Source organism: Rattus rattus, chromosome 1 (genome assembly GCF_011064425.1).
Source record: "Rattus rattus isolate New Zealand chromosome 1, Rrattus_CSIRO_v1, whole genome shotgun sequence".
NCBI lineage: Eukaryota > Metazoa > Chordata > Mammalia > Rodentia > Muridae > Rattus > Rattus rattus.
In genome coordinates this window covers 4213810-4285338 of record NC_046154.1, presented here as the reverse complement: position 1 = coordinate 4285338, position 71529 = coordinate 4213810, and the positions used below count along the sequence as shown (strand labels likewise).

Here is a 71529-nt window from a genome sequence, read left to right as displayed (position 1 = left end):
TATCTTCAGACACACCAGAAGAGGGCATCAGATCCCAATACAGATGGTTGTGAGCCACCATGTGGTTGCTGGGATTTGAACTTAGGACCTCTGGAAGAGCAGTCGGTGCTCTTAACCACTGAGCCATCTCTCCAGCCCCCTTTTTATTTTTTAAGATTTATTTTATGTATATGAGTACTCCATCTGCATGTATATCTGCATGCCAGAAGAGGGCATTGGATCCTGTTATAGATGGTTGTGAGCCACCATGTGGTTGCTGAGAATTGAACTCAGGACCTCTGGGAGAGCAGTCGGTGCTCTTAACCTCTGAGCCATCCCTCCAGGCCCCCCGCCCCCTAACTTGTAAAACCATTAATATTTAACTTTCATGTGTGTGAATAAGCCCCACAGTGTGTAAGTGGAGGGCAGAAGACAACTAGCAGAAGTCTCGTCTCTCTCTCTCTGCCATGGCCTCAGGGATCAAGCTCCAGCACTGACTTGAAAGCATGTGCCTTTACCCACTACTGGTCTACAAGGTTTGTTTCCTTTTGTTTTAAATGTGTTATGGGTGTTTTACCTGCATGTATCTCCATTCATTCCATGAGAAGCCTGGTGCCCAAGGAGGCCGGGCATCAGTCTAGAACTGGAGTACTATGAACAGCAGTGAGCCACCATGTGAATCCTTGGAGTTGAGTCGGGTCCTCTTGAAAATCAGCAAGTGCTTTAAAACTGAGTTACCTCTCCCACAACCCCAAAACAGGGTTTCTCTGTGGACCCTAGCTGTCTGGAATGCTCTGTAAACCAGGCTGGTCTCAAACTCACAGAGATCCATCCTCCTGCCTCTGCTTCTCAAGTCCTAAACCCTGGAATTAAAGACATACACCACCACACCCAACTCTACCAACTTTTAAAGGGAGGTTACTGCTTATTTATTGACTGAAACTTTGCTGCTTATTACAAGTCCTGTTCCCTGCCTCAATTCCAAATACTTAAATGGGTACCAACTCAAACTCACTTCCGTCCACAAGCAACTATGTCCCTTAGCCAAAAAGTCACAAAACCTGGTCTTCAATGCTTCATCAAAGTCTTCCAGACAAGTGTGTGTGGATCACACCTGTAATAGGTAGAAATGGAAAAACAGGAGAGTCTGTTTGAGCTCATCTGTGGCTGCCCATTAAGTTCAAGGCTGACAAGACCCTGACTTTAAAAAAACAAAACAGGGGTTGGAGATTTAGCTCAGTGGTAGAGCACTTGCCTAGCAAGCACAAGGCCCTGGGTTCGGTCCCCAGATCCAGAAAAAAAGAAAACAAACAAACAAACAAAGACAGTATTTTCAAGGTCTCCTTTCAGTACAAAGTACAGGAAGTTGAGGATACAGCTCTGCTGCAGGGTACATCCTCAAATCAATCACCAGCACCACCCCACCCCCAAATCAAGGAAAAGCAAAGGTAACTCTGGAAGAAACACTGCCCAAAAGATAATCTAAAAGCTGGAGAGATGGCTCAGTGGTTAAGAGCACTGACTGCTCTTCCACAGGTCTTGAGTTCAATTCCCAGCAACCACATGGTGGCTCACAACCATCTGTAATGGGATCTGATGCCCTCTTCTGGTGTGTCTGAAGACAGTGACAGTGTACTCACACATAAAACAAAGATGATTTTTTTAAGGGAGAACAGCACAAACATTAGTCTTATACATTCTGACTGTGGAGACTGAGAACTGATACATTTGGTTGACTTTGAAAAAAGATGGATTCCTTGGTCTGAACTAGTAGAACTCTATCTACCACAGAGAGAGTTTGGTGACATGTTCCTTTGACTTCCTTTAAGCTCACCTCCACCCCCCATTTTACAAACAAAGCTGCAGCACTCTCATCAGAGGATGCGCATGGCAGCACAGACACATAATGCTGCACTTGGCATCTGGAGAACCGGGCGGCTAATCAATGTGTTTGAAACCAACCTGGCTACAAAGTAATACATCAAGTAGACTCCCAGGCAGACCCTGTTTCAAACAAACAAAAACAATGTCACAGTGTCAAGGCTAACAATGGAAAGTAAAATCACTTTAGACCACATCTACACTATAAGACAGGATTAAACTTTCTAGATGCATTTTATATCCTTAAGGGGTAAACAGCAAAACTTAAAACAAAGCCAGAATAGTATGTCACATGCCTATACTCCCAGCCCTTGAGAAACTGAAGCTGGCAGATTTTGAGGCCAGCTTGGCTACATATCTTGGCTAAAACATCATCTCAAATGAGCATTAATTTAAATAAACTCACTCTTGTAGCCATGTTCTTCCACCATCTCCCTCAAACTGTAAAATTTACTCAAGCTAATACCAAGAGAGATTCCTGATGAGCACTTCAGTAAAGTCGTTCTAAAGGGTAGTTTTAAAGGAAGTTCCATATGATCATGGCTAGCCGGACCCACATTTAAAGAGAAACCAGAGGAAACCAGAGCAGCCGGAAACAGGCCAGAGAAGCAATTACCACAATCCTTTCTCATGGCCTCATTCTCTGCCATGTTACTACTTCCACCCATATTTCAAACAAAACAATCTCCCTTTCTCTGAGATGTTTAGTTTTTGAAGGTCAGAGGCAGCAAGGAAAGGAATGGGGGAGGGATCAGAAGTGTGGGAAACATACAGGTCACCCACCAGGGATGAGGGGAGGGATCTCTTACAGAACTTAAATGAACCCTAAGTAGGAAAAATAGTGACAGCACGCAAGTGTAGAATGGGAAACACCTTTGCCCAGTAAGACAAATCTCAAAGCTACTGGAAAATGGCCCTAGCAGAGAGGCCGTGAAGGCAGACAAGATATATCGGACAACCTCCCAAGAGTAGGATGTATTCTTCCCTAAAAGAGGTAAAGACCATACTAAAGAACCGCCCAATGTCCAAGCTACACTACAGGAGAACTTAGGTGTGAGAGTATGAGAGTCACCTCCCTTCTACCTTTATTGGAAAAAACCAACACTAAGAACAAGCACCAGATGGTGGGTGGTAGTTCACGCCTTTAAGCCTGGCACTTGAAGGCAGAGACAGGCGATCTCTCCAGGTCAAGGTCAGCCTGGTCTACAAAGTAAGTTCCAAGACAGTCAGGATCACACCGAGGAAAAACTGAAGGGAGGTTTAAAAAATAAACAAACAAACAACAACAAAAACCAGACAATTCAGAGGGAGTACTGGCATGCCCATTGGTAGGGGATTTATAAAAAAAAAAAAAAAAAAAAAAAAAAAAGAAAAAGGGCTGGAGAGATGGCTCAGTGGTTAAGAGCACTGACTGTTCTCCAGAGGTTCTGAGTTCAATTCCCAGCAACCACATGGTCCAGCAACCACATGGTGACTCACAACCATCTGTAATGGGATTCGATGTCCTCTTCCGGTGTGTCTGAAGACAGTGTACACCTTTCCACTTCCTCATCTGGCACTGTGTACTTATATATAATAAATAAATTTAAAAAACAAAGAAAGAGAACGCAAAGAGTTCATTGTAACCAGGCACAGTAATGTTTGCCTGTAATCCATGCAACCTGATCCTAGCATGGAAAGACTGAGGCCAGAGGTGCATGGTGACTCATGCCTTTAATCCCAGTGCTTGGGAGGCTGAGGCAAGTGGATCCCTATGAGTGCAAGACCCGCATGGTCTACAAAGCAAGTCCTCAACATGAAGAAACCCTGTTTCCAAAAACTAGCAAGGGAGGGAGGGAGGGAGGGAGAAGAGAGACAGACAGAGCCAAGAGGATTTTGAATAGAAAGCCAGCCTTAGCTAGGGAGTGAGTGCATCCCTCTCTCAAAAACGCCCCCCAAAAAGGAATGCTCTCCAAAAGATGATCTCTGGGTACTTCATGGAATCACCAAAGCTCCAATTATTACTGTACACAATTGCTGGAGAAAAGTAAAAAGTAGGAGTAGGCAGAATGTGCACCTTGGAAATGAAGTAGAAAGGCGTATGAGATTATGTTAAAGCAAGAAACAGCAGGAAGAATTCCAAGACCAATACCCCAAGAGAAAACAAGAGTCCTGAGTGGTGACAGTTGCTATGCCTGGGCAACTAAAACTGAAAATGTAGGGGGAAAGGTTTTGGGAAAACTGGATAGTAAAGTGATAAAGAAACTGGTAAGGAAAACCGAGTTGGAATGCACCAGGTTCAAGAATTAGCATTTGATTTTCTAACAGGCACGCTTTACAGTTCACAAGCACTCTTAACTTACGTTAAAGAATAAACTATGACACAAACAGACTTCAAGAACAGGGCAGGAGAGAGAAAACTTGAGTTTCAACTAACACCAAAGACCTCAGGAATGAAAAGTAGTAAAACTGAACTATGCCTTCAGGTTAAGTAGGGAGAGACTAGAGCGCAGAAGTTGGGCTCTAAGACCAGTCCCAGGAACGCCGCCAGACGAGAAAGCGGAAAGGTGGTCAGGATGAGGGCGACAGCGTGGCGGAGAAGCTCCAGCCAACACGCCGGGACCGAGGTGGGAGAGAAAACCACACCCTCCAGGATAAAAACCCAAAGTGGGGGAGGGGAAGGCGCCCCCTGGGGCTGGGTGGGGCCGGCCAACTAGGACTGGGGGGAGCAGGAAGCACAGGGCAACCTGAGCGGGAGAAGAAGGAGAGTGCCCAGGCCTGGACACACTACAGAAACATGAAGCCAGCGAGGGAAGCTCGGCCCGGTCCACCCGGGTAGACGCTGGGGCATCCCAAAGGGGGTTGGGAGTTCAGAAGACCTAAGCCCAGGTTCAGAAAGCATACACCGCAGGGTTCATGGCTCTGGAAAAGAGACTGAAGGGGATAGTGTGGCAATTACCGCTGCTGCTCTCGTTGGACTCGGGACCCGCCGCCGCCGCCGCCGCTCGTTACCTGCCAATGTGCCTCTTACAAAGCGGCGGCGGCGGCAGAGGCGGCCCTGCCCGTCACGTGATCCCTACGTCATGGGAGAGGGCGGAGCCAGTACTTGAAGCTTGAACGCGGTTACCCGGCTGGTCAACACAGCTCTGGGAGCTGAGCGAGAGGGACTATGTGGAGGCGGCGGGGATGCTAGCATTGCGTGTGGTCGGAGTTTCAGGGTCGTATTATCCACAGCCTACAGAGAACCCACTATTAAGGCGTGCGGTCGCTCTATGATGACCTCAGAGACACTGCAAGATACCCGATGCGTGCGTCTCTGTCGTCACGTGACAGGGTACAGCCACTCAAAGCAAGCCTGGCTACTAGACGTTGCGGGAGCGAACTACAACTCCCAGCGTGCTGCGCGGCAAAAGCACTGTCTGCGGCCGCCTTTTCTCGGCGAGCTCGTAGATACAAGTTCTGACTCTGGCTCCAACGAGCACGGCATGGCTAGCTTCCGAGCTAGTACCATTGGGTGCCACCTGCCAAGCGAACCAGCGTGGTTTCTGCAGGAAGGTGTAGTTCTGGCGGAGAGTGGGTTCAGCTACCACGTTGCGGGACTGGCGCTCCGCCCTGCCCTCTGCGCGGGAAAACGCCAACGGCCAGCCGCCAAACCGAGACACCCAGAACGTCCTCCCGCTGAAGGCCTCGAGACTTCAATGTACTCAAATGCGGATTGCTTTCTGCATTCCCAACTCTCTTCTACAGGAAACGACTACCATTTCTTGAGCGCCTACGCGATGTTAGAGATTTATACAGTCGTGTTCTAGCCCAAGATCGGTCCGGTGTTGCAAATAGGAAAGGAAGAGTTTTTTAGGTTTTTGAGACAGGGCTTCCCTGTTTTGAAACTCACTGTAGTCCAATACTGGCCTCAAACTCACAAAGATCCACCTGCTTCTGCTTCCTGAGTGCTGGGATTAAAGGCGTGTGACACCACCGCTAGACTCAAATGATGATTAATCACTCACTAGCTTATCTTTAAGAAACAAATGTTGAGAAGCGCAAGGTCCTGGGTTCGGTCCCCAGCCCCGAAAAAAAAAAAAAAAAAAAAAAAAAAAAAAAAAAAAAAAAAAAAAAAGAAACAAATGTTGAAAACACTTTCACTCCAGCCCAGACTAACCTAGCCTCATTGTGCAGTACTTGGTGACCTCTAACTCTCCACAGTCATCCTGCCTTGGCCTCCCAAGTGGTGGGATTACACACAAGAGCCACCCACCATGCCTGGTTAGTATAATATATTTCAAATATACATACATATAAAATGTATATTTTATTATATACATAATGTGTATGGATGTTTTACCTGTATGCATATATGCACCATATGCATGCCTAGCCAGAAAATGGGATTGGATCCTCTGAAACTGAAGTTAGAGATAGTTATAATTCATATTCTAGGTGCTGGAAATCAAACGAACACCCTCTGGAAAGACAGGTGTTCTAAACAGCTGAACTGCATCTTGTTAAAAATTATACATTGGGGGCTGGGGATTTAGCTCAGTGGTAGAGCTTACCTAGGAAGCGCAAGGCCCTGGGTTCGGTCCCCCAGCTCAAAAAAAGAAAAAAAAAAAAAAAAAAAAAAAATTATACATTGAAACATAATATAATGTGACTATGAGTGCGTATTAGGTTAAATACATCTACAACGTTGTAGTTCAGTAAACATTACCTCAGTTTGAGTTTTCCTGGACTGTAAAAATTAAGAGGTCCAGTAGCCCAGAGTGGTGGGATAAGCCTTTGTTCCCAGGAAGCAGAGGCTGGCTGATCTCTGAGTTTGAGTCCAGCCTGCCTAGTTTATAGAGCAAGTTCCAGAACAGCCAGGGCTACAACAGCAAACCCTGTCCCAGGAAAGAGAAAGAGATTATATAAACTATCTGGTTGGCACACAATAAGCCCTCAACAAACAGAATTATGTTCACACTCTGTCTATACCCATAAGGTGCAGCTGGTTTAAGCAAGATGGAAAAGGGATTTTTCTTATACTGATGGGGGTACAGTGCTAATTACTAACTTGCTAGTTACTAATAGACTTAATCTATTTAGCCTACCTGTCTAGACAATTGAAATTTTAAACAGGCCTGCCCAGTTCAAGGGAAGTCTTTGTTTTTCTGCCTGAATTTTACAGGCAGAACAAAAAGAACATATTATCCTGATTATTCATGTGTAGGTGTATCTTATCTTTCTTGGCCAATGATCTACTAACATTGTGTCTGGTCAGTTCAGTCTCTATGTCTCCTTGTTTTATAGAAATGTATGAGTCAAAGATTTATTTAAAAAAAAAATTAAATCCACTATTGAAAGTCAAAGACTTAGACAGTGGTGGCACAGGCAGATCTCTGAGTTCAAGACCAGCCTGGTCTACAGTACCAGTTCCAGGCCCAACAGGATTACACAGAGAGTCTCTGTCTCAGGAGAAGAAGAAGAGAGAGAAAGAGAGAGAGAGTCAGGGAGAGAGAGGGGACAGGTGGTCCATGCATTAAATTCTTGCCCTTGTAGGCAGAAGGCTAGCCTAGTGACATACACTTTTTTAATCTCTCATAGGCAGGGGAAGAAGGATCTCTGAGTGAGAGGCTAGCCTGGTCTACAGAGAGAGTTCCAGGAGTCCTAAAGAGGGCTACACAAAGAACCCTAGGGGTCTAGCTGTGGGGGCTGTGTATATGGTAACATTAGTTCGATCTCTAAGTGAGGAAAGTAGTGGTAGATGGTTCAGAAGGAGTTTACCCTCAACCACACAGCAAACTCAAGGCAGCCTGACTGTAGTAGAGCTGACTCAAAAAGAAAATAAGTAGAAAGAGTGAAAACGTGTGGAGACTCTGGGTCTTGTTTTTTATTTTGGTATGGGTGATTGAACAGGACCCCAAGCAGGCCGGACAAGCACTCTATGACTGTGTCCTACCCCCAGCCTGAAACCCTGTCTATTTAGACTGAATTGGGCTAGCTCAAGATAGTAAACCACCCGGCCTCAAAAACTAAAATAAACTCTGTTTATTTTAAGTTTTTTTACTTTATTTTTTTATTTAATTTGGGGGTTTTTTGTTTGTTTTTTTGTTTTTGCGAAAGGGTCTCACCATGTAGACAAGCTAGTCATAAATTCATAGAGATCCACCTGCTCCCATCACTCAAGTACTAAGATTAAAGATGGGTGGCATCACAAGTAGCACTCTTATTATTTTTTGTTTTTTATGTGTGCATGTGTGCTTTGCCTGTATACATGCATGTGCACCATGTGTTTGAAGTGCCTGAATAGGCCAAAAGAGGTCATTGGACTGTCGTGAGCTGCCATGTAGGTGCTAGAAATATAATCCTGGTTCTCTGGAAGAGCAGCTGGTGCTTTTAAATGCTGAGCCATCTCTCCAGCCGCAATTATTTTGTTATTTTTAATTATGTATGTGTACAAGAATGTGCACCAGTGTCTGTGCCCCTGGAGAGCAAAGGTGTCAGATCCTCTGGAGTTAAGAGTTGCAGGCGCTTGTGACTTAGCAGTAAAGAGTGCTGGCTTCTTTTGTTTAGAGGACCCAGGTTTGATTCTCAGCACCCACATGGTAGCCCACAACTGTAATTCCAGTCCCAGAGGATCCAACATTCTCTTCTGACCTCCTGAGACTCCACGTGTGAACGTGCCTCTGGAGGCAGAGGCAGACAGATCTCTGTGAGTTAGAGGCCAGCCCAGTGTACAATCTACATAGCAACTTCCAGGCAGCCAGGACTACATAGTGTAACAGTCTCAAAAGACAAAAGTAAAACTAAGTAAATAAAAAAAATCAGAAAAGCAATCAGAAAAGACATCTGGAAATCAACCTCAGGCTACATACATGGACAAACACACACATACCACCAAACACACACAATTCATTGATAACAGCTATGACCTAGATACAATATCCCCTGGGAGAGTTTGTATAAGGTCGGCCTAGGGAATGGCACTGTTCGGAGGTGTGGCCTTGTTGGCATGGGTGTGGCCTTGCTGGAGGAAGTGTGTCACTATGGGGGTGGGCTTGAAGGCCCCCAAACAAGATGTTGAACTCTCAGCCCCTCAAGTGCCATTCCTGCCTGGATGCTGCCATGAAGCCAGCCACAATTAAATGTTGTCTTTTTATAATTACCTTGATCATGCTGACTCTTCACCGTAATGAAAACCCTAAGACAGCCCCTCCCCAAAACAATCTAATGACCTTACACTATCTTAATTCTCTAAAAAGCCAGGCGATTCCCTCCTAACTAAATATCATTACTTATCATTGGGCTGGGGAGTGTGACTTATCAGGAGGTCCTGAGTTCAACTCCTACCACTGAAAAGAAAATCCCAAATATTTCCAGGGCCACCTCTTCATCTATGTAAAGGAGACAGACACATCCGCCTACTTTGTAGGACATTTCCAGGCTCATGAAAAGGATACATGTCAGAGACTTCAGAAAACAAATGAACTCTAAAAACTCTTTCGTGGATGGGGCTGGGAGCATGGCTGAGTGAGAGAGCTTACATATTCTGTACAAGGTCCTTAAGTTTGATGCCCAGCGCCACATGCACATGAAAAGTTATAAGAAACTATTATTACAAATAAAAATATAATCTGAGTGCTAGGAAGATGATTCCATCAATCAAGTTCTTTCCTTACAAGCACCAAAAATAAAATAAAATGGGGGTTGGGGATTTAGCTCAGTGGTAGTCGCTTGCCTAGGAAGCGCAAGGCCCTGGGTTCGGTCCCCAGCTCCGAAAAAAAAAAAAAAAAAAAAGAACCAAAAATAAAAATAAAATAAAATAATCGGGGCCTGTGAGATGGCTCCTATACGTTATCCTTTGACCTCCACTTCCATGTGACGTGCATGTACACACACATTTACAATAAATAAATGTTAAAATATCTTAAGAGCCTTGAAGTAATACTTCACAGTACAATTATTGTGTGCTAAATAAAAAGAAGCAAGCCTGGGAGACAATGGGTTAGCAGATATTCCAGGCAAACATTCTTGGCAGGGAAACTGTGTGAGCCCCAGGCAGAAAAGAATTCAGTTTGTCTGAAAGGACAGTGCTTTGGGGGTCAGTGTAAGACGAGCATAGGGTCGGTGGTATCTGCAGCGTTTTGCATGTCAGGCTAAAGAATTTATTCCCTCCAGTTACTAATCCCTGCTTCTTCTGTAAGAATGTCAGTAGGAGGCTGGAGAGATGACTCAGCCGTTAAAGGCTAGGCTCACAACCAAAAATATAAGAATGTCAGTAGGGGTCTTTAGAAGCAGAAAAGTCTTCTTGAGACACTGGGAGGATTAAACTCTAACAGCAGAGTGACAGGTGTTGGTGTTTGAGATGAGACAGTCACGCCCTCAGATTCTCTGCTGCTAATATGACACTGGTTCCTGCCAGCTGTGGTGGCTGAAGAAAAAAATATTTGCCCTGACTACCCACTTGTCAACTGTGTTTAAACTAGTGCAAAACTTTACTGTTGGGTTTCTAAGAGTCTCCAAATGTTACTGCCAGAAGAAACTTGCCCTGATCACGATGAGTAATTCCGAGCCCAACTGTATTTGCGGAGGAACAGAGGGGTTCAACAACCTGTTTAGTCTGACCTTGACTTTCCTCCAGACAAATGCTAATCTCCCAGCAGTTTGAGACCTGTTCTGTGCCAAAGAACAAAGAGGGTACACCTGTTTCCATCCTAAGGCAAAACCAAAGGCCTGTTAGTTAAGGATAAGCCACAATGCTCTGATCTTGTCTGACAATGAGCTCTACTCTTGGGAAAAATTGTGAAGTGGGTCATTCCTGTGGGAAGGGAGCTCTGAACTCATCTCCAGTTCCCTGGTAGGAAGGAAACAATATTCATGTGTGTGTGGTGTGTGTGTGTGTGTGTGTGTGTGTGTGTGTGTGTGTGTGTGTGTGTGTATGCACACGCGCGCTTTGATTTTTGAGACTGGATCTCAGTATGCAGTCCTAACTATCTTGATCTCACTATTGAAACCATGCTGGCCTTAAATTCACAGAGATCCACCTACCTCTGACGCCTAGTACTGCAATTAAAGGCATGGGCCACCATGTCCCCGCCTTGTACTGTTTTGAGACAGGGTCTTAGTTGGTAGGCTAAGTGGGCCTGGAACTGTCAGCAATCCTCTAACCTTGGTCTTACAAATGCTGAGGTCGGGGTTGGGGATTTAGCTCAGTGGTAGAGCGCTTGCCTAGGAAGCGCAAGGCCCTGGGTTCGGTCCCCAGCTCTGAAAAAAAAAGAACAAAAAAAAAACCAAACAAACAAATGCTGAGGTTACATGTGTGAACCGCTTACTAGACTTTTTGAAATGAGGTCACATGAATCCCACCTGGACCGGAAACTTCGCTAAGTAACCAAGGATGACCTTGAACCTCTCGTGTCCCTGCCTCCACATCTCAAATGCTGGGATTATAGGTACGTCTACACCTGGTGTGATGTGGTTCTGGGACCAAACTCATAAGAGATGAGCACTGTGACCAACTGAGCTCCAGCCCCAGCCCCAGCTCCCTCACCTTTATTTTACAGAAGAACGTGCAGACCAGAGAGCAGCTCTTATTCCTGTCCCTTTCCCTTCCCCTTGGAAAAGCGACTGTTTGCTAAACAAATGCCAGAGACACAGAGACAATGAATCGATCTGTGTCTTTAAATTACTCATATTCTAGCAGGAAGACAGATAGGTATTTACACATGCATGTTTGTGTGTATTATCCACTTATTTTTGTGAATCGAAGTGTGGTTGTCTGACCTATAATTCCAATGTAGTGAGAAATGTGGGGTTTTGGTTTCTTTAAAAAACACAGAAATTATAAGAATGGTGCCTTCATCTTAATCCCAGGTGTGGGATGTGGGGCTGCTTCAGGCGGTCTGCAGCAGCTGACTACAATTTGCCTCTTGCTCTAGAAGAGGCGTGGCTTTGCCAGCTGCAGATAGTTTCTATGATTGTGTGATGTTTGGAATTCTGGGAACTCTTCAAAGGGTATATAAATGCTAGAGCCCCGCTAGTGGGGATACTTGCAGTTTACTAATACCTGTGCTCAAAGAAGAAATAAGAAAGAAATTAGACTCAGGGCTCTCTGTTGCTCCCTTTCTCTGTCCTCGCTTCCCTTTATCCTCATTTGTTTACTATCTAGTGATAAGGGGTGAAACTGGGGACGTAGGGGGGCGGGGGGGATAAAGGGTGAGAAAAAGAAGAACCCACAAAGTAGCAAAGATCGGCTACAGTCTAGTACTTGGGAGTTCAAGAAGGAGGATTACTGTTCATTTTCAAAAGGCCTGGGCTACCTAGTGAGTTCGAGGGCAGCCTGAACTACAGAATAAGACCTCCATTGAAAGGGTTAGAAGGATAGGATGGTTCAGCAGTTAAGAGCACTGGCTGGGGGTTGGGGATTTAGCTCAGTGGTAGAGCACTTGCCTAGCGAGCGCAAGGCACAGGGTTCAGTCCCCAGCTCCGGAAAAAAAAAAAAAGCACTGGCTGGTCCTCCAGAGGGCTAAGTTCAATTCCCAGCACCCATGTGGAAGTTCACAACTGTCTATAACTTCAGTTGTAGGGAGTTCAATACCCTCTTCTGGCCCCCATGGGCACCAAGCAACTCCTAGACATACGTGCTAGTGAAACACACATGAAAACAATAATACAAATATTTAGAATAAAACCTCTTAGACAGATGTGGTTGCACACACTTTTAATCCTAGCACCCAGGAGGCAGGGGCAGGCTCATCTGATGAGATGAGACCAGCCTGATCTACAGAGTGAATTCCAGGACAGCTAGGGCTATGTAGAGAGACTTGTCTCAAAAGCCACACACACACATACATACATACATACATACAACCTTAAGAAATGACTCCATCTCAAAACAGAACCATGTATATGTATATGTACTGTACATATACATGGACATATATGTGTGTGAATCCACACACACACTCAGGCACACATAGACACAAAATTTTTTTTAAAAAGCCAGGCATGGTGGCACATGCCTTTCATCCCGGCACTCTGGAGGCATAGATAGGTGGATCTCCTATCTCCATGAGTTCAAGGCCAACCTGATCTACAAAGGGAGTTCCAGGACAGCCAGGGCTATTATGCAGAGAAACTCTGTCTCAAAAAACCTAAATAAACAAACAATAAAAATTTAAAAAGAGTTTTTGCCGTGTCACGTCTCTTCTCAAGTACAAATCCATGAAACATTTTTTCTTTTTTTTTTTTTAATTTGTTTATTTATTTCATGTGAATACCCTGTAGCTGTCTTCAGACACACCAGAAGAGGGCACCGGATCCCATTACAGATGGTTGTGAGCCACCATGTGGTTGCTGGGAATTGAACTCAGGACCTCTGGAAGAGCAGTCGGTGCTCTCAACCGCTGGGCCATCTCCCCAGCCCTCCATGAAACATTTTAAAGACCTCAGCTGAACATGTTAACCCAAGGAAAAGTAAAGGTCACTGGTTACTGTAGGACATGGAGCTGTGGGCCTTCAGTGCAGTCAGATGAGACTGGCGGTAGCAACCTGTGCAGGATGCCATCTTTAGCGACCATTGTGGGCAATGACAAGTATTCGGGGAAGCTTCCCCTGGTTCATTTTATTTTATTTTACTTTATATTATTGAGAGAGACAAGGTTCCCCAGTGTAGCCCTACCCTTAAACTTGCTTGGCAGATGCTGGCCTAGAGGACTCCATCCTTCTGCCTCAGCTTCTGTGTGTCAGTATTATCTCGGTTTAAGTATGACTTTGTAGGGGACTGGAGAGATGGCTCAGAGGTTAAGAGCACCGACTGCTCTTCCAGAAGTCCTGAGTTCAAAAAATCCCAGCAACCACATGGTGGCTCACAACCATCTGTAATGAGATCTGATGCCCTCTTCTGGTGTGTCTGAAAACAGCTACAGTGTACTTATATATAATACATGAATAAATAAATTTTTTAAAAAAAAAGTATGACTTTGTAGGTATCAGAAGTGAGTTTCTAAATCCCATTCTCCTATGGTCCCCAAGCCTTGATTGACTGACCTCCAATTAGTATCAGGCCCTTAAAAACCAAAGCTCATGACCCATGTACTGATACATGGTCGTGGGAGAATTGCTAAACTTTTTCTTAAACTTATTTTATGTGTATGAGTGTTTTTCCTACATGGATGTGCATGTTCAGGCACATACATGCCTGATGCCCTTGGAAGTCAAAAAGCATTGGATAACCTGGAACTGGAGTTCCAGATGTTCATGAGCCACCATGTGGGTGCTGAGAACTGAACCTGTGTCCTCTGGAAGTGACTGTCCTTAACTAATGAGCCATTTCTACCACCCCCTCCCCCACCCTGTGAGACAGCCCCATGTAGCTTATGCTGGCTTTTGACTTCTTATAAAACCAAGGAAAGAGGACTTTGAATTTCTGTTCCTCCTGCCACCACCTGCACTAGAGGGGAGATACAGGAAAGTACCATCCACCCAATTTACATGCTCTTGCCGATTAAATCTAGCACATTAGGGATGCTGGGGAAGCATCAACTGAAGACATCCCAGTCCTGACGAAACATTTTTAGGGCTGTATGGCCTTCAGATTCCTTAAGGTCAGGTATCCTGGATTCTAGTGTCTCTTCGTGTCACTTTGATGGGCAAAAGCCAAGGTGGGAATAAAAGCAGGACTGAGTGCATGGAGCACAACGGATCCCTCAGAATCCAATCACTTCCTCAAAGCCCATCAGCTGGCAAGTAAGCCTTCAATGCACACATGCACACAGACACAAAACCATAAAAATCAATACATTTTAAAATAAAACAAAAGCCAGACTGGAACAGAACCTTTTCCTTTTTTAAAGATTGACTTTATTTTTGTTTATATGAGTACACTATAGCTGTCAGACACACCAGAAGAAGTCATCTGTCCCATTACAGATGGTTGTGAGCCACCATGTGGTTGCTGGGAATTGAACTCAGGACCTCTGGAAGAGCAGTCAGTGCTCTCAACCACTGAGCCATCCCTCCAGCCCTCTTTTCTTTCTTATACAGCTAGATTTATTCTCACAATACATTACATTTAAATGTGTAAAAGTGCCAGCAGCAAGAGGTAAAAATCCAGCTCTCACTGATAATAAAAAACAAGTGCTTGAAGTTCAAACTGTGTGTGTGTGTGTGTGTGTGTGTGTGTGTGTGTGAGAGAGAGAGAGAGAGAGAGAGAGAGAGAGAGAGAGAGAGACAGAGAGAGAGAGAGAGAGAGGTCTTTTAACTATTATTAGGTTGACTACTAACTTGCCATGTGACCAAGACTCTTCTCTCTTCCTCAGCTTATTTTATGAAACAAAGTAGTTTTATTGTAAATAATCTCCAGGGCATCTGTAGCTCCAGTTAAAGAAATTGTAGCCTACCCCTAGTTTCTAAGTACCTTACTGGAAATCACAGGTATATGACACAGGAGACAGCCAGGCAGCTTCTGTCCAAAGTTGAGTCAGTCCAAAGAGCAAAGCTAAAACTGATTGTCAGTCTTAGCCTCACTCGTCTGGGAAAACCTCTTTGGGACCGAAAGTTTCCGGATGGGATTCTTTTGTGTTGAGTGACAGCCCCAGGTGAGGGGTCAGCTCCAGCTGCGGCTGCTGTGTGCAAGAGGCCGGATGGCAGTGTTCAGGGATTTCTCTCGGACTAAGAGGGGCACCAGGGGAGATGGATGCCTTTCCTTTCCTTTCCTTTCCTTTCCTTTGTTCAGTTTTAATGGAAAGAAATGGAAAAAGAAAACAGAATTGGAGAAAGAGGTAGAGGGGTGATTCATAGAAATCAGTAGAAAAACAAACAAACAAACAAACCAAGTTTCCTGACATTTTATAAGAGGAAAAGATAAATGCTAAGAGAGTTGAATAGAAAATAAAAGCTGGTTTGCAACCTGGAAGATGGCTCTGCAGGGAAAGGTGCTTATGCCAGAGCAGAAGACCTGAGTCCGACCCATGAACCTAAGCAGTAGGAGGGAGATTCCTCCAAGTTGTCTCAGACTTGTACTGTTGCACGTCCCAACCCCAAAATGTAATAATAAGTTGTAAGCTTATTAAAAATTTTTTTCTTCTTTTTTTCGGAGCTGGGGACTGAACCCAGGGCCTTGTGCTTGCTAGGCAAGCGCTCTACCACTGAGTTAAATCCCCAACCCCCTTATTAAAATATTTTAAAACATAGTCTCTATAGCTAGAGAATTTCTTGGAAACAACTATATTTAAAATAAATATGTATTGGGGTTGGGGATTTAGCTCAGTGGTAGAGCGCTTGCCTAGGAAGCGCAAGGCCCTGGGTTTGGTCCCCAGCTCCGAAAAAAAAGAACCAATAAATAAATAAATAAATAAATAAATAAATAAATAAATATGTATTGTAGTACAGAGAGAGGAATTTCTTGGCTTTCCTCTACCAACTCTGTCTTTTTTGAGACACTGACTGACTGATGTAGCTGAGGTCTGGCCTGGGATTTCTGATCCCCTTGACCCTACCTCCCAAATGCTGGTATTACAGGCATTCTTGACTGTATGGTTTTCAAATTAACTCAGGACTTCATGTATGCCAGGTAAACTCTATCAACTGAGGTGTAATCCCCAGCCCACTAAAACTCTTTTTTTTTCCTTGGAGACAGAGTGTCTCTACATAGCTTTGACTATTCTGGAACTCATTAGACCACGCTGTTCTGGACTTACAGAGATCTACCTGCCTCTGATTTCCAAGGGCTAGGATCAAAGGTGTGCACCACTCTGCCAGACTTTCCAGACCACTAATCCTTTTTTTTAAGAATCATTTATTTTGGGGTTGGGGATTTAGCTCAGTGGTAGAGAGCTTGCCTAGCAAGCGCAAGGCCCTGGGTTCGGTCCCCAGCTCCGAAAAAAAAAAAAAAAAAAAAATCATTTATTTTGTATGTATATGACTGCACTGTTGCTGCCTTCAGACACACCAGAAGAGGGCATTGGATCCCATTACAGATGGTTGTGAGCCACCATGTGGTTGCTGGGAATTGAACTCAGGACCTCTGGAAGACTGGTTAACCACTGAGCCATCTCTCCAGCCCCAGACCACTAATTCTCAATACTGACATACTTTGAACACACACATCTTCCCCAGACCCAGATGTTCCATCAAGGTGTGTACATTCTTTTCTGCTCAGACCCATGTTCTTGTCAAATGATCAGTCTGCCTGCCCATGTATGTATGTATGTATGTATGTATGTATGTATGTATGTATGTATGTATGTATCTATCTATCTATCTATCCATTCATCCATCCATCTATCTGTCTATCTATCTATTAGTCTACCTACCTATCTATCTATGTTTTTGGTCCCATGTAACTCAAGCTGCTTTTGAACCTTATATAATAATCGAGAATGACTCCTGATCCTCATGTCTCTGCTTTCCAAGTGCGGGGTTTTCTGACGTGTGCCACAATGTGTGGCATGTTATGACAGGACCTTACTGTGACGCCCTGGCTAGCTTGAACTCACTAGGTAGGTCATTAGTCCGGCCTTGAATCTGCTGCTATCTTCTTGCTAGTTCATGCTGGGGTTACAGGCTTGTACTGTATGCCAGATCTTCATGGTTGAATTCTCTAACAGTTAAATCTTCACCTTGTGGCCAGGCAGTAGCGGCAGCACCCGAGACAAACAAAAAACAACAACAAAAGTGAACAAATAAGCAAAATCACTTTGTTACCAACTCAGAACCAAATATTACCTAACAGCTCCGTCTTCTCCTGGGGATATTTATATATGAGGGAACTGACCCACAGATCTCTAGGACATTCTATCAATATCTAGACACTGATGGATAACTGGTGTGAGCTTGATTTGAGAGAGAGAGAGAGAGAGAGAGAGAGAGAGAGAGAGAGAGAGAGATTATAAGATTTGTCCCAGTACCTTGGTGCCATTTTTCAAGGAAGAAAGACTAAATCACTACTGGGCCAGAGGGGACAGCAGAGAGAGAGCAGAGAACGAATGGAAAGGGGGACAGGTCCACAGGGACTCTTAGGAAGGTGAGATCCCCAATGGAGAGAAATAACCACAGGCTTCCCAGTCCTCTCCTTACTCCCCTTCACCTGGTCCTGCCTCCACCTCCCAGGGCTGCTATTCCAGGCCTGTCCCCACCTCCATTTACTGAACTTCAATCACTCTCTTTACAACCTTAATTTGCCTTTAGAGTATGTAACACAGTAAACTTCTAGGAAAGTAAGATACAGTAAAACTTTAGGAACTTGCAGGGTAGGGAGTGGAGCCTTTCTGGACAAACAGAGGCTGAGGCAACCTGTCACTGCAGCATTGGAGAGGCCGAGGCAAAAGTATTGCTGTGAGTTATAGACTGGTAGGGGCTACATAGGGAACCTCTATCAGCCAGCTTGGCAGATGATAGATAGAGATTGGTAGATGTAGATAGATAATAAATAGAGAGATGATAGATGATACAGGTTGATAGGTAGATGATATATAGAGATTGATCGATATTTAGACAACAGTTTGGACCATGCCATCAAGAAACCTAAATTAAGCGAGGTGAGAGTAGTGTATACCTTTAATTCTAACAGTAGGGGAGCAAAGGCAGGCAGATAGATCCCTGAGTTCGAGGTCAGTGTGATCTACAGAGCAAGTTCCAGAACAGCCAGGGCTACACAGAGAAACCCTGTCTGGAAAACCAAACCAAAACCAAAAATGGCAGAGAGGAAAGGGGGGTAGGGTGGGGGGTGGGAGGAGAGAGAGAGAGAAAGAGAGACAGAGAGACAGAAAGACAAAGAGACAGAGAGAGACAGAGAAAGAAAAAGAAACCCAAATCTACAGAAGATAAGCCTGACCCTCTGTGGCTACTAAAGTCTCTCCTTCATATTGGTGGTCATGGGTGGAAAGAGAGGAGACCTCTTCTTCAAGGAACAATTAGGGAATTGAAAAGGCACCAGGGGAGGTAGGCTGGAGAGATGACTCAGCAGTTAAGAGCATGTCTACTGTCGTTCCAGAGAACATCAGTTCAATTCCCAGGACCCATTTAACTCCAGCTACAGGGGATCCAACACCTCTGGCCTCTGGAGGAAGCCACATTCAAATGCACAGTACAAAGGCACACACATACACTGTTAAAAATAATCAAAATAGGTATTTGAAATGGAGCTGGGTAGAGGACTTTCCTACTACCATGCATAAGGTCTTGGTTTGAGTCTCCAATAAAGAGAAAAAGAAGAAATTAATACTAACCTGCGGTGCTGTTAGGGCCTGAGGCAGAAAGCCGTTTGAGCCCAGGAGTTCAAAATGGAAGGGAGAGAGACTGAGAATCAAAATGGGGCAAGGCAGTGGTGGTGCATTCCTTTAATTCCACTAGGGAGGCAGAGGCAGGAGCATCTCTGTCAAATCCAGGTCAGCTTAGTCTACAGAGCTGTTACACAGAGAGACTCTGTCTCAAACAAACAAAAACAAAATAAGGGGGTAGGAACTAGGGACAGATTCATGGCCTGACACCTGACTTAGAAAACCACTTCTCGGGGCTGGGGATTTAGCTCAGCGGTGAGCGCTTACCTAGGAAGCGCAAGGCCCTGGGTTCGGTCCCCAGCTCGAAAAAAAAAAAACAAAAAAAAAAAAAAAAAAAAAAAAAACCACTTCTCAGGCTGGAGAGATGGCTCAGCAGTTAAGAGCACTGGCTGGGGCTGGAGAGATGGCTCAGTGGTTAAGAGCACTGACTGCTCTTCCAGAGGTCCTGAGTTCAAATCCCAGCAACCACACGGTGGCTCATAACCATCTGTAATGAGGTCTGATGCCCTCTTCTGGTGTGTCTGAAGACAGCTAAAGTGTACTTATAAATAAATAAATAAATCTTTAAAAAAAAAAAAAAGAGCACTGGCTGCTCTTCCAGAGGTCCTGAGTTCAATTCCCAGTAACCACATGGTGGCTCACAACCATCTGTAATGAGATCTGATGTCCTCTTCTGGTGTGTCTGAAGACAGCAACAGTGTACTTATAATAAATAAGTAAATAAATAAATAAACAAATAAATCTTTAAAAAAGAAAAGAAAATCACTTCTCCGAAGACTTCCAAGTTAAGCACATCTATTTAAATAGATCTGTTAAGAACAAACATCTCTTTGGCTATATCAGGTCCTGACCCAGAACCCCTCCACTTCCTTCCCCTGAGGCCTAAGTAATCTGAAGTGGCAGCAAGACTCTGGGAAGCAGGTCAAACCGGTTCCTACAGGCCTGGACCTGCCCTGCTAGAGAAGAGCCCTACTGAATGCTCCTTTCAACTTTAACCACACAGCCAGCTACAGAAGGTACAGGAGACCTAGCCGGGGAAACGATACAGAAAGGAACATGCGCACTAACGCGAATCTCAAAAACAAAGGGAGCCCAATTGGATCTTTTAGTGCTGTAGTCCCCAGGGGCAAAACTCTGCGTGCCTTTTGGCCCAGTTCTGAGCAGTGGTAGCTGATAGGAGTCTCTGAGCTGCTTCCTAGTGCCTCTCATTCCTACTGGATAGCTTCATTCCCTCTGAGTGGCTGAGAGGATGGATTCTCAGGGAGCACAGTTTTCGGTTTCTCCCTCCAGGCTGCCCGGGTTCCCTGAGTCCTATGGAAAAGCCACTTGTTTTCCTTTAGTGGCTGGCCGCTTGCCTACCTGTGGTTATACAGGATAGACGACAACCGGAAGGAATTATGACGCTCCAGGTCAGAGTTTGCATAAGGGCCTGGTGGGAGCCTCCAGGGCTTGAAGCTGTGAGTTAAAGTTATCTCTAATCAGTGCCTTGTTGCTCATGGTTACTCCGGCTGAGTTAAAATAAAGATCTACCATCGTCCCAGGACTGTAAAATCCACTATAAAATCTCAGTAAAACACTCGGGTGACTCGGGTTGTTCAAAGCCCCAAGAAAGAAGCAACTCCATTCCTTGATCAAAGACGGTCAGATCCATCCAGAGAGATTTAATTAAGCGCTTACTTACAGTCAAACAGCTGCCTGGAGACAGGCAGGGTAGACTTGGGAGACTGAGCTAAGAGATTTACAACTTTAAGGCCCATTTGTAGTACAAACTTATTAAAAAAAAAAAAAAGCTGAATTAAAGCCAGGCATAGTGGCACGCACTTTTAATCCCAGCACTTGGGAAAGCAGAGGCAGGAGGATCTCTGAGAATTAGAGGCCAGGCTTGTCTACAGAGTGAGTTCAAGCCAGACAGGATTACACAATGAGACCCCTAAACAGAGGCGGGGCTCAGAAGGCGTCCACTGCTGACCTAACCACCTGAATTTGTTCCCTGGGACCCACACGATGGAAGGAAAAAGATGGCTTCCACAACTTGTCCTCTGACCTCAACATGTGCCGAGATACCTCCCCCGACCCCAATAAATAAGTACAGCTAATTAAGTAAATCGAAAACGTATCATCCTTTATAAACAAAACTACCAAGAACCCAAATCAAACACACAGGATACAGGAACAGCATCCCAAACCCCAACTTAGGAGAATCGACTGCAGATACAGATGCTGCTAATGTAACTCCTGAAACATTCCATTTACTGGAAGTGGGTAGCAGCCCATCTCTTACATAGAAAGATAGATATGGCTTTATTTTCTTATTGTCATTACTGTTAGTATTTTACAGTGCTGGGCACTAGGAAAGTACTCTAGCACTAAGTTCCATCCCTAGTACCCATTTGGCATGTTGTGTGTTTTGTGTGTTTGTGTGTGATATATATAGGCTCATGGGTGACATGGTGTACATGTGGAGAACACAGGACAACTTTGTGGGGCTGCAGAGATGGCTCAGTGGTTAAGAGTACTGACTGAGGGGTTGGGGATTTAACTCAGTGGTAGAGCGCTTGCCTAGCAAGGGCAAGGCCCTGGGTTCGGTCCCCAGCTCTGAAAAAAAGAAAAGAAAAAAAAAAAAAAAAAGAGCACTGACTGCTCTTCCAGAGGTCCTGAGTTCAAATCCCAGCAACCACATCGTGGCTCACAACCATCTGTAATGGGATCTGATGCCCTCTGATGCATCCAAAGATAGCTACATATATGTAAAAAAATAAGTAATTCTTGTTTTTTTGGTTTTGGTTTTTTTTTTTTTTTTGGAGCTGGGGCAAGCGCTCTACCGCTTGAGCTAAATCCCCAACCCCAAGTAATTCTTTTTTTAAAAAAGGACATCTTTGTGGTTATCTCCTTCCACCTTTGCATGGGTTCTGGCTGTCCCATTTTGTTTTGTTTGTTTTGAGACAGCACAGACTGTTTTCAAAGTCTTGGTAATCCTTCTGTGATGGCTTGTATATGCTCATGGAGTGACACTATTAAAGGGTGTGGTTCTGTTGGAATAGGTGTGGCCTTCTTGGAGTAGGTGTATCACTGTGGGTATGAGCTTTAAGACCCTCATCCTAGCTGCTTGGAAGTCAGTCTTAGCAGCCTTCAGATGAAGATGTAGATCTCTCAGCTCCTCCTGCACCATGCCTGCCTACATGCCGCCATGCTCCTGGCTTGATGATAATGGACTGATCCTCTGAACCTGTAAGCCAGCCCCAATTAAATGCTGTCCATATAAGAGTTACCTTGGTCATGGTGTCTGTTCACAGCAGTAAAACTCTAAGACACCTTCCATTTTAGGCTTCTATGTGCTGGGATTATAAGCATATGTCATTATACCAGACTTCCCATCTTTGTGAAGTTGTGTGCATATACATGCTTTTGCACATCTATCTATACAGAAGTCACAGGGAAGATAAGCCTAGGGATTGCAGCTCTGAGAATTTCAATATAGTTCAAAGCCCTACCTCAATAACTGGTACTATAGCTCTGCCTGCCTTGTCCTTCCCCGGTCCTCACAGTCGGTTTTGTAGGGTTGGGGAGGTAGTTCAGGTGCACCGTGAAACAAAGAGTTTTATAATGGATCTTTGGGGGCACGATTAGGTACTGATTCAGGAGAGATGCCTCTAGAACTTGGTTAAGTTCTGGCTCCCCCTACTGGGAATGTAATGGGTTCCTTGGCCACACAAGGCTCAACAGAGTAGTTCTTCAAGGAGACGCTTGAAGTACGGTAAACTTTTTTTCTTCTTTTCCCTCTGCTTCCTCCTCCTTCTGTGATACAGAATTAGGGTCTTGTTATGTAGCTCGGATTAGTCTGAACCTGGCGACGTAGTCTAGGTTGATCTAGCGAATGGCAATCTTCCTGTCTCTTCCAAAGAATACTGGGATTAGCGGCATGTGCCAGTGCGCCCAACTGAAGGTTGGCAAAAGTGTCAATGCTGCCCAGATACCAACTATGGGCCAATCTAGTGATGATAGTCTAGGTTTCTGCTATGTGCATATGACTCTGTATGACTATATTTTTGTTTATACTTTTGAGACAGGGTTTCTCTCTATAGCCCTGGAATTCAAAGAGATATGCCTCCTGCCTCTACCTCTCAAGTTCTGATGACTAATGGCATGTGCTATCACGCCTGGCTGGTAAGCTGATATGTATGCTTCTACAGAGTGCAGAAAAAGAGAAGGAGGCAGGTGGGGTGGGGGTGGAGCCAAGAATGACCTTGAACTTTCCCCCTCCCAGACAGGGTATCTCTATAGCCTTTGCTGTCAGTCCTGGAACTCACTCTGTAGACCAGGCTGGTCTCAAACTTAAAAGATTCCTCAGGGGTCTGGTTAACAGTACTGTCTGTTCTTCCAGAGGTTCTGAGTTCAGTTCCCAGCAACCACATGATGGCTCAGAACCATCTGTAATGAGATCTGATGTCTTCTTCTGGCCTGCAGGCATACATGCAGGCATAGCACTGTATATATAATAAATAAATCTAAAAATAAATAAATGAATAAGTAAATAAATAAAAGATTCCTCAGCCTTTGCCTCCAGAGTTGACCTTGAACCTCTGATCCTCTTGTCTACGTGCACTAGGCTACCATACAAGCTGGTGTCAGCCACTGCACCAGGTATGGGGTACTAAGGATTGAACTCAACTCACAATCCTCCTGCCTCAGTCTCCTTAGTGCTAGAATTACAGGAGCGTGCTGTAGTCCTGGCTTAGTTTGGGGAGGGGTTCTTTGTTTTCTTTTGTTGTTTGTGCTGGGGATTAAGTCTAGGAGCTTCTGCATGCTGGACAAAAGTGTCTTACAGTTGGGCTATATCGGTAGCCCATGGTTTGTTTGTGTGATTCGGAGACAAGGTATTGCTCTATGGCTTAGCACTCACCGTTTAGATCAAGCTAGTCTCAGACTTTAGTGATCCTCTTGCTGCTTTCCTCAGTGCTGGCGTTACAGGTATATGCTACCATACATAGCTACTTTGTTTTTGAGGCTATCTCCTGTTGCCCAATCTGTCCTTGAACTGTGTAGTTGCCCATAGGTAAATACTGACCCTGCCTCAGCCTCCCAGTGTGCACCACCATGCCTGGCTGCTGGTCTCTTTTTGTGATGACGCTGATCCACAAGCACTGTGGTCGTTTCCTTATTTACAGACATGATCTGTGCAGTGTTGCTGTCTAATACTAGACGCCTGTCTTTACACCCACTTGTACCAGCATGCCTGCCTACAGTACCTGCTAATTCCCAGAAACCAAAGGAAGACTTTCTACATTTTGTTTTTTCTATTCACTCACTCACACTCATATACACTCATATACTCACTCTCATACCCACTCACTCACACACACTCACCTACTCATAGGCACATTCACATACATACACTCACTCACATACTTACACACCCACTGACACAAACTCATCCACTCACTCACCCATGCACACACTACATATACTCAACACTCACTCACACGCCCACTTACACCCACATACACTCACTCACACACATACACATCCACGCTCACCCACACACACTGGTACATACTCGCTCACACTCATTCACACTATAGCACCCCACATTCACACACACACATTCACACTATAGCATCCCCCCACACTCACTCACACACATACTCATACTATAGTGCTCGCACACGCACACACACACACACACACACACACGCACACACACGCACACACATGCACACACACCCCATCCGTGAAGGTCCTTGTTTTGAGTACACGGCCCTAAGCAGCTAGACCCTCCCCCCTCGCTCTCATTGATACTCAGTGTTGGCAGCTGGCATCTAGGGACAGGTGTCCTTTCTCAGGGATCTGTGTTAGTACCTTAAAATACACTCTAGCTGGGAGCTGGTGGCGGTGTGTACATCCTTTAACCACAGTACTTGGGAGGCAGAGGCAGGCGGATCTTTAAGTTCCAGCACGGCCAGGGCTACACAGAGAAACCCTGTCTCGAAAAGCCAAAAAACAAAACAAAACACAACAACAACAAAAACAAAACAAAACAAAAATACACTCTACAACATTAAAGAAAAGGGGAGGGGCCGGAGATGGCTCTACGGTTAAGAGACTGACTGCTCTTCCAGAGATCCTGAGTACAAATTCCAGCAACCACATGGTGGCTCACAACCATCTGTAATGGGATCCGATGCCCTCTTCTGGTGTGTCTGAAGACAGCTACAGTGTACTTATAAATCTTTCTTTAAAAAAAGGTCCAAGCCAGGCACACGCACAATCAGAGCACTTGGACTTTGGAGGCAGGGGGAATTAGTTTAAGGCTAGCCTTGACTACATGAGACCTTACCTCAAAAAGGAAAAAAGAATCTGGTGGTGGAACTCTAAATATGATCACTTTTAGTGTAGCAGACTAAAGGGCAGAAAACTTGTTATTCAGATGTTATTTGGACTGGAGAGATGGCTCAGTGGTTAAGAGCACTGACTGCTCTTCCAGAGGTCCTGAGTTCAATTCCCAGCATCCACATGGTGGCTCACAATCATCTGTAATAGGATCTGATGACCGACATTATGTAAATAAATAACTCTTAAAAAAATGTTACTCAGGGCACACACCTAGAACCCAAACCTGCCCCATACCTCACACCAAGGCAATCAGTTCTACTATTGGCAAATGCCCAAACCACAAAATAACAGAGATAAAACATTTATAAGGTGTGATACCTTCTGCTTTGTTGTATTAGACAGGGTCTCACCATGTAGCCCCGGATGGCCTCCAATTCAATCTACTCTGACTCCTGAATGCTGGGATTAAAGGAGTGTGCTCTTGTGTCGAGACTTCTTGGTGTCCTTGGGGATGGGGTATCGACAAGCTCTCAAGTAGCTAGGCTGGCTTTGAACTATGTAGCTGAGACGTCCACTGGACTCCTGATCCTTCTGCTCCCATTTCAGGCAAGCACTACCGGGTTTTCGTGGTTATTCATTCATTATCTACTAATTTTTTTCCCTTGAGGTTTTTCAGTTTGGGGTTTTTTTTGTTTTTTTTTTTTTAGATTTATTTATTTATTATATATAAGTACACTGTAGCTGTCTTCAGATACACCAGAAGAGGGCATCGGATCTCTTTTACAGATGGTTGTGAGCCACCATGTGGTTGCTGGGAATTGAACTCATGACCTCTGGAAGAGCAGTCGGTGCTCTTAACCACTGACCATCTCTCCAGCCCGTTTGTTTTGTTTTGAATAGTGACATTTGTCTGTATGTAGCTGGCTCCATTGTTTTAGGTCCTGTGGTCAAGCTAAACATCATAGCTGGGACTCTATGGTAGAAAAAACCAGCTGGGGGGCTGGGGATTTAGCTCAGTGGTAGAGCGCTACCTAGGGAAGCGCAAGGCCCTGGGTTGGTCCCCCAGCTCGAAAAAAAGAACCAAAAAAAAAAAAAAAAAAAAAAAAAAAAAGCCAGCTGGGGAGAGAGGACATTTGAGAGTACAAGAAAGAAAAAGGAGAGGTTCCTCTATCTTCAAGTATATAGCCCAGTGCTCTAATTTCCCTCCATTTCCTGTCACCTCCTGGAAGACTCTGCCACTTACTAACAGCAGGAGACCAAGCCTTTACCAAGTGAACCTGGGGTCCACTTTGGTTCTGAATCTGGTTGTGAGGGAGTGGTTGACCGCTTTCTTCCTGGCCACAGCATAGGATGCCAATTACAGATCTAGATACAATTAACAGGCAGCACCGAAAACACATGCTGAGCTCAGGTAATGAGCATTATCCTCTAAAAATCCTTAATATTGGTCAGGTGAGGTAGTTCATGCCTGTAAACCAGCTCGGAGAGGGCTAAGATAGATTAGGTCAAGGCCAGCCTGTGCTCTTACCAGGCCGGATATGGCAACCCCCCCTCCCCCAAAAATCCAAACTCTTAGCGGAACAGGAACATTAATGAACACTTAAGAGCTAGGAATTTTCTTCAGCAAAGAACCCAAGGAGTGACAGGAGGAAACCAGCAACTCATTTGGAATGAGGCAGGCAGCTTGAAAATGAGCAAGGAAATTCTTTTATGGTCTGGCAGGAAGGGGACGCCATAAAACCCACAAAGCCCCTCTGTGGTACGTGGCTTGCTGCAAAGAATGCTGGAAAAGAGGTACAGGGCCAAGATTCCAAGGAGGTCAGAGGTCCAGGACAAGTCCACGGCACATCTGCTAAAGCACCTTTCTGCACGTGTTCCAGAGTCCTACAGTGACATAGGAAACACTCAGGAGTAATAATAGGTGACAGGTAGGTGTGGTTGTGTTTGCTGGTGACCCCAGCACTTAGGAGGCCACAGCAGGAAAATCAGGACTTCAACCCTCGACTAGAGCTCAATGCCAAGTTCATCTCACAAAACTGATTTATTTTTATTTTTTAATTTTTTAGCATTGTTACTTTTATGTGTACAGGTTTCTTGCCTGCATGCATGTAACATGCAGCAAAGTCCAAAAGAGGGCATCAGATTCCCCTGGGACTGGAGACACAGTTGTGAGCAGTCATGTGGGTTCTTGGACTTAAACCCTAGTTCTTTGGAAGGGCAGCCAGGTGCTCTTAACTGCCAAAGCCATCTCTCTAGCCCATCAGTGATCATTTTTAAAAATTTAAGATTTTTTAAATGAATGTTTTACCTGCATATATGAGTATGTAACATATGAATGCCTGCTGCCCTCAGAATTCGGAAGGGGTTGGATCCCCTGGAGTCAGATAGTTGTGAACCACCATGTAAGTGCTGGGAACCAAATCCAGGTCCTCTGAAAGAGCAACAAATGCTCTTAACTGCAGAGCCGTCTTGCCAACTCCTGATGTTTGTTTTATTCCCTCCACACAGTGGATTATGTTCAGATCTTGTACTCCAACTTGTATTAGGAAAAAGGCTGGTTCCAGGCCCTGTCCAAATGTCGTGCTTTGTAGACATATTCTCAAATTGCTTCAGTTAATTTACCCACCCTCTTCTGTCTTGCAATCTTTGGTCATCAAGGTCCCAAGTCGAATTTGGTCTGAATCAGTCTATAATGCAAATGCAAAAATCAGCTACAGCCTGTGTGTCCTGGAAAGCATTGAGCCGCTGTAGCTCAGAGTGAGCTGCGATCTCCGTATGACTTAGCAATCTTTTCCCTAGCTTTGGGAAGACCGTCCTTCAGGGTGGCCCCTGTGCCCTACCTTATACAGAACAGTGATACACAGGGCCCATCACTGACTCTGACTTATGCTGAAAACAGTTTAGCCACCACCCCTGTAACCCTAAGCCACTCTCGTTTCTTTCAGGCCCTACACTACTTCCCCTGGGCACAGAGGCCCTCAGTTGCAACCCAGAGCCCAGAGTCAGGGAGCAGGAGCGAGCCGGTCTAGGCCTAACCCTGGCAGATCTCAGCCCGCTCGGAATCCTTTGGGGTCTCTTCTCTGCCGCGTCCTTGCCACATATAGTCACTCAGGACAGCTCTGCACTAGGATAGTATTTATTTTTCCTTGGCAAAAAAGTCAAAATGCTACATTTTTAAAAACAGAGAATCTCAAAGACAACCGAAAGCATCACAGGAGACGGTCTGGCAATGGCACGGACGTCCTACAAGAGTTCTGGTTTTAAACACACAAGTCAGTTTAAAAAGACAGAGTTCTGTGAGAACTAAGACAGCTACAGCTTGTAGTTTAATAGAAAAAAATTAAGACAGAAGATTCACAGCATCCAGCATTTTGCTTAATTTCCTGTTCATAGCACCTATTTCTCTAGATTATAGGAATGATTATTCTAAAACCTGTGGAATGTGCTGTCCTACAGTGGGCCTGCCTCTTCCCTCCCCAGCAGTCCCTGCCATTATGAGAGTACTCTTTTGACACAAAGAGAAAAATGGAAGAACTGGGGAGCAGCCAAGAAACTGGGTACAGGACTATGACTCCATTTCTCAGGACTGGGTACTGCCAGAGCAGCACTGCATGTCTCAGAGTAACTAGGGTGGAGAGAGCTCCTTTCCACATGATGTGTGAAGAAGACAACTGGCTTGACAGTTGCCTGCAAGTTAAAAAAAAAAAACAACCCTCACACTAAAGAGTTTGAGAGGAACAAGCAAATCACCAATTATATCTACACTGTCACATGCAGTGATGCTGGCACAACCACCTGTCATTACCCAGGGGTGAGCCAACAGGGCAGGAGGGTGACTTCCAACACTAAGCCCCACTGCACTGAGAAACAGAACCCACACACAAAGCACTCACTACAAACCACACGTTCCTGGGCAGAACAAATAGAAAATACCAGCAAAACCCCAAGAATGCTAAAGTTCCTTCTAGAAGCCATGAATGGCAATCATGTGGGTTTGAGACTGCCTGCTCTTGCCCAGATCAGACCATCAGAGGCAGCAGACCGGGGAAAGGATTGTCTTTACCTAGACTGTGAGGTGGCCAGCAGTCCCCGGAGATACACCCGATGTGTTAGCCAAGCGGTCTGGGCTGAGCAGACGTGAAGTGGAAGTAACACATGGGCATTCTTCCTGGGCACACATGGGTGGGAGGGACATGGAAGTCTGGACCAGTTTGGAGTCCTGGGATACAGCCTCCCCTCACACCCTGTTAATCTACTCAAGGGTTTTCCTCCTGTGTTTGTTTCTCTTCCTACAATGTCAGACCTTAAAAAAAGATACAGGCTGGTCCCAAAGCTGGACTCTGAGTAGAGTTGTTTCTTTTATAAATACTTTAATTACAGATAATCCTCACTCCAAGTAGTATCAGTGACGCAGTGCTACCAGGCACACAAGCTCACGCACACAGACAGACAGACGACAGACATACACACACACACACACACACACACACACACACACACACACACACACACACACACACACACGGCTCCCACACTTTCACAGAAAGTTGGAGAGCCACCACACGATTATAAAGGGGCCCTACCTCAGTGAAGTAAGGGTGAGAATGACTTGGTCATTTCAGTGTAAATAAGCCAGAGGAAGGAGAGTGTTGTCACTTGAGGGAAAAATAAAGAGGGATTTGTAACAGTGTTTGCTTGAGAAAGCAGAAGGGGGAAAAAGTAAAAGTCTAATTACTGAAAAGTGAAAACAAACCAAAAACCCAGAACAACAAGCCACCAACCGACCGCGAGTGTCCCAGCGTTTGGATTTCTGTATAGAGCCTCTTCCTGGTAACTGCCTAAACCATGGGCAAACTCTGTGTTTGCGTACACAGGAGAGCCTTCCACAGCTGGGGAAATCAAAACACCAAACAAGAAAACTGAGGGTGGAAGTTAGTGTGCATCTGCATTTGGGAGAAAGTTAGTTGTCATTAACTCCACAGTCCAGCATAGTTTCCATGGAGCCCAGAAGGGAGGGGACCCCCTGCTACGAAGAGCTTCGTTCCGGACGAGTCGTAGCAGTGGGTGTAAACAGCATTAGGGAAGAAATCAATGTCCGAAAAGTAATTCCTCCAGGTTTCATCATGATTCTGTGGGAAAAGGAGAAGGCTGTTAGCACATCTCGGAAAGGGCAAGAAGAGACAGGTTCTTGGGGAAACTGGTCTCATTTTTACCAGATAAAGAACTGTTACATGAGGGGGTTGGGGATTTAGCTCAGTGGTACAGTGCTTGCCTAGGAAGCGCAAGGCCCTGGGTTCAGTCCCCAGCTCCGAAAAAAAGAACCAAAAAAAAAAGAAAAGAATTGTTACATGAAAGCAAGTCTTTATAAGACAGCTTTTCGGAGCCAGCCTTGTTCATAGCTCATTGGCAGCAAAGGCAGAAGGCTCTTCAGCCTTCCCACTCTGTAGTCACTTGGAGGAAATCTGAGGCACCAGCGTATTTTCCTGGGCCTGTCACTTTTCTGTGGTCTTCCCCCTCCCTCCAGATTACAGAGAGCCAAGATTACAAGCATCCGCACCACCACCTAGTGGGGCCTCTCTTTCTGGGAGCCAAGTCAGGGAAGGAGCCTTTCTCTGCTCTACGGAATGCCCACAGCAAAAGAGCAGGAAGGCAAAGCAAGGAGGGAGGACTGGGATGACGATCCCAAACTCTCAGGTCTGGGCCTACTCACCAGCCAGCCCTTGCCAGTAGTTAGTTTCAGATTCTCCCCTGCGAGTCTGGGCTTGGACCCATAACAAGCTGAGAGCCTTTCTTCCAAAAATCTCTGAGCTCGGATGTCATAGAACAGCAGGGAGCCCTGCCCTGTGCCCACAGTGATGATGTGTTCATAGAAGCTCACTGAGCGAATCCCTGAGAGAGAAAGACAGAGCAATCAGAGGGTGCACACCCCAAATATTAGATGGTACTATGCCAGTGGTCAAACAGAACTCTGCTAATAAGCCAGATTACTGGGAATATACACATTGTTTTTGCCAAAGGAGTGTGTCTGGGTTTTTTGTGTCCCACACCCTTGAATAGCACTGAAGCCACCTTTCATAACTATTAGCTCTTTTCCATCACATTACACTGTACACTATAGCTCATTATTCTTTTCCTATTGCCAGCACAACAGGAAGTGTTGGTACATGTTATTTACGGCAACCAACTACTTTGGGTGAAAAGGAAAATGTATCCTGTGGATGTACCTGTGGAATAAGTACAATGGATGTAGGTGCCCCTGACGTCTGTGTGGAACTAGGGACCTTTGTGAACTAGTATTCCCTTGCACAAGCTACCTCTATTAACAGTAAACCAAAACCTTTTAAAAACCAGCTATGATGATGTATGCCTTTAATCCCAGTACTGGGGAGGCAGATCTCTGTGAATTCAAGGCCAGCCTGGTCCACATACCAAACTCCAGGCTAGCCAAGGATGCCTAGTGAGACCTTGTCTCAAAAACAAACAATTATGATGATGATGATAAAAATAAAACCTCAAAGATAAATGCTACAGCAGCAGATGCTTACCGGTTTCTTGCTACCAAGCCTGACCACCTGAGTTTGACTCCTGTGACTCCCATGGAAGGAGAGAACCAACTCCCTCAAACTGTTCTCTGACTTCCAATCAGCAGCACGGTGCCCACCAAAACCGCCACCGCCGCCCGCCGCCCGCCGCCCGCCCGCCACCACCACCACCACCACCACCACCACCCACCACCAAACCCAAGAACTGCTTGTGTGTCATCTACATAGAAATGACACTTTTTGAAAAAGAGGCTAAGCTGTAACCCTTACTGTTCCTTTTAAGACTCCAAGGACAACTACATTTTTAATATGAGAAAGGGGACAGAAAGTGACAAAAAAACAAAATAAAACAAACAAACAAAAAAAAAAAACCAACAAAAAAACCCAACAACTTTAAATTGGATGGTCTGAAGACCTTTCCTGCTTTCCAACCTGGTAACTTACTTAACCACTGTGCAGTTCAGTCTTATAATATAGCCCTTTTCAGCCTGGGACTTACTATTAGACTAGGCCAGCTTCTTCCTCCTGATCTGCCTCCTAATGCTGGGATTAGAGGCAAGTGCTATCCATGCTGGGTTTATATCCATGCTGGGTTTATAGGTTGTTTTTGAGACAGGATGTCTCTATGTAGCCCTGGCTGTCCTGGAACTCACTCTTTAGACCAGGATGGTATGCAGCTCAAGTTCTGTTTGCTTCTGCCTTCTGGTACATAAGGCATGAGCTTTTCAGCCTATTACTTCTAAGTTTTTAAAATCACATGTGTACTGTGTGTAGGTGTGCAGCTGGCCACAGAAGCCAGAAGAGGTTGTCAGATGCCCTGGTGCTAGAGTTGCTGGAAGTTGTGAGCCATTTAATATGAATGCTGGAGCCTGAACTCAGGCCTGAACTCTGGGGTAAGTAGTCTTTTTTTTCTTTTTTCTTTTTTTTTTAAATTTATTTATTTTATGTATATGAGTTAATTGTAGCTGTCTTCAGACACACCAGAAGAGGCATATCGGATTACAGATGGTTGTGAGCCACCATGTGGTTGCTGGGAATTGAACTCAGGACCTCTGGAAGAGCAGTCAGTGCTCTTAACCGCTGAGCCATCTCTCCAGCCCCTGGAGTAAGTAGTCTTAACCTCTAACTTTTCTGATCTGCTTTTCACAGGATTCTTGGTGGGAGGAAATGAATCATCAGAACAAAGTATTCTGAAACCTTAAAGACAATACCACACAAGTCTCTTCCACTGACGAACGTGAGGGATGGCTCTTAAAATGTGCAATCTGGTCAGAGGCTGGGGGTATGGGTGCAGCTCGGAGGCAGAGCATTTGTGAGCAAGCACACTTAACCTCTTAAACCTCTTAAAAGTAAATCACTCATCGGAATGAAAACAAGTATTTCCTTTGGCTTCTTGAGGTGTAATTGTCACACCTTACACTGTACACATTCATCATCACATCCAAAAGTGATTTTATGACTCCCCCGACCCCCCAGTCCAATGTCACTCAGTTCGGAAGAACTGTTGGCTTAGGTAGGGCCCCAGCTAGTCCCCAGAGGACTAGTGCTAACTGCCTATCTCATCTTTGGTTTGTACCAAAGGCTTCTACAGCCTGAAAACTCTGCTGCTACACACAGGTAACTAAGTTCCTCTATTCTGTTACCAAACACTTGTAAACTTTACACACAGATCACTGCTCGTTTGGAAGTCAAAGAAGAAACAAAAGGTGAAAACCCATTTCAATGTAGCATAGGCCTGAAGGAGCACACAGGGACTTACCACTGCCTCTCTCCCTGGAGCAGACAGACTTGACGTTGTACGATGGCTGCCGTGGATCCAAGAAGGAGACATGCGCTTGAGAGCCCACCGCATACACTGACCACTCACTACCATAGGCCAGACACACATTTTCTCTACAATATGGCAATTTGGTGGAAAGGAGCTGAATAAAGAAGATACATTCATAACAGCATAAAATGGGCATTTTCTTGTGTTCCTTCATCTCTGGGCTACCTTTACATACAAACTACCTAAGTCAGGGACAAGACAAAGCCTAGTAAACTAGTTAACTTCTGAGTTAGGGAAAGTAGAATTAAATAATCAGAATGCCAGGAAAAGCCAAGGACTACAGTTTATTTCTAGGAATGAGCCCAGAATACTATGGCCTAGTTTCACTCACTTCTTTCTGTAAGATTAGTTGCTACTCTCTTTGCTGCTCTTCAGATGAGGGGCTCATTTTTGAATACCCTCAGCCAGTTTCCCAAAGGAATAAGAACAGCATGCCAGAGAGAGCAAACCCATGTGACAGACTCCATCCCAGGTACCCGAGTCAGCCTTCACCTTTGACCCTCGTGGACTAAAAAAAAATCTAGTTTCTGCCTGCTGTACAGAACTATGCAAGACGATTGGAGCATAAAGCTGCCGTAACACAAGAGAGCGGTCAATTCCCTGAGCCTTGTTTCCTCTTTAGAAAAAGCTCATTACATTATAAGCGGCACGGGCAAGACATGAAGAAATGACCCATATATTCACTTTACTCTATAAAAAGGTTGCCAGCAAATATTATAAATAAATCTGCCTTTTTTACAATCATCTTTTGTCTGGTCAAAGAGAAAGCAAGTAAAGAGATCATAATATTTGAAAAAAAAAAAAAATCTGCCTTCTCAATTGTGACATTGCCGTCTCGAGTCTCACTGAAAGACTCTCCTGAAATTCCTGGCACTGGGAGGGAGGCCAAGGGGGGATGCCAAGCTTGACAGAAGCCAGGGCTACCTGGTGAGCCGGTCTTTTAAGAAATAAAAACTAAATAAAAAACATTGGGGGTGAAGGGAAGGGGGCACAAGAGAAATGCTCAGTGGTTAAGAGCACCAACTGCTCTTCCAGAGGTCCTGAGTTCAAATCCCAGCAACCACATGGTGGCTCACAATCATCTGTAATGGGATCTGATGCCCTCTTCTGGTGTGTCTGAAGACAGCCACAATGTACTCATATACAAAATAAATAAATAGACCTTTAAAAAAAATTGAAAATCAAATAATTCAGTATAAGTCTTGGGGCTGCAGACAGTTCAGTGGTAGAGCACTTGTCAAAACATGTGAGGCCTTCGGTTCCATCCCCAGCACTGGGGCGGTGCTCTCTCTAATATCACTATTGCTTAGAGATGGTAATTACTACATTAGTTTATGCAAGGCCATCAACACCAGCATTAAGGAGCTGGTAGCCTGATCCTGTAATCCCAGCATAGTGGAGCCAGTATCTGCCACAAATCTGAGGCCAGCCTGGTCTACACAGTGAGACCATGCCCAGTCAAAGTCAGCAAGAACTTGGAGAGGAATCGAGAGTATGTGGGCTCTTGCTTTGTTTCGTTTTTAAACCAGGGCCTCCTGTGTGATCTACCACTGGAGCCCTCAGGAATTCAACTTAATTTTGTGGATATGTATGGTGGGGTGTGTGTGCGTGTGTGTGTGTGAGTGTGTGTGTATGCTATGGTGTCTGTGTGAAGGTCAGAGGTCAGCTTTGTATTTTGGTCCTTAACTTCTACCTTGTTTGAGGCAGAGTCTTATCACCACTTCAAATGTCAGGCCAGTTGAGCTTCTAGCCATTCTCCTGTCTCCACCACCCAGTTTCTATCCTATGGTGATAGGAGTTGTTGCTGGAATTGCAGACACAGACTACTGTATCCAGCTTTTATATGACTTCTGGGTATCAGAATTCACATCCCCAGTTTGTGGGACAAGTGCTTTACCTACTAAGATACTTCCAAGTCCAGGAATATGTTGTCTTTTCCCCCCCAATTTGAAAAAAAAAAAGTCAGTTAAGGCTGGAGCGACGGCTCAGTGGTTAAAAGAACTGACTGTGGGGTTGGGGATTTAGCTCAGTGGTAGAGCACTTGCCTAGCAAGCGCAAGGCCCTGGGTTCAGTCCCCAGCTCTGGAAAAAAAAAGAACTAACTGCTCTTCCAGAGGTCCTGGGTTCAATTCCCAGCAACCACATGGTGGCTCACAACCTTCTGTAATGAGATCTGATGCCCTCTTCAGGTGTGTCTGAAGAGTATACTCATATACATAAAAGAAACAGATCTTTAAAAAACAAAACAAAAAAACAACAAAAAACACCAAAACATTGGGATGGCATTTCACATTTTTAATTCCAGCATTTGGGAGGCTAAGGCAGGAAGATCACTGGTTGGAGGGCAACCTGGATATAGAGTTCTAGTCTAGCTTTGATAACACAGTAAGACCTTGTCAACACAAAAACCCAAACTGGGTGTAGTGGTGCATGTCTTTGATCCCAGCATTGAGGGGGCAGAGACAGATGGATCTCCGAATTCCAGGGTAGCCTGATCTATAGAACTAGTTCCAGGATACCCTGAGCTACACAGAGAACCCCTGTCTTGGAAAACAAAAGAAAACAAACAAACAAACAAAAACAAACAAACAAACAAAAAAAACAACACCACACACATCAAAACAAAAGCCCACTCCATTTTCTAACAAGATTATTAAGACACAATTTATTTTAGTTTGACTAATTTTCAGTTGCCAGGAACTCCTCACATTCAGGTCTTTCTACCTTAACAACCTTACCAGATAGTCAGTCTATAAACCAGCGGTTAAATACACTGTGGACTAAAAGAGGACTAATAAAACGGGAACTTTAAGTGCCATGCATGCAATCAAGACCTCTGAAGACTCACTGGTGCCACACTATAGTGGGGAGGTGGACTGGAGGATCAGGCATTCTAGGTTACCTTCAGAGCCAGGCCGTACTGAGAGCCTGTCTGGAAAACAATCTGAGAGGTTCTTTAGAAGCAGGAAGATAACAAGTTTAAGGCCACATTGGAATAAATTAAAAAAGAAAAATCCCCAAACAGACTTTGCCTCAAGAGAAACAATGCCAGGCTCATGACATCATATGCTTTGCAATTCTGCTCCCAGACCTTGGGAGAAAGGAGTTTTGGGAAAGTCCACTATGACTCTGGGAGAACGACAGTATTCTAACCCTGTGGTAATTTATATAAAACTACCAACTCATGTTCTCACCTTCGACAGTGCATTTTCAGCCTTCCAGAGATGGAAGTAGCCATCTAGCGATACTGCTCCCAACTCCTACAAGAGCAACGAAACAGAAGTTACTATACGGTCTGCAGCAAACTCAAGTACCAGAATACTCGGGAAGAAGCTGAAAGCTGGGGCTTCTCTTGCCCTCCAAGATATAATCAAGGATGTCAGTAATGACAAGCTCTCCCACCACCCATGGGCTGCAGCTACAGTATATTCAATTCCACAAGCAAGTCTTAACAATCACACCAACACACATCTGGGCCATGATTTTCCTGACACCCTTAAGACTCTTAGGAGTACAGCTCAGGTGAAAGGCTGCCTTTCTGTAGGTGCAGAGAGAAACCTACTTCTAGTAAAACCACCTTTCAAATTGAGCCTTGTGCATGTGGTACACATACACCCATGCACATATACAGGCAAGACAGTTATACACATAAGTATTTAAAAAAAATGAATCAAGTCCTGTCGTTTTTTAAATTTCACAGAAGCCTGTCTCCTCTCTGGGCTCCAAGTCCAGTCTTGGATTCTGCCTACATCCTCACTGTCAGGAGGTCAGACACAATGACCAATGGGACGTGTGAGATAAGGAAGAAGTCAAAAATGGGGAGCTTAAAAACAAGGTCAGTATGCAAATCAAACCCTAAACAGAGTACCTGAAAAGGCACATGCAAATGAGGCAGGGCCAGCTTAGAGTGGTCCCTGGGAAACTATAGCATTTAAAGCCAAGTTACGGGCTGGAGAGATGGCTCAGCGGTTAAGAGCACCGACTGCTCTTCCAGAGGTCATGAGTTCAAATCCCAGCAACCACATGGTGGCTCACAACCATCTGTAATGGAATCTTCTTCTGGTATGTCTGAAGACAGCTACAGTGTACTCATATATGTAAAGAAAATAAATATTTAAAAAATATTAAAGCCAAGTTACACAACACGCACTGCTTTGGAGGGGAAAGGGTAAAGCTACAAGGGACAGGCTCCTGAAATTCCCTTGGTGAGTTCGTACCTTGTTCTTGTTGTTGAAGGCTAAAGCCCGCACCTTGCAGTTGTCCGGGTTTGTATCCTCCTTGGGGATATCCTTTAAGGCCTTGTGAGTGATATGAGCATACACAGGGACTGGTGACACGTTATGTCTTGCATCACTTTTGGTCAACACGTCATCTGTCACCTCCCAGAGTCCCATAGACCCATCCCGAGAGCCTGCAGTGTAGGACATTCAGATGCCAGATGTAAGTGACCCTCCATAGTGAACCACACAGACCACATCCAGCCTGGCACTGAAGCAGAGCCTGCCCCAAACACTGCAGTACTCTTAAAGACAGACTTCCCACTGTAGCCTAGGCTGGCCTCAAACCTGCAGCAGTTGCCTGCCTCAGCCTCCTGAGTACTCGGATTACAAGCATGAGCCATCATACTTAGTTCAGATTTCTTCCTCTAGACATTTTTCTCCAGAAACATCTCTTTATATTCAATTCTAGGGAGGTCCATGAGCCAATTCACACCTGGCCAAGAATAAATTCTTAAGAGTTGGGACTAAACTTGATAGAGCACTTATCTAGCATGCAGTCCTCGGTGCAATCCCCAGCATCACGTAAGACCTGGGATGATGGCAGACACCTATGATCCAAGCCCTCAGGAGGTGTTCAATGTCAACCCTTAACTACAGAGTCAATCAGAGGTAAGCATGAGCTATATGAGATCTCATATAAAAATGTATCTTTAGTGCTGGGACTATAATTCAGAAGTACAACAGTTGTCTGCACACAAGGACTTGAGCTGTTTATTTATGACATCACTACCACCCTCTAGCTATCCCCGACCTCTCTGTGTGGAACAGGCTAGCTTCAGACTCAGAGAGCAGCCTGTCTCTGCCCCAGGAGTGCTGCACTGAAGGTGTGCTCCACCATCTTTGGCTCCTGAGTTCAATTTTAAAAGACAAACAAAACTCAAAAGTTATTTTCCTTAGCAAATAAGCAATAACAACCAAGTTTTCTAGAGTCCCAGGCCCAGTGCTGAGTCCATTCCTGGTGTCTCACGCAGTCAAAGTAAACTTTCCTTTGACCTTTTCTCTGAAGCTACTTCAGGGCAAAGTGCCGTCTTGACTTACAACATAAGGCTCACACACAAGCACACACATTTACATCCTGCGTCCTGTTGTTCTCTTCCACTCTCCCTAGTTCATTTTTTGAGACAGGACTTCGATGTAGCCCAAGCTGGCCCATGAACTCATGATCATATCTCTGACCTCCATATATGTGCCAAGGAATGAATAAACCACACACAAAATAATCAGTCAATCAATTAGAAATATAAGGTGGACTGACACACAAAACCCCCTGAGTGGTGTGGGTATACTTACAGTATCAGCACTTAAAATTCTTGGGCAGAGCTGGGCAGTGGTGGTGCACTTGGGAGGCACAGGCAGGTGGATCTCTGAGTTTGAGGCCAGTCTGGTGTACAGAGTGAGTTTCAGGATAGCCAGGGCTACACTGAGAAACCTTGTCTCAAAAAACAGGGGCTGGAGAGATGGCTCAGTGGTTAAGGGCACTGACTGCTCTTCCAGAGGTCCTGAGTTCAATTCCCAGCAACCACTTGGTGGCTTACAACCATTTGTAATAGAATCTGATGCCCTCTTCTGGTGTGTCTAAAGACAGCTACAGTGTACTCATTTATAATAAATAAATCTTTAAAAACAAACAAACAAATCCAGCTTAAGCAGAGGGACTGCTACAAGTAGCAGTATACTACAAGTATACCACATATGAGCCCTAGACCAGTTTTGGCTACAATATGATATCCTGTCCCATCTTCAAAAACAGTAGTGGTGAGGGGCATGAGGTAGGGGAGCCTGGGAAATGAAACTGAGCGGGAAGGGTATCCCACCGGCGTGTCCTGATTTCAACCTAGTCCCATCTAACTAATGAGTAAATTAAAGTAACCCGACAGTGGTTACTTTCTATCACACCATCATTAACATTTGTCTTTGCCACACCCTAAAGGAGAGCAACTTACCAGACACTGCCATGGTATCGTTGATCCATGCAATAGAAAAGATCCAATCCTTGTGTCCATCCTTAGAGGGGTAAGCCACATGTACAGAGAGGAAAAAAACAACAACAAAGATTAGTAAAACAAGGGCCATAGTGAATTCTGAAAAACATGTAGGTCTGCCTGAAAACATCTTGTAAAAATTTTAAGTATGAAAGGGAATGGCTGCATGTGCCTGTAATTCTGGAGGCTGAGTCAGAGATACAAGCTCCAGGACAGCACGAGCCACTTATGGAGACCCTGCCACAGAACAAAACAGGGCCAGCAAGATAGCTCAGCAAGTAAAGGTGCCTGATGCCAACTCTCATGACCAGAGTCTGATCCCCAAACTCCACAAGACAGTTGTCCGCTGACCTGCACATGTGCACCTGCACACATATACATAAATAAATGTACAGCAAAAACAGGCAAAGAGAAACGGCTCTGAGGATCCTGACTCGTGGGGTGAGACGATGTCTTAATGTCTGGGGAGAATCAAAGGTACAATACACCTGGCAGTCCTGCAGACGGTTAGAGTGACAGGGGTGGGTGTGATGGTGATGGTGGCACACACACTGTTAATCCCAGCACAGGGATGCGGGAGAAGCCCAGTGAGTCTGAGGCCAACCTGATCTACACAGGGAGCTCCAGGATAACAAGGGTTACATACTCTGTCTCAAAATTCCAAAACCCAAAAATAAACAAAAAACCCAATACCAACAACAAAACAAAATGTCCAGGGAACAGGGCTTCCAGCTCTCTACCGGGGTGTTGTGTCTCCTGCCTGGAATACCCCCACAGCTGGTGCTCACATTTCCTTTAAGTCGCCCTGCTCACGTCTTCTCACTGAGGCTTCCTTTGACTGCTCTCTGAAATAGCACCCACTCCAGTTTACTTCCCACCCCTTTAGCGGCTGGTACTCCTCCTCTGGGGCACATCACCCTGGCACGTCACAGAAACCGACTTGTATTATCCACACACTGATTTCCACACCACTCGATACTGTACTGAAGGCGAGGGCTTTAGTAATTTCATTCATGCTACTTCTGGAGCCAAACAATACCCAACTATAGTTGATAAGTAAATTTTCTGACAGGGCAATGAGAAAGATGTGAACCTTATGAATTGAAAACCAGCCCGCTATTGGCCACAGAGATCTGCCATTTGTCCCTCCTACTAGATGCACATGCTGGTTCTTTCCTATGGGATCCTGATCTCCATCCACTCTGCTCTCTTCCACCCCTCACTCCCACGCCAGGAGAAATCTGAAAGCCACCCTTTCTAGGTAAGGAGAGGATCCATGTTTTAAAACAAGGTTACTTCTAACTACAACCAATTGGAAAACTTACATCACCCACACACACAGGATCTAATGTAGGCAGGCGATAGATGGCGAGACTGTTTGGGTTGTCTCCTCCAGTGGCTAGGAATGTTCTAGAAGGATTCAGTTCAATTGCATGGATACCACAGCCCTGCTGAGTCACACCTCCAGGTTCCCGGTCTTTCAGAATAGGAATCTTGGTAATTTGGCCTGTCTGGACATCCACTACAAAGAGCTGCAAGAGAAAAGGGCACAGGAAACAACAGTTTCTATTTAATTCGGTCAACACTGTTAAATTATCCACGGAGAGTCTATTATATAACAGACCCTGGGAATTTTCACTGTTTCCTGTTTTGAAACAGGGTCTCACAGTGTAACATCAGCATCCCAGAACTCAGGATGTACAATAGTTGGCCTCCAACTAACTTTCCTCTGCCTCCCAAGTGCATCTGTACATGGCCATGCATAGCATCATTTACTTGGAGACATGGTTTCATTGTAGCCCTGACTGGCTAGACTCAGACTCACCTGCCTCTGCTGAGATCAAAGACACGGTGCTGCCAAACCCAGAGAACTCTCACCTACTAATGGCACGGCTAAGGCCACACTAGTCAAGTAACACATGAAAATAAAGAGTTAATTTAACATTCTACATTAACAAACTAGAAATACAAAGTATTACATGCTGTCTACTGTCATAGCACCCTCAATGTGCCAAATCTCACCTGATCTCATAAACTAAGCGCCTTGGGCCTGGTTAGTACTTGGAATAGGAGACCCCTGTGAATATCAGGTGCTATAGACTTAGACAGTACTAAATTTTGCCCAGGCTTAACACGGGGTTAGTTCCTTCCTTCTACTGTGGGTTCCAAGGATTTAACAGGTCTTCAGACTTAAAAGGCGAATACCTTTGCCACTCGGCCACCTCACTGGTCTCTTCATGTTTCTTACCCATACTATAAAGGTTTGGCATAAAATGCAATGGCGTACTCTTTAGAGAGGGCCCAGTGGTTAAGAACAGGTACTGAAGACCTTGTTTGAGTCTAAGCACCCATGTAAGATGGCTCATAAATATCTGTAACTACAGCTCTAGGGGATTTACTTCCTCCGGCCTACATAGGCGTCTTCGTTAACATACACACTTATCCCATACACATGATTAAGTAAAAGAAACCTTAAAATAGCAGTATACAATTATTACTGATTAGTTTTGTAGGGTATTTAAAGACTGGAGTGAACTGAAATGTAGAGTGCTCAGGCGATCAAAACCATACCCACACTTTCAGCCTTATGCTTGCGGAGTGGCCCAGGGAGGGCCTCGTGCCGGACAAACACACCACCTCTTCATAGGAGGGCGAACTGGCAGAGTTGCTTTCCAAACTGACAAGGGTGTGGCTCTTATGCAGATCCCTGTTGTGCACTCAGAACGCAGCCATGCCACACTAACCTACTGGGACCAGAGCCAGAAGCTGGCATCACAGGGAGAGGAGCCTCAGGCTCTGGCTCCCTGGATCTTCCCTTCTAGGACAGGGGAAGAACAAACAAAAGTTGTTGCTGAGGAAAATTATAAGCAATGTATGCAGGTGGGATGGGTGTGAAGATATGTATAGCTGCACCTACAGGACAGAGGTTTTCAAAAGGAAAGGGAACCTTACAAAGTTACTAAAAATGCAATATTCTTTCTAAAATGGAATCTACCATAGAAAGGAGAGCAGATGTAAGCTGGTTTCCCAGACAAGAAGATACACAACTCTGGGCCAGCAGGATGGCTCAGTGGGTAAACCACCTACTGTGAAGATCCCAAGAACCACATGGTGAAAGGGAGAATCAATTCCCCCAAGTAATCTCCACACCCACACATGTAAATAGGGATTTTGATACTGACACTAAAAAAGGTGGGTGGTAGTGGTGCACGCCTTCAGCCCCAGCACTTGGAAGGCAGAGGTATGCAGATCTGAGAGGCCAGCCTGGTTCTTCAGAGTGAGTTCCAGGACAACAAAGTGAGTTCCAAGAAAACAAAAGTGTCAGATAGACAGATGAAGCCAAATGTGTGGTAGCACCTGTCTGTATATAATCCCAGCAATTATGAGGGTAGAGGATCAGGATTTTCAAGGTAGCTTGAGTATATAGTAAGGCCAACCTGAACCACATAAGACCCTGCCTCAAATCAAAAGACAACCTCCACTATTTCCAAGGACTTTACATCCTGAAGACACAGGAAGACAGAAATAGTTATTAAGTGTAATTTAGGAGATAGGAGCGTTTGCACACGACTTTACTCCCAGGGTCGGGGAGGTAGAAGCAGGCAGATCTCTGTGAATTCAAGGCCAGCTTGGTCTACACAGGAGTTCCAGGACAGGCAGGGCAATCAGAGAAAGGAACAATGAAGAGAGGAGGGCACTTAGCTTGTCACTAAGTTGAGGACAAGATTCCATCCCTAGAGCCCACATGGCGGAAGAGAGAACCAACTCCTGTCCTGATCTCCACATGCTCCCTGTGGCAAATGTAGCACCACTCACACACGTGAGATTTAAAAAATAATTAAAGTACTTTAACTTAGGAAGACAGAGGTAGGTATTAAGAGTAAATTTTTACAAAACGTATAACTTATGTTCTGTGTACGGGTGTTCTGTCTGCATGTATGTCAATGCAGCAGCACACACGTGGCTGGTGCCCTTAGAGGCCAAAAGACAGGAACTGGAATACAGGTGGTCGAGAGCCACCACACAGGGCTGGGAATCCAACCCAGGTGCCCTCGAAAAGCAGCGAATGCTCTTTCTTGCTGAACCACCCTCTCCAGCGCCAAGTTAAAAACATTTTTAAGAGTAAATCCAATGACTAGTAATAGTCTCGTCTTCAAAATACTGGATAGGTTATTGAAATAAACAGGAGACACCTATTCTACTCCAAGCATCAACGACGACAGTTTTCCCAAACCACAGGGCAACACTGAAATCAGAAAAAGGAAGTTTTGTGCAGGCTTTGCTCATGGCACCTTGTTTTGAAAGTGTTATGTGTAAGACGACGTTTAACAGAAGTGAAAATTTGGCCCCAGCCACAATAGTATTACTTCCTTCCCCAAAATTGATTAAAATTTTGCCTATGACCTTTATAAAGACACCACCAGTTATGGTATTTTTGTCCTTATTTTAAAAAAGACTTTTGCTTATACTGGGCAGTGGATGCATAGGCCACAGCAAGCACGTGGAGTTCAGTTTGTGGTCGTTTGCTCTCTTTCCATCACACGGATGTCGAGGGTCAAAGTCAGGTTGGCAGGCTTGGCAAGTTTTGCTCACTGAGCACCCAAGGGTTTTTCCTTTTTTTTTTCTTTTCTTTTTTTCAGAGCTGGGGACTGAACCCAGGGCCTTAAGCGCTCTACCACTGAGCTAAATCCCCAACCTCGGGTTTTTCCTTTTTAAAATTTATATTGGGGTTGGGGATTTGGCTCAGTGGGTAGAGCGCTTGCCTAAAGCGCAAAGCCCTGGGTTCGATCCCCAGCTCAAAAAAAAAAGAACCAAAAAAAAAAAAAATTTATATTATTATTATTATTAGTAGTAGTAGTAGTAGTATAAGTGTGGTGGTGGTGGTGGTGGTGGTGGTGGTGTGTTCTAAGTTTGATGTATGTCTCAGAGAGTGCGCCATGGCAGACATGTAGAGGTCAGAGAAATCAACTTTATGAAATCAGTTCTCTTCTCCCACCTTTTTGTGGATTCTGGGGCTGAGGATTGGGCAGCAAGCATCTTTCCAATGAACAATTTTACAGGCTCAATTCTTGATGTAGAGTGACCTCTCTTTGAAATAACCCCAGGTACGTTTTAGTCCGGGGTCAATTTACTCGCCACTCTAACATTACCTGTCTATTCACAGTAGGTGAGTTAAAAATGAAGGGAGGGCTAGATGGAATCTTTACCCAGCTCCAGTCCTGTCTCTCCTAGCATCTAACAGCGTCTGCAATGTCTGCCATCCGCACTCTTCCGTTCCACTCATATCCACTTTTAAAGATAAAATGGATAGACTTGTGTCATTCTCCTGGAGGAGCCTTGCTAATCATTATCTGCAGCTTCCCAGTTTAAGTATACAATGCAAGCACCACCTCCACTCTTGACTCTGGCCTTGCTTGTTGTGCTTGTAACCATAGTGGTTACATAGTTTACTGATAAAGATTTCCCCTCCACTCACTTACAAAGGTTACTCTCTTTAAAACTGCTCCCCTAGGCTCATGTCATAATTTTCCTCACAATGCAAATGCTCACACCCTAAAATATACCACCAGGGCACACATTTCTTGACTCCACTATAAAACTAATCACATCTTTGCATTTTGATTGTTGTGGGACAGGATCTCAACTACATAGCCCTGTCTGACTCGGAACTTTTAGCAATTCTACTGCCTGGACTCTCAAATGCTACATTTGGATTCTAATGTGTCAAAAAGTATTTGTCTCATCTCTACCTTCCGCCAAGTGCTAAATACTTCTAAATATGTCAAAAGCTGGTACACAGCGATTAGGTTGTCACTAGCATGTACCCTAAATGATGCTCTGACATCAATTTCTGTCCGTCCTCTGAAGCCTCTTATCTAAAACACAAGAGCAGCGGTCTACAGAGCCAGGGCTGAAACACTTGTTCACTTGAAGGGATCGGGAGACTCAGAAGGGAGAAAAGGAGCAGAAAAAGAGGACCAGGCCATTAACGAACAACAACGAACCTCTCCCTGAAGAGCCCAGACCCACATCAGAGTTTATTCTTCCCTCAGCACCTCCTTTGTCCTAACGCTTCTAATTAAAAATCTTAATAAATTCCAACTCTGCCTACCAAACCAAAATAAATAAACAATAAATAAACACATAAATAAATAAAACGGGAAGATAGCAGTGAGAGGTGCTAGAGTAACCTACAGAGTAAGTTCCAGGACACCCATGGCTACACAGAGAAACCCTGTCTCAGACAAGACAAACATCAGCACAAAGGCAAAGAGTCCTCCTGAAACTTACCGTGTTGCATTTCGTGCCACACACCACTTGTCTATGATTCAACCACTGAGAAGCAAACACTTTATTAAGGGTCCCAAGGTGAAATTCTCTCTCCTTGAGGAGACTGGGAAGTTGTTGTGCCGCATAACCATGTAACACCCGAGAGTAGTTGGTTTCATTCTGTAGCCTGACTTCTCGGTTCTTCAGGTAGTACACTAGGGATCTCTTCACTGGGGGGAGTCTTTTCCTTTTGTGCAGCGAGTGATCCCAGCCAAACTGTGAAAGTCAACATCAGAAATCAGAGGTTTGGCCACTTTTCCTTAAGACAAGAAGTCTGACTGTATTATAAAAGAACCACTGTGAATTCGTCCTTCAGGAGTTACATAGATCAAAAATTTAACAGAAGATTTGTAATCCTGAAAGTGGAGCTTAACTCGTCTAGCACTGAAATGAGGTTCTCATAATAAGGTACACCTAGGAAATGGATAAACAGGACGAAAGGTTACCTAGCCCTTTGAGCAAAGTGGCTCAGAAATATACCCAGGTGTCCTTGATCTTAAGGAAATGAAGCCTATATTACCGAACCCACCTGGGCTGCATTTCTACCCAGCCCCTTTCTCCCTCTCCGCTTGTGCACCCCGTAGAGCATAAAGAATATATAGCTCAATGAGCCAGACTGGGGTCTCGGATCTTCCAGGGATGTACAGTCAATGGCCGCTCATCTGACTCCGCGCGACTTGCGGTGCGGTCAGTTTTAGAATTCGAAAAATCAAATACCAACGGGGTAACCTGCGTCGGAATCCCAAGTCCGAGAGGCCTTCCTCTCCAAAAGGGGCGGTATAGAGATGACACCTGGTGTTTCTTCCAGGTGTCTAAAGACCCGAAAGGACCAGCACCTAGCTTAGATGATTTCCTTGATTAAGCGACCCTCGGCCCATATTCCTAGTAGCACTGGAAAGTCGACTTCGGTCTCCACCCCAGTAACTTCGGAAGGCCGGTCTTACTTTCGATTCTCCTTGACTTCATTTTCTCCTTCCTCAAGGAACCAGGAGGTTCTGAAGCTCTCTATCCCTAGCTGCAGACTTCCAGCGGAAGGCGTCATTTTGGAGTTTCCTTTTGGCTCCTCACCCTTCCGGCCCGCCTGCACGCCAGTACACTGCAGAAGGACCGGCCACTGCTCTACCGTCCCGGCTCCGGTTCTTGTCCCGCCCTGGTCCCTGGTTCCTATCCCCAGCTGGAATGCCCTACTAAGCCCCTGCTGGGTGATGACCCAGGCCTGTGAGCCCTCACCTGTGGGCCCTGAGCGTCGCTCCCGGCTCCTGGCGAGGCAGGCGCTTTCCGCTTCCTGCTAACTGCTTTCCGGGCCATAGTGGGCAGCGCCGCTGTGGCCCCGCAGCCACATGGGGCGGAGGAGGCAAGGGGCGGCAGGGCGGCGGGTCATGTACCGGGCCCTGGGGCCGCGCGCTTTCGTGCGCCCGGCCCGGAAAATAGTCTGGATCCCGGGCAGCAGACGATCAAAATGAGGCGCGTAAATGGAAGGAGGGAAAATCTGGGTTGGGAAAGGGGAAGGGGTTGGGAAGGGAAAGGGAAGGAAAAGCAGGAACAAGCAGCTTTCCTACCACCAGTTCTGGAAAGGACGGCGAGCGGCGAGAACCAAAACACCCCCTCCCACTCGCCCGCGTCTCGTCACTCCTGCGCAGCCTCACATGCAGCACGTCGCCACGGAGACACCACCTAGACTAGAGGGGCGGGACTTAAGGGCAGCAAGGAGAATTGATGTCCTCGTAGAACTTCCGCTTGCCTCTTGCCTATGGCGGTTTAGCTGTGGCCAAGCTGTGGCCAGAGGAATCCAGCCTTCTGGCGGGGCCTTTCCGACCTCAGCCAGCTCATCCTCTGGCATGCGGAAGTAATGGCGGAGCATGGCTGCCTCGCTGCGGGACCAATCTTGAACCTGTAACCATCATGGCAGGATTAAAGATATTCTAGACACCCTGATTGCCTGATCGCAATCAGATATTAAAACACTGGACTCTAAGAAGTTGAAGTTTTCCTGAGAGTCTCATGCTGGGAGAAGGAAAAGACAAGGAAGGGCACAAATGCCGGCCAACAAAGGAACTTAACTCCAGGAAAGATATTTCACAGTTGGGAAAACTTGTCAGACTGCCTTTCCAGAGAAACTGGATGAAGCGATGATGGAAGCGACCACACCTTGACAAAGACTGCTTGGTTATGCATAGCTCTTGCCTTTAAGCCTAAACTAAACCACTTGTCAGCCCTGAAGATACACTTGGATAAGAGAATGTCGCTAGATGAGTCTTTGTTCTTTCCAATGTGACTGTGTTAACCATCTCCTTAAAGTTATCCCCTTATACTTTGTCTTTTTAGTTGGCCTGTTGAGAATGTGTTAAGGCTGCTAGGGCCCAGATGCTGATCCTTATACCTCAGGAAATATTTCTTACTTCTGCAATTAATAGCCTCACATTTAGCACTTTCCCCCCAACTCTCTCATGAACTTATCACTGTGCACAAAAGATTAAACACTGTGAGGGGTCAGAGAACCCCACTTCACACTCCTTTAAGATGGATTCAGGGTAGGAAGGCAGCAGTATGGTCAGACTTTCCCACATCAACGTACCTTACCGGAGCTAATGCAGGCTGCCTCACATACCTGTGGCACAGGTCTCCCCACACTTAGGGAGTCCTTAGATTCCATTCTCCACTTCTTTTTATTCTCTAGCCCCCTATCCATATTTCCATATTAACTCCTGTCCTTTTCCCCCCTCCTTTTTTTTGGGGGGGGGCAGGGTTTCAGTGTATCGTCTTGGCTGGTCTGGAACTCACCATGTTATATTATCAGTCTGGCCTCAAAAGTTACAGCGATCCACCTGCCTCTGCCTCTCCAGTGCTGGATTAAAGGTATGGTTCAACCAAGTCTAATAAGTCACTTTCTTTCCATAGAATGTCACCCGTTTCAGATCCTCAAAGTCTGCTTTCAAAGTCACACTGTCCTCGTGCTTCAGGAAACAGACCCAATGCTGTAATTCATGTCATTGCCTGCCTTTCTCTTGGAGCCCAGGTTCGATCTCCATTAAGGAGTCAAATCTTGAACCACAGAAAAGAGAGTGGTCATTTCTGGCATGTCCAGTTTGGACTGGCACTGGTCACCAATCAAAGGGGGTAGGGCTTCAGGATCACCCTTGCCTCCATTTTCTGAAGATCCTGAAGGAATGTGAATGCCAGCTTCCACTTTCCTCAGGCAAAGAAACCCTTGGAGGAACCAGGATGCTCTTGCTTGAGACTGACTGGCCTCAGGCTGTGGTGCCCAGTTACCTGCTGGTCCCTTCAGCTTCAGGCCTCATACCTCCAGGGAACTGTGTTGGCCCATCTGCAGTTCTGCCTACAAGAAGATTTGATTTGTTTTCCAGATTGAAATGATGGCTCCACCATCCCAAATCAGCACTGCAACTATTCCCTAGTACTACCTTGGGAGAGGCAGTCCCATCTTTCCTGATTAGGCCTGTGTCTTCAGAGATAAACACATTGTGAGTGGGCAGGACTGTGGCAGTCTCCTTCTTTGAGTCTGTTCTGGTTCTGTCTTGCCTCACAATGCTCTAGGTGACCCAGGAGCTCAGTGGACAAGAGCCTGGAACCCTCTGAGGATCTCCAGGCTCAGGCTGAGTGGGGCTGGACCGCTGGTGTCTTCAGTTCGTGTCAGGACACACAGGACCCTGGTGTAGGTTCCTTCTGTATGTTGTCCTGCACACCGGCATCCCAGAGTTATCTTCAGATCCACAGGCCAGATCATCATCTCTGTGGGAGTGGGGTAAAGGCCCACTTGGAAGATTGAAAGTTCACCATTGTTTTGTGCTGGGGCCTCAAACTCAAGGCTTTTCTTACGCTAAGCAAGGTCTCCTCCACTCTGCTATGCCCTCAGTCTTACAATAGTTTCCAATGCTACGATCAAACCTAAGTCTCCCTGCATGGAAAACACTAGCACTGAGCTATAATCCTGACTCACAATCTTTTTTAACCTTTCGTTTTTCTCCCCACTCTTCTCCTCTTCTTTCTCCTTTTCTTTACTTTTCATCCCCCAACCCCCAGTTCTCCTGCTCAGATGAGCCAATGGTGATCTTGAACTTCTGATCCTCCTATTTGTGACACTGTGGCTGCTGTGTGTGCTAGCCAATCTCTCCTCTGACTGAGCTAAATTTCCCTTTGTTTGTTTTGTCTTGTTGTTAGACAGGCTGGTACTGTAGGCCAGGTTGGCGCTGGGCCTCTGATTCTGCTCTGGCTTCAGTTTCCTGTGAGCTAGGATTACAGACATGAACCATCAAGCTTGGCTTTTTCTTCCTTAAGAAGTACTGTTTTCATTTCCCAAGCTGGCTTTAAACTTCGCATCCTTCTATCCAAACATCCCAAGGAACTATGATCACAAGTATGGACCACAAAGCCCAGCTCCTACAATATATGTGTACATAAGTATGTATACAGTACATGTCTATTTTTTCATGTGTGTGGGTAGATGGGTGAATAGACACACACATGGTGGTGTGTACGCACATTGTAGTGGTTTGAATAAGAGTGACCTCCATAGACTTTGAATGCTTGGTCCCTAGTGTGTAGAACTGTTTTGGGAAGGATTAGGAGATGTGGCTTTCTTGGGGTAAGGAGTGTGATGGTGGTGGGCTTTGAGCTTTCAAATCCCCGAGCCAGGCCCAGTCTCACTCAGCTACAGCTCAGAGCCATACTTGCCTGCCTGCTTCCTTGTTTCCTGCCACAGTGGTCATCAACTTTACCTTCTGAAACTGTAAGCAAGTCCCTAATTAAATGCTTTTACAAAATAAGTTTCCTTGGTCACGGTGTCTCTTCACAGAACTGAAATGTAAATAAGACATTTGTAGCTGCGCCTGCATGAGAAGGCCCAAGGTTGATGTTGGAAGTCATCCTCCACCATACTTCTACCTTATTCAGCGAGACAGGGTCTCAGACACAGCCCAGGGCTTGCTCCCCATGGCTAGTCTCACTAGCTGGCTTGGTCTGTATGAAAATATTTTCTTCAAAAACGTTTTGGTATGGCGGCTTGCATGAAAATGGCCCCCATATGCCCATAGGAAGTGACACTATTAGATGTGGTCTTATAATAGGTGTGGCTTTGTTAGAGTAAGCGTGTCACTGGGAGTGGACTTTGAGGTCTCAGTTCAAGTCAGGCCCAGAGTCTCACTCTCTTCCTGTTGCCTGCTAGTCTAGATGTAGAACTCTTGACTGCTGCTTCAGCACCATATCTGCCTGTGTGCTGCCATGTTTCCCAAGATCACAATAATGGACTGTGAGCTAGCCCCAATTAAATGTCTTCCTTATAAGACTGTGGTCATAGTGTCCCTTCACAGCAGTAGAAACCCTAAGACACTAAGACATCAGGAAAATTTGGTTTAAGTCCTGTGTGTGTGTGTAAAATGCATGTATCCTAAATTCATTTTTTTTTTTTTTGGTTCTTTTTTTCGGAGCTGGGGACCAAACTCAGGGCCTTACACTTCCTAGGCAAGCGCTCTACCACTGAGCTAAATCCCCAACCCCCATTCTTTTTTTTAAAAAGATTTATTTATTGTATATGAGTACACTGTAGCTGTCATTGGATCTCATTACAGATGGTTGTGAACCACCATGTGGTTGCTGGGATTTGAACTCAGGACCTTAGGAAGAGCAGTCATTGCTCTTAACCACTGAGACATCTCTCCAGCCCCCCAAATTCATTCTTATTCAACTGAATTGGCAACAGAATTAGGAAAGGTGCCGTGAAAGGCTGGAGAGATGCTCAGTGGTTAAGAGCACTGACTACTCTTCCAGAGGACTCAGGTTCAATTCAGCACCCACATGGCAGCTCACAGCTATGCGTAGCTCCGATTTCCGGAGACCTGACACTCTGTTCTGGGTACTGCACACAGGCTGTACCAACATAATGCAGCTGAAACATTCATACACAGAAGATTAAAGATAAAAATGTGACGTGTCCAATGATCAGGGAGGAAGCAGAGCAAACAAAACAACAATGAAATGTTCTTTGAACCTATAGTCTCAACAGAGGTCCCAAGTCCTGGGTTAGGAGTCTAGGATCCGTGTCCACGTGCAGCAAGACATCTGGAATATCACAGTCTTCCTACAGTGTGCAAAGTCTAGGTCATTAGTTTACTGCAAAGACAGTTCTATAGACCTGACTCCTAAGGTGCCTATGGTCTGTCTCAAAAAATTTCATGTAAACATGCATGTAGAAGCAACACTATCAAAGGAGGCCTGTCCCTGTGAACTAGGCAGGGTGGCACAGCCTTTAATCCTTTCACTCTATAGGCAGAGACAGGAAGTGCTTCTGGTTTCTACTCTAACCCAGACATTAGCTGGGTCTTTCCCCATTGGCTTCGGTCAGACCTCATAACCTTACTCCATCAGCTAGCAAGAAAAGGGTTGACAGACAGGAAGTGAAGGAAGAAGGGGAAGGGGTTCCTGTTCTAGGCCATCACATTCCTAGAGTAGACAGTGGGCCTTTGTGAAAACAAAGGTTTGCTAGGTGAGGAGTATTAAAACATTTGTACAAAAGTCTTACAAGGTGAGGGAGGTAGAAAGATTTTAATTCCTTGTCCTAAACACAAGGTTTATAGTACTTGGCAGAAAGACTTGTTATTTCTTACACGCTGCAGAGACTTTAGAGGCCTTCGAAGCACAGGCATGTAATTACTTTGTCAACCTTGAGAATGTTTCTGAGACCCAAGGGCACAGCATATTTAAGGTGAATACAGTTGGGTATCATGGTACATTCCTGTAATCACCACACTTTGGAGGCCAAGGCAAGAAGGTCAACGTTTGAGGCCAGTCTGGCAGGCTAAGGAGATTCTGTCTTAAAGTAATCTAAACAGACAAACTATGGCAAAGGTCTGTCCTCCCAGAACTCTGGAGGTGAAGACAAGAAGGTTCAAAATTCAAGATCATCCTTGGTTACATGGTAAATTGGAGGCCAGCTTGGGCTAAGTAACAGCAGGGACCAGGACATGCCAGAGACCTGGGAGGGGGAGAAGCCCCAGAGGGTCTAAGGGGCCAACTCTAGCAGTGGGGGATATGGATCCTCAGTGGTCACTTCCTGTAGCCAGGCAGGATTTCCAGTGGAGGGACAAGGACAGCAACACATCCACAAATCCTTGACCCAAAATGTGTCCTGCCTACAAGACAGAGCAGAGACTGAGGGAATGGCCAACCAATAACTGCCCCAAATTGAGATTCATCCCATGGGCAAGAACCAATCCCTGAAACCATTAATGATACTCTGTTATGCTTGCAGACAGGAACCTAGCATAACTGTCCTCTGACAGGCTCTACCCAGCAGCCAATGGAAAGAGATGCAGAGACTCACACCCATACAATAGAAGAAGCTCAGGGAGTTGAGGGCTCAGAGTTGAAGAGCTGAGAAAAATTGAGGGACCTGAAGAGGACAGAAACTCCACAGGAAGACCAACAGAGTCAACTAACCTGTACCCTTTGTGCTCCCAGAGACTGAACTACCAACCAAAGAGAGAGCACAGGCTGGACCTAGGTCCCCTGCACATATGCAGCAGACAAGCAGCTTGGTCTTCATGCTGGTTCCCCAAACAGCTGGAGCAGGGGCTGTCCCTGAGTCTGTTGCCTACCTGTGGATCCTGTGACCCTAAACGGACAGCCTTGTCTGGCCTCAGGTGGAGAGGATGTGGGGATGGGGTGGGGGAGTGAGGGGAGTGGGTGGTTGGGGGGTGGGAGTGGTGAGTTGGGGGGTAACTTTCAGAGGGGGCTTCCCCTTCTCAAAAGAGAAAGGGAAAGGGGATTGGGGGAGGACAAGCATGATGGGGTACTGGGAGGAGAGGAAGGGCTGATAATGGGTTATAAAGGGAATAAATAAGTTTAAGTAAAGAAAGGAGGGTCTTCTAATCCCATTCTTCCAGCCTGTCCTTTCTCTTCTTTCCTCTGCTATAGTGTGCACTACGCCTGAGTCGAATTCTCGCCATGTTGTCTTACAAGACTTTCAGATTCAAGCAATTCCTGGCCAAGAAACAAAAGCGAAATTGTCCTATTCCTCAATGGATGCTGATGAAAATTGGTAATAAAACAAAACAAAACAGGTACAACTCTAGGAGAAGACACTGGAGGAGAACGAAGCTGAGTCCGTAAGGATCCACGCAATGGCAAGACTGCAGTTTATACTCATTGTGGTCATGGAGCCGTCCTACATGGAGTTCAACATTTTTAATCTGGAGACTTGCTCATGTCTACATTAGGGTGTTTGTCCAGTAATAAAATTTAGAATCTTTCAAACTGAAAAAAAAAGGAAAAATAAAAACTATTTAGTGTAAATAAATAAATAAGATGGGAAGCACCTGAGACGTGCTTGCCCGGCACCCCAAACCCTGAGTTCTGTCCTCAGCACTGTAGAAGCAAACCCCAAAACAACAAAGAGCGGATTGGCAGGGAAAGGTACTTGCTACCAAGTCTGACAGACAACCCGAGCTCAGTCTTAAAGCTGTGTATCAAATGAACCGGGACCCGAACCCTGACCTCTGGTGTGCAGAAGTGTAAGGTCTACCTCACTGAACGTCTATTTTTTTATCTTTTAGTATTTTCCTAGCATTCTTAATGTTTCCCCCTTTATTCAGAACCTGAAAAAATTTATCCCCAACACCAACCTTTTTGAAAGTACAGGTTATATTTGTATATGACTTAGAACAACACACAGGAGTAGGACTTATAAGTACAGATGATTTATTTGAGTAGGTGACATTTTCTCTCAGTGTGAGGGACCCAGCACAGGGCATCCGTGCACACTAAGCAAACGCTCTGCCACTGAGCTAAACCCGACCCCGAGCCCCTGAGTTAGTGAGGTTCCTTGTTCGATCACTCTCCCGCCTGCCAGTCTCTGTTAGGAGAGAAAATGAGGAGATAAGAGTCTAATACTCTTTGTGTGCTCATTTGTCCTGTTTGTTTGAGAAAGACTCCATGTGGCCCAGGATGGCCTGGAAGTTGGAGCTAAGGACAACCTCAAACTTCTGATCTGTCTGTTCTACCTCAGTGCTAAAAACGCAGCCATGCACCACCACCGCAGGTTTTCCGCATGCTGCTGGCCTACGGAAAGAGCTCCAGGCTATGAAGCTATTCAAGACCCAGACTCATAAAAAAACAAAAACGAGGCCCAGCGAGATGCATCAGCAGGTCAAGGCACTTGCCACAGGAGCCTGGCGGCCTACATGGTAGGATAGAACTGCCTTTCAATATGACCCCTCACGAACACTTTGACACACACACACACACCACACATGCACACACATGCACACACACACGCATACACACACACACATTATCAATTGTTGAGGAATATTCTAAGAGCTTCATATTTTGTAAGACAGTCTCGTTTTTCATCACATAGGCCTCTAGCTATGATATCTTTACTGTTATAATGCGAAAGGTGCCATGTTGATTCTGGATCTACGACAGCAGTGATCTTCAAAATACTTTTCTGCCAGAAAAATGTATTTCCTAAAAACGGGCATGTAAAGGGTTGAGTAAAGGTATTTGCCACCAAGCCTGATGACCTGCATTTCAACCATGGGACCCGTACGGCAGAAGGGTCTACTGACTCCCTCAGGTTGTCCTCAGGTTTCTGTATGCGCACGGTAGCGCTCACAATGGATAAGATAATGATTCAACTTATACATGGGCATGTAAAGCTGAGAGTGGCAGCTCACTCCTGTAATCCCGGCGTCCGTGGAAGCAGGAGCTAGAAGACATGGAGGCCAGTCTGGGCTCTATGAGACGTTGTCCCAGAAATGACAGAAACAAAAACAAACACAAAAAAATGGTATAGATCCAGGAAGGCTGGCAGACACCAGCACTGAACTCCCAGTACTGGAGAGCTACAGGCAAGAAAATGAGCAGTTCAGGAATTGAATGCCAGCCGCTTACGTAGGGAGTTAAAAACCAGGTCGGGTTATGCGAGATCCTGTCCCTAAATAAATACATATATAAATAAATAAATGGTGAGTACAGATGGGTTTTGAGTTTATTTATTTTGAGTCTGTTCTCCTTTGTGTCTTTAAAGCAGTGGTTGTACATGTTCATAACATTTTCCGTAATAGGCTGGAGCTTGTCTAACCACAGCACCGAGTTCTGCATCAGAGGTGGAGGACAGTGTGATCCCCTTTTTATTTTTTTTTTTTTTATTTATTTTTTTTTTTTTTGGTTCTTTTTTTTTTTGGAGCTGGGGACCGAACCCAGGGCCTTGCGCTTCAAGGTAAGTGCTCTACCACTGAGCTAAATCCCCAGCCCCGATCCCCTTTTTATTATCTTCCGTTTCTATAGCCACATCCACTGGTGAGGGCTGGGGTGGGGGTGGGGTGTCCACACCCTGCCTTGCTTTTCCTGCCTCCCACACATTTCTCTGAGGAGTCCCCTACCCACAATGGGGACAAGTCACCCAGTGGCCTGTAGAAGACCCGTGCTTACCTGTGAGGGTCAGGGATGTAGCCCATCACGGGCCTAGCCTTGAGCCTGTGTTTATCTGGGGGAAATAACAGAACAAACAAACAAAATTCCCTATTGTTGGTTTTGAATATCTGTCTTTTCCAGCGCCCTAGCAAGCTTCCAACCCTAGGGATGCCTTTTTTTTCCTTACACCCTTAATAAACTTCTATTTCTATCATTAAAAACATTTTTTTTCTGGGGCTGGAGGGATGGCTCAGCAGTTAAGAGCACTGACAGCTCTTCCATGGTCCCAGGGTTCGATTCCCAGGGTCCACAGGAGGCTCACAACCATCTGTAACTAAAGTTCCAGGGGATCCCACACACTCCTCTGACTTCTGTGGACACCATGCACCCAAATGGTGCACAGACAGACTTACAGGCAAAATACCCACATGCATAAAATAAATTACAATGATAAAAACAATTTACCCTACAGTTTAAAATTTCCTCATGTATTTCTCTCAGTTCTGGTCATCTAAAAAGCAGTCGGTGCTGTCACCCACTAAGCTCTTAACCAATTCTATCGCTGAAGTAGAGCTTCAGGGCGGGGTCATGGGAGAGACATGTATCTTTATCATCTAGAGTTATTTTTGTTGTTGTAAATTATACATATGTGGGGTTGGGGATTTGGCTCAGTGGTAGAGTGCTTGCCTAGGAAGTGCAAGGTCCTGGGTTCGATCCCCAGCCCCGAAAAAAAAAATTATACATATGTGTATCTGTGGGACAGTATGTGCACATGAGTGTTTGTACCCTTAACAGCCAGAGGAGTTAGTTTCTCCTGGAGCTGGAGTTACAAGTGGCTGTGCGCTGCCTGACATGGATTCTGGGGACTGTGAGGGTGCAGTGGAACCTACCTGGGCCCTTCCATGGGTAGAAAGAAAAGTTTATACTGGGCTAACAGACTGCTAGTCACACAGATTTTACACGGTAGTCAGTAAGATAGGGGTCTGTGGTGGCACACGCCTTTAATTCTGACACTCAGGAGGCAGAAGCAGGTGGATCTCTGTGCGGTCTCTGCCAGCTTGGCCTACAGGGTGAGTTCTAGGACATCCAAGGATACACCAAAAACTGTCACAAAAGACAACCAACCAAGCAAGCAAACAAACAAGATGTGGGTCTTTCAACTAATGTAGGCTATTAGGATTAGTCGGGAATGCCCTTCCCTGAGGTAGTTAGCCTCTGAGGGCCAATAAGGGAGGTAGTGGTTTTCCTGGTAAACAGAAACTTGCTTTTTGTCATTTCCAAGGAGTGCTGAGTTCAGGCTTCTATTTACCCAGTCAGAGTCCTGTTTAGGACACTTTCACTAGCACGGCCATAATGGGGTCTGCTTTGGACCTGGCAGGAATCAAACTCAGTTCTTTTTTTTTTTTTTTTTTTTCCGGAGCTGGGGACGGAACCCAGGGCCTTGCGCTCGCTAGGCAAGTGCTCTACTGCTGAGCTAAATCCCCAACCCCCAAACTCAGTTCTTTTAATCAATCACTGAGCCATTTCTCTAGCCCTCCTTCAGATCATCCCTAATCTATATCTACATCTGTACCTACATAATCTGTCCAGGGATCTCTGTATTCCAGACATGGTCACGCTAATTGCCACTGTGTAGGAGAAGCACAATTTCTTCTGGGTCATCAGGATCTGTCACTCTAGCTAACACAGTGACTCCCTTATTTCCCTCGTGAGTCGATGGCAGTGTCAACTTCCAGTTCAATGGAATCATTGTGCGTCTCCTATAAAACCCCTGTTTCTGGACAAGCTGAGCAGTAGGGAACAGAAAGAAAGAAATTTCTGGTGGGTGACTAATGGGTCACTGTCATTTCTATCCCTTGATGCCTAGACCGGTAGCATCCTAGATATCACATCATGCATTAGATGCCTGTATGTTTAAAGCATGTAGGGGTGCTATAGAAGACTCTGTACAAAGTTCTAGGGTTGCAAGACACATATCCAGAATCCTATACCAGAAGGAGATGCCGCCATGGTTGGAAGCACTTCACTTGGACGTGCAGGTGCCCCGTGGGTAACCACAACCAGGACAAAGCTGGTACTTCTACCTTTATTTTGTCTGTCCTTTTTGCCAGCTTTAAACTCTGGGTCAGATTCTTTCTTGTCCATCTCTTTGCTTGGATGTGCTATTTAAGAAGTGTTCATGGGCTCAGGGATGTGAGCAGAAGAGGTGGTGGAAGATCCCAAGAAAACAGTGCTCTCCAGACACAGCGGGGCTGATATACGTAGGAACTCAACAGAGACAGTGACAGCATGCACGAGACCTGTGCAATCTCAGCGCGGACAGCTGAAGTGGACAGACATAACCATGAAGCCATTTGCAATTGATTGCTGCTGGATACACAAAAATCACTTCTTTATGAGGTTCTCTGGGTATATCGACCATACTCCCAGGCTGAGGAGTAGTCGGTCAACATACAACATACAGATTCCATGTTGTTCTCTCTCTCTCTCTCTCTCTCTCTCTCTCTCTCTCTCTCTCTCTCTCTCTGTGTGTGTGTGTGTGTGTGTGTGTGTGCTGTGGTTGTTATTTTTTATTTTATGTACATTGGCGTTTTGCCTGCCTGTATGTCTGTGTGAGGGCGTTGGATCCTAGGAACTGGAGTTACAGACAGGTGCCAGCCACCCTGTGAGAACTGAACCCAGGTCCTCTGGAACAGCAGCCAGTGTTCTTAACCAATGAGTCATCTCTCCTGGTTTTTGTTTGTTTGTTTTGTTTTAAGAGAAAGAGCAAAGTTGATTGAGTAGGAAATGGGGGAGGATCTGGAAAGAGTTTAGGGGGAGAATATGATCAAAATACATTTGTTTGTTTGTGTGTTTTCAAGACTGGGTTTCTCTGTGTAGTCCCGGCTGTCCTGGAAGTGGCTCTGTAGACCAGCCTTGCCTCAGACTCACAGAGATCCACCTGTCTCTGCCTCTCGAGTACTGAGACTAAGGTGTGTGCCACCACTGCCCCGCTGATCAAAATACATTGCAGAAACAGTTTTTTAAACTAAAAAATAGTAGTTAGGGGACAAAAGATGGTGGAATAGAGTGGTGCATGGGAAAGAATGCTGAGTAAGTCCAGTCCTCCAGTCACCATGAGGCTCAGGCTAGCTACCACCAGGTTACCTCTCCCTATCACTAGCCCAGAGCTACAGAACACAGAGACCTTGTGTCAATCAACAAGCAAATGCATAAATAAATGGTAGCCAAGCACAGCAGTACATCCCTTTAACACAGCACTAGGGGGGCTGGGGCAGGTAGATCTCTGTATGTCTGAAACTAGCCTTGTCTATGTATTGAGTTCCAGGCCTGCCAGGGCTAGCTATATAATGAGACCCTCTCTTGAAAACATGGAGAAGAAGATAATAATAAAGGGAGTATTTGTGCATGTGGGAGAGGTGACTCAGTAGGTAAAGGGCTTTCTATACAAACATGCGGACAGGTAATTAATCACTAGCATCCAGAGAAAAAGCAAGGTGTGAAGCCAGGCAGAGCTCAGGAGGTAGACATAGATGGATCTCTGAAGACCTTACAGAGCAAGTTCCAGGACAGCCAGGGCTGTTACACAGAAAAACCCGTAACCCAATCTCAGAAAAACACACATGGTATGCACTCATTGATAAGTGGTTATTAGCCCAAATGCTTCAATTACCCTAGATGCACAGAACACATGAAACTCAAGATGGATGATCAAAATGTGAATGCTTCACTCCTTCTTTAAAAGGGGAACAAGAATACCCTTGGCAGGGAATAGAGAAGCAAAGATTAAAACAGAGACAGAAGGAACACCCATTCAGAGCCTGCCCCACATGTGGCCCATACATATACAGCCACCCAATTAGACAAGATGGATGAAGCAAAGAAGTACAGGCAGACAGGAGCCGGATGTAGATCTCTCCTGAGAGACACAGCCAGAATACAGCAAACACAGAGGCGAATGCCAGCAACAATTCACTGAGCTGAGAACGGGACCCCCATTGAAGGAATCAGAGAAAGAACTCGAAGAGCTTGAAGGGGCTTGAGACCCTTATGAACAACAATGCCAAGCAACCAGAGCTTCCAGGGACTAAGCCACTACCCAAAGACTATACATGGACTGACCCTGGACTCTGACCTCATAGGTAGCAATGAATATCCTAGTAAGAGCACCAGTGGAAGGGGAAGCCCTGGGTCCTGCTAAGACTGAACCCCCAGTGAACTAGATTGTTGGGGGAGGGTGGTAATGGGGAGGATGGGGAGGGGAACACCCAAAAAGAAGGGGAGGGGGAGGGGTTAGGGGGATGTTTGCCCGGAAACCAGGAAAGGGAATAACACTCGAAATGTAAATAAGAAATACTCAAGTTAATTAAAAAAAAAAAAAAAAAAGGCTGGAGAGATGGCTTAGTGGTTAAGAGCACCCGATTGCTCTTCCAGAGGTCATGAGTTCAATTCCCAGCAACCACATGGTGGCTCACAACCATCTGTAAATATATATAATAAATGAATAAATCTTAAAAAAAAAAAAAGGAAGAGGAGGAAGAGGAGGAAGAGGAGGAAGAGGAGGAAGAGGAAGAAGAAGAAGGGGCGGCGGCAGCAAGGTGTTAGCCAGTCTGTACTCTCAGAACTGAGCAGGAAAAGAAGAAGTTGGAAGGCTTGCTTGCTAGTCAGCCTATTTGAACCAGTGAGGTCCATGTTCAGGGAAAGACCCTGCCTATAAACAAGCAAGCAAACAAATAAAATAAACAGCAAAGAGTGATTGAGAAACACACAGAACCTCCACCTCTAACCTCCAGATGCACATACAGGTACATGAACACTGACACATGCTTACACGTAAGCACACACACACATGCACACACACACACACACACACACACACACACACACACTCAAAGACGTATTCATCTAAAATGACTAATCCTTTCCCAGGACATCAAGAGTAACCAAGGGGCTAGGGGTATGGCTCAGTTGATGGAGTGCTTGCCTATGGTTACAAAGTGCTACGTTCAGTTCACAGTGCTAACAAAACAGGGTGTAGTAGTGCAGTCTGTAAACCTAGCACCACTCTGAGCTAGAGGCAGGGGAATTGGAAGTTTAAGGTCATCCTCAATTACTCAGTGAGTCTGAGGTCAGCCTGAGATACATGGTGTGGGGGGGTTTTGCTGCTGTGAACAGACACCATGATCAAAGCAACTCCTTTTTTTTTTTTTTTTTTTTTTTTTTTTGATCAAAGAAACTCTTATAAGGACAACATTTAATTGGGGTTGACTTACAGGTTCAGAGGTTCAGTCCATTATCAAGGTGAGAGCATGGCAGCATCCAGGCAGGCATGGTTTGGGAGGAGCTGAGTTCTACATCTTCATCTGAAGGCTGCTAGCAGAATACTGGCTTCCAGGCAGCTAGAATGAGGGTCTTAAAGCCCACGACCACAGTGACACACCCATTCCAACAGGGCCACACCTTCTAATAGTGCCACTCCTGGGCCAAGTGTATACAAACCATCACACATGGTATAGGGGGATAAATGGTATGGTGGATACACAGTATAGGGGTGTACATAGTATGGGGTAACTGTGGTATTGAAGCCCGATGGTTAGCATTAACTGTCAGTGTGGCAGGATCTAGAATCTCTTTGGAGAAGAGGCCCTGGGCAGACCCGTGGGTTACTCTCTTGATTATGCTGACATGGAAAGTCATGCTGTAATTGTGACTGGGACCATTCTCTGGGCAGAAGATCCTGGACTGTATAAAGTGAAGAAAACCTGACTGAGTGCTAATTTGCCTCCATTCCTCCTTGTCCCTGATGGTGTGATGGGACCAGCTCTTCCAAGCCTAATTGTCCACCATGATTGACTGAGAGCTGAAGTATGAGCTAAAATAAACTCTTTATCTCAGAAGTTGATTCTGTCAGAGTATTTTTTATCACAATAGGAAAAGAAACTAAGACTTAGGGCCACCTTAATCAATGACATACCAACTACCAGCTTTTTACAGTATCTTTGTTCAGATCACCAGGAAGGCCACTTACCAAGGAAGGCCAGGCATTTTTGCATCATTAACCTGTTATTTGAACCATTACCTCCCCGGCTTACTTCAGATTCCAGAAATAGTGAGTGTTGTAGACATTCGTCTCTCCTGGCAGCAGCCTGAACCTACAGAATCCGACCTGAAATAATGGTGAATTAGGTTACCTACGGGCTGAGACTGCTTCTGTATTCACGCTGCTTGCCCATTGCTGTTTTTCTTCCTTATGCAACCCAGGACTTTTGGAAGCACTTTAGAAAGACAAACTTCCAGTCACTAGTTCCCTCACTGCTATGGACACAGCTACCCCAGCCACCATGCCTTCATGACATGTGACCTCCGAAACTGTGAGCAGAAATAGACTTCTCTTCCCTAAGATGTTTCTGCCAGGGATTTTGTCATGGAGATAAGAAACGCAATGTCTTTGAGCTAAACATGCCCCAGTGTATCTGTCATTTACTTCTTGTTAAACATCACCTTAAACTAAGCATGTTCAAGACTGTGCCTACCGACAGTACTTTTCCTACATTGGCTAGGCACAGAATCCCCCAGTAAAATCTTCATCTTTCCTTTGAGGACAGAACTGCTTTGGAAATAATTCCCATGACCTTTTTCCTATGACCTATCTCTTAGCCGAGCTGTCTCTGTCCTAGCACACACAGTACGTTTGCATAACTGTGAGTATTCATACTGCATGTGCTTGGCTGTAGCTGAGCTGTGCTTCTAGTCCAGGACCAGAGTCCCAGTACTAAGCCAATGGTTGTAAATATTTTAAGATTGATTAAGCCAATTGTTTTCCAGAAAGAGTGTATCAGTGCTGACCCCTGACTGTAACCCCAGCTACTGAGAGGCTCAGGGAAGCTCCAACATGGTTTCCTCCTGCGTCTGTGAATTTTCATCTGTCTCCAGTTCAAATTAATCCACACGCCAAAGTTACTTTAGGTGAGGGTAGGGTATTATGATCGGATCCTAAGTAACAGGACCTGACTGTGGTCAGTGCGATATGGAAAAAAGGAATTCTTTGGAGGGTGTAGAAGTGTTCAAAGACGTGATAGAACAGATGGACCTCCAGGCCTTAGAAAAAAACAAAAAGCTGTTGTGATGGCGAATGCCTGGAATCCCAGCACTCAGAAGGTAAAGGCAAGAGGATCAGGAATCCAAGGCCACACAGGTAAGTCTGGAGCCAGTCGATGAGGCTACAGGAGACCTATGACAAAAGAGTGAGGGGTGGGGGGGAAGAGGTCAGGATACTACCAAACCAGCATCCTCCCCAGCCTGCTCAAAGGGAACAGGGCCAAGAGAGATGGCTCTGTGGTACACCTTGCCAGGTGCCCTACCTTGTTTCTGTTGTGGAAATAAACACTAGGACAAAAAGCAGCTCATGGAAGAAAGGATTTATTGTGGTTACAAGTTTGAATCGCAGTACATCATTAAGGAAGTTAGGGCAAGCACTCACGGGAAGAACTCAGAGGCAGGGACTGAAACAGGCACCACAGAGGAACACAGCTCGCTGGCTTGCACCCCATGGCTTGCTCAACCTGACTTCTTCAGAGGTGACACTGCTGGCAGTGGGCTGAGCCCCCACCTTTGTTTGAATTTTGTCTCTTAGCCCTGCGGTGGTGGTGTGTGCCTTTAATCCCAGCACTTAGGAGGCAGAGGCAGGCAGATCTCTGAGTTTGAGGCCAGCATGGTCTACAGAGTTCCAGAGCTACAGAGAAACCCCCATCTCTGAAAACAAAAACAAAACCATTTTTTTTTAAAAAAGCTGATGCTTATTTATGTTTGTGTAGCAGGGTGACAGATGGCCGTCAGACCCCCTGGAGCTGGAGTTAGAGGCAGTTTTCGAGCTGCCTGACGTGGGTGCTAGGAACCGAGCTCAGGTTCTCTCCAAGAACAGTATGTGCTCTTAACCACTGAGCCGTCTCTCCAGCCCCAAGCCCTCACGTCAGTCATTAATCAAGAAACGTCCTACAGGCCAGTCTGGCTCAGTTATTTTCTTCACTAAGGTACCTTCTTTCCAGGTGACCAGAACAATAACAAAAACTAACCAGGGAAGACTGAGGACTTGATTTGGGTCCCTGGAACCTATAAGGGAAGGAGATGACTGACTCCTGACAGTTGTTCTCTGACCACCACACCAGTGCTTTTGTTGTTGTTGCTGTTGTTGTTGTTATTCCTGCCTTGGCACAGGTTGATTGCTAACTCAGCATCACCATAGATGATTCAGTTGGCCCTTTTTAAAGACCCCTGGGTCTTTATAAAGTCCTCAACAACAACAACAGAAAAGGAAACCTCTGTCCCAGGGTTTCTATGGCTGTGAAGAGACACCATGACCATGGCAACTCTTTTCTTTCTTTTTTTATTTTTCGGAGCTGGGGACCGAACCCAGGGCATGGCAACTCTTATAAGCAATCATTGACCTGGGGCTTACAGTTCAGAGGTTCAGTCCATTATCCAGTACAGCAGCAGATAGGCAGACATGGTGCTAGAGTGGAAGCTGAGAGTTTTATACCCAGATCAACAAGCAGCAGGAGGAGTGAAGCACCGGACCTGGCTTAAGCATCTGAGACGGCAAAGCCCACCTCCGGTGACACACTTCCTCCACAAGGCCATGCCTCCCAATAGTGCCGTTCTCTATGGGCATATGGGGGCCATTTCCATTCAAACCACCTTGCCTCTCTAGTGTCTATTTGCCTTGTGAATGCAGGCCTGCCCTCATGAACTGGTGAGCATGGTCCTTGAGTTTTTTTTTTTTTTTTTTTTTTTTTTTTTTTTTTTGAGCTGGGGACCAACCCAGGGCCTTGCGCTTCCTAGGTAAGCGCTCTACCACTGAGCTAAATCCCCAGCCCGGTCCTTGAGTTTTTAAATGGTCCTTAACAGATTTAAATCTGTTTCTGTTCATGATCTTTTGGTGCCTTCTGAGGTCAATTCGAGTCCCTGTTTCATTTCTTTTTGTTGGGCTAAGAATCTAGGATAAAATTTGATTACCAGTTCTGTTATAAAATGTAAAACAGTGATTGGAGAGAAGATGGGTAAATCACGTTCAGTTCTTTCTTTATCCTATGTATGTATATATGTATGTATGTATGTATGTATGTATGTACGTACGTCTGTATGTATGTATATATGTATGTATGTATGTACGTATGTCTGTATGTATGTATATATGTATTTACAGGCGTGGTTTTTATGTAGTTTGGCTGTTAGGGAGCTTGCTATGTAGACCAGGCTGGCCTCCAACTCACAAAAATTCACCTGGCTCTGTCTCCCAAGTGCTAGGAATAAAGTCTTGATTTATTCCTACAACCTGTCTTGAAAATCAAAATCAAAATCAAAAACAAAAGCAAAGCAAAGCCATCACACAGCAGTGTCTGGCTTGAGCCTTTCTAAAACTCCCCAGAAAGAAAAATTGTCACTGCCATTCAGCAAAGCGGAATCTTGAGCCTTGGAGATCAGGCAACACAAAAGCAGAGGCAGGAAGAAAAACAATAGTTGCTCTACCCTTCCCCCACCCCAACCCTGGTTCAGGGACACAGTTCACTGTCTGTCATGGTGGAATCAATACTAGAAATGGCCCACCACAAAGCAAGCAGTTGTCCTAGGCATAGGTCATGTGTTAAGGCCTTATGACCCTCTGGCCCTTCATAATCCTTTATTGTAGAAATTCTTTTTTTTTTTTTTTTTTAAGATTTATTTATTTATTATGCACTGTAGCTGTCTTCAGACACACCAGAAGAGGGCATCGGATCCCATTGCAGATGGTTGTGAGCCACCATGTGGTTACTGGGAATTGAACTCAGGACCTCTGGAAGAGCAGTCAGTGCTCTTTTTTTTTTTTTTTGGTTCTTTTTTTTCGGAGCTGGGGACCGAACCCAGGGCCTTGCGCTTCCTAGGCAAGTGCTCTACCACTGAGCTAAATCCCCAACTCCGCAGTCAGTGCTCTTAACCACTGAGCCATCTCTCCTGCCCTATTGTAGAAATTCTTAATCCCAATCTGTGGGTTCTTTCCTGCCTTTGACCATTTAGTTCCTGGATAAAAGACACACACAACCTCTACATTTACAAAAAGCCTTAATCAGCACAGGGGCTGTGCAGATATCTACCCACTATGCTATTAAAATCTATTTCCTATGGATAACGCTGAGTCATTACTTTGTTTCATCTCGACTGCTCTTAACTCCAATTGGCCAGCCCTCAGGGCCACGTTTTCTTGCCTCCTAACACACAGTGATCTTTTCTTCCTCCTCATCTTCTTTCTTCTCTTGTGGTTCTCCTCCAACCCCCCAGACCCGGGAACCCTAAAACCCACCTATGTCTCTTTTGCCCAGCTATTGGCTGTGGATATCTTTATTCGCCAATCAGAAACAGCTTGATGGCAAGGTCACAAAGGTCACTTGGGTCTGAGTGTACTCTCATCTCTCAGGCAACCAGCTCTTGAGGAACCAGGATTAACATTAGAATATAAGCAGCAAGAGGGCTGGAGAGATGGCTCAGCGGTTAAGAGCACCCGACTACTCTTCCAGAGGTCCTGAGTTCAATTCCCAGCAACCACATGGTGGTTCACAACCATCTGTAAAGAGATCCGATGCCCTCTTCTGGTGTATCTGAAGACAGCTACAGTGTACTTATATATAATAAATGAATAAATCTTAAAAAAAAAAAAAAAAAAAAAAGCAGCAAGAGGCTAACCCACTACTAAGCCTCTTTGTCCACAACCAGTGCCAAGGGGTTGGTCTGACACTAGACAGAATAGCTGAGGTTATGGGGCACACCTGCATCTAGCACTTTAAGGGAAATCAAGAGGTCTTGGCTAGCCTACACACACCGAGAAACCCCTCCCCCATAATGCTCCATCTATATTTATCAATATGAGTGTCTCTTTAGAGCTAATTAGAGACATGTGTATGTTGGGGGTTGGGAGGAGGATTGGGTTTTTTTTAAGACAGTTTCTCTGTGTAAACCTGGCTGTCCTGGAATTCACTCTGTAGACCAGGCTGGCCTTGAACTCAAAACATTGGCCTGCCTTTGCTTCCCAAGTGCTGGGATTAAATGTGTGAGCCACTGCTGGCCATTCTATTACTCACGACTAACTTGATTGAATCAAAATCCAACAGTAATCAAGTAATCATTATCTCAAGTTTGTAGGTCAAGTGTTAATGTTATTGGGTATGTTGTCTAATAGTTCTCCAAATTTTAAAAATTTTTTTTTTTAATTTTTTTTTCTTTTTTTCGGAGCTGGGGACCGAACTCAGGGCCTTGCGCATGCTAGGCAAGCGCTCTACCACTGAGCTAAATCCCCAACCCAGTTCTCCAAATTTTTGAACTTACTATGTAATCCAGGTTGACCTAAAGCTCATAAACTTATGTTGTTGCAGTTGCCAATTAATCTCTTTTCTAATTGACCGGTCCTTGCTACCCACCTCAATGTTCTGGGTTCCCGAATGAAAGATGCACACAGGGATGCGCCCACGCACGCATGCACACGCATGCACACATGCAGCTTTATTTTTTAATTTTTAATGACCAAGGCAAAAATATATCTAAAAGCGAAGCTTCTGGAACACATCATTTGTTCTTTCCTGTCTTGTATCGCTCCTCAAACTTGACCTTGGCCTTGTGTTTCAACTTGTGTCTCTGAACACATCCTTGTTGACAACAGTTTTATCAAAGGGGATATCCACAGAGTAACTTGTGGGCATGGGGAGGTTGTAGTTATAAACTTTCACAAAGGACTCCATCTTGGATCGCTTGGAGATTTTCTTGCCCATGGAAGCAGTCACTTTTCGGGGATACTGGTCAATTCCAGCCACCAGAGCGTGGCTGTGAGGGAGGTCTGAGGCGCCATCATCAATGTTCTTCATGATGACAGCTTTGCGTCTGGAGTAGCGTCCAGCCAGGACCAGCACTACTTTCCCAGGTTTCATGAACTTGCATTTCAACAGAAAGCAGCTGGCAGTCACCCAGCAGAAAGCCAGAGCTTTCTATTTTAATATGCCTTAAACAGCTCAATGGCTGGGCCACTCCCACACCTTCACGTGGCTAACATCTCCCCTCTGATATTCTTTTTTTTTTTTTTAATTCTTTTTTTCGGAGCTGGGGACCGAACCCAGGGCCTTGAGCTTCCTAGGCAAGCACTCTACCACTGAGCCAAATCCCCAACCCCCCCCTCTGATATTCTTGAGTTATTACTTACTAAAATCTATATTTCATTGTTGTTAGCCTAGACCAGTGTGTGTGTGGGGGGGAGGAGGATGGCTCGGGCTGATCTTCCCCTGCTGTTACATGTTGGCTGTCTCTCTGTCCTGTCTCTCTGTCCTGCCTTCTCAGGCATGGCAGCTACTCCCTCCCCCGCATGGCAGCAATTTCCTTCCTGCTCTTTCTGTCCCTTGCCTGGGGACTCCCAAAGTCCTTCTCCCTGCCCAGCCATTGAGTACTGGCCACTTTATTTACCAATCAAAACCAACTGGGGGCAGGGCCCCTCATCATCTCCTGTGCAGACATGTGGATTCCCATGTAATTTTGGGGACCATATTAACATAAGTAGCATTAGACCAAATCCACAGCCTTGTATAATTTTCCAAACGTTTTGTTTGTTTGCTTTTTGTTTTTTTGAGATAGGGTCTCTCTATATAGTCATGGCTGTCCTGGAACTCACTATTCAGACCAGATCTGCCTGCTTCTGCCTCCTGAGTGCTGGACTAAGGTGTTCACCACCATACCCAGTTTAAACATTTTTGTTTTGTTTGTTTTTCAAGATACAGTTTCTAGCGTAGCCTCCAACTCAGAGGTCAGTCTATCTCAACTTCCTCATCCTGAATGCAGAGATTAAAGATATGCACCACCACACCCAGTTAATTTTTTAACTACTAATGAGAACTCAGTTGAATTAGAAGAAACCTGTAAGAGAAAATTTCTACTTTATCATGGCTGTGACTACCCAAATCTCAGCACTTGGGAGGCTGAGGCAGGAGGATTACAGAATTCCAGGCCAACCAAGGCTACAAAGCAAGGCTCTGTCTCAAGTGTATTAAAGTCACACACACACACACACACACACACACACACACACACACACACAGAGAGAGAGAGAGACAGAGACAGAGACAGAGACAGAGACAGAGACACACAGAGACAGAGAAACAGAGAGACAGAGAGACAGAGACAGAGAGAGAATGTATTCTTCAATCAATTATCCTTATTATACAGGTCAGCTTAGCAAGAGTGGAGTTGTAGGAAGAGACAGACAAAAAAATGAAACTAATTCAGAAAATTATGGAGGAAGGCAATGGGATGCTATAGTATTTGTGGGAAAGAACGACAAGTTGCAGTCCTTTGCCCAAGCAATCAGACCTAGTGATTCAGGCCGTGCGTTCTCTTTCTCCCTCACTCCTCCTCCCTTCCTTCCTTTCTTTCAAAGCTCTTTCCCTTCTCTCCCTCCACTCACAGTACAGCTGTTTGAGAATTACATTGCTATGGATTTAATTTCTCTAATTACTCGGAAGGCCATCTGTACCCTGCTTTGATGGAGTCCTGCTCTGTCCAGGGAACCACACGCTGCCCTGCCAGGCCTTCTTTCTTCTTCCTTCTCGAGTCCCCATCCCATCCCATCTGGCTATGGGGTCCCTGGTGTTAGAGAACGTGGGGTGGGGGAGGGAATTCTAGACCTTCCCACCTACGATGGGATCCCTGATACCCTAGGGTCTGGAGATCATCAGAGGACCACTTGGCGTCAGCCATCCTTGGCTAGCAACCAACAGCCAGGAGACATATCTGTGTGGAAAGCTGTCATGGCTGATGGGTGAGGCAGTTTTCCTCCCAAGGAGACTTCTGCACTTTTATCTCTTCTCCTCAGACCTGACTGAGGCTCAAGGCTGAGTCATAGGGTAGGCTTGGGGATATTTTTGTTATGTTTAAGTAGAAGTTACTAAAGAACTCTGGTAGACTTACAGTGTGTTGACCTGAATAAAATTCATTCTCTGGGGTGAAAAATCATGCAGAAAGCTGAGTTCTCCTCAGTTTATTATTTTATTAGCACGTGCTGCACTAGAGGTGTCGGCAAGGACAAGAGCACTGACTGAAACTACCACATATTTTATTTTATTGTCCTTGAGTGAGGTTTTCCTCTCACTTTCCTCTACTCTTGCTCACCCTCTAGAATACGAGTAAGAAAAAAGCAGCTAGAGAGGAAGAGCACGAACGGGAAGAGGGTTGTTTGAAAGGGTCTTTCCCATCAACATTCCTCCATGTGTCTTACTGTTCCCTCCAGCCAGACATCTCAATGCAGATCTGCAGCCTAACCCTCCCCACCTCCAGGCACACAGAGTGCACTGTGCACTGGAATGAGGCACGCATCTCAGTCCAAAGTTCACAGCCAGCTGGGTGCAAAGTTCAGTAGGTGAGGCTTGAACTTAAGCCCTGGTGCATGCTAGGCAGGCTCTCTACCACTGAGCTGTGTTCCCAGGCCACACAGAACTCGGCTCTAGGCCTTTTACGTAGAAATCAGAGAGGCAGAGGGACCTCCAGAGATAAGCAAATCTAACACCTTCATTTATAGGCAAGAGACACCGATCCATCTTTCTTCCAAGACAACTGTCCTTTCACCCCAGGGTCGGGGTAGAATAGCTCCAGTTGCATGTAGTGGGGTGTCATTGATGGGGTTTTAGAGTTAGGGTTCAACTTGGGTTAGAAA

General features: G+C 45.4%; 3 protein-coding genes and 1 pseudogene across 5 annotated transcripts in view; 1 reads left to right on the top strand and 3 right to left on the bottom strand.

The window, feature by feature from the left end:
- Ubap2 (ubiquitin associated protein 2) overlaps positions 1 to 4878 on the bottom strand; it is an 88264-nt gene extending 83386 nt beyond the window's left edge. For 2 of the 3 annotated variants that reach the window (XM_032892448.1, XM_032892465.1), the window contains exon 1: positions 4799 to 4878. The gene's annotated coding sequence lies outside the window, so the exon portion shown is untranslated. Of the gene's footprint in view, positions 1 to 3002; positions 3029 to 4798 lie in introns of those variants that run through there. The other variant, XM_032892458.1, reaches the window with a different exon arrangement.
- Positions 4879 to 28542: 23664 nt separating this feature from the next.
- Dcaf12 (DDB1 and CUL4 associated factor 12) lies at positions 28543 to 47759 on the bottom strand. The gene is made up of 9 exons (XM_032892438.1): positions 47616 to 47759; positions 46347 to 46601; positions 41381 to 41587; positions 40017 to 40077; positions 38011 to 38204; positions 36988 to 37053; positions 33726 to 33888; positions 31135 to 31313; positions 28543 to 30553 (listed from the first exon to the last, which is right to left on the bottom strand). Exons 1-9 carry the CDS (start codon positions 47691 to 47693, stop codon positions 30395 to 30397), a joined length of 1362 nt encoding a protein of 453 aa, XP_032748329.1. The 5' UTR covers positions 47694 to 47759; the 3' UTR covers positions 28543 to 30394.
- Positions 47760 to 54318: 6559 nt separating this feature from the next.
- LOC116889136 (60S ribosomal protein L39-like) lies at positions 54319 to 54509 on the top strand. Its single transcript, XM_032890310.1, has one exon. The coding sequence runs from the start codon at positions 54345 to 54347 to the stop codon at positions 54507 to 54509; it is 165 nt and encodes a 54-aa protein (XP_032746201.1). The 5' UTR covers positions 54319 to 54344.
- Positions 54510 to 68380: 13871 nt separating this feature from the next.
- On the bottom strand, positions 68381 to 68764 carry LOC116885992 (annotated as a pseudogene).
- Positions 68765 to 71529: the final 2765 nt, after the last annotated feature.

Coding starts and splice junctions, on each gene's coding strand:
- Dcaf12 (XM_032892438.1), bottom strand. CDS start 47,693: ATGGCCCGGAAAGCAGTTAGCAGGAAGCGGAAAGCGCCTGCCTCGCCA. Junction 40,078..41,380: donor ATCCTGTGTGTGTGGGTGAT/GTAAGTTTTCCA, acceptor TACCCCTCTAAG/GATGGACACAAGGATTGGAT. Junction 37,054..38,010: donor CCTTCAACAACAAGAACAAG/GTACGAACTCAC, acceptor TTGCTCTTGTAG/GAGTTGGGAGCAGTATCGCT.
- LOC116889136 (XM_032890310.1), top strand. CDS start 54,345: ATGTTGTCTTACAAGACTTTCAGATTCAAGCAATTCCTGGCCAAGAAA.